Source organism: Rhinopithecus bieti, unplaced genomic scaffold (genome assembly GCF_001698545.2).
Source record: "Rhinopithecus bieti isolate Rb0 unplaced genomic scaffold, ASM169854v2 scaffold_36004, whole genome shotgun sequence".
NCBI classification, from domain to species: domain Eukaryota; kingdom Metazoa; phylum Chordata; class Mammalia; order Primates; family Cercopithecidae; genus Rhinopithecus; species Rhinopithecus bieti.
In genome coordinates, this window is record NW_016815976.1 from 352585 (window position 1) to 424673 (window position 72089).

The 72089-nt window shown below is 40.5% G+C and overlaps 1 protein-coding gene and 1 pseudogene across 1 annotated transcript; one reads left to right on the forward strand and one right to left on the reverse strand.

The window, feature by feature from the left end:
- Positions 1 to 12191: 12191 nt before the first annotated feature.
- KCTD12 (potassium channel tetramerization domain containing 12) lies at positions 12192 to 18545 on the reverse strand. Its single transcript, XM_017854236.1, has one exon. The coding sequence runs from the start codon at positions 18168 to 18170 to the stop codon at positions 17184 to 17186; it is 987 nt and encodes a 328-aa protein (XP_017709725.1). The 5' UTR covers positions 18171 to 18545; the 3' UTR covers positions 12192 to 17183.
- Positions 18546 to 59109: 40564 nt separating this feature from the next.
- On the forward strand, positions 59110 to 59887 carry LOC108516652 (transcription factor BTF3-like; annotated as a pseudogene).
- Positions 59888 to 72089: the final 12202 nt, after the last annotated feature.

Consider the following 72089-nt stretch of genomic DNA (forward strand, 5'->3'; position numbering starts at 1 on the left):
AACAAAATAAAATTTTCCTGGAAAAAAAACAAAAAGTCAGGTGAGGCTCTAGGAAAAATATCTGGCCAGATCCTGGGCTCCTGATGCTCAGATTTCAGCTGCTAACGTATGTAAATGATCCCATCCAGGGGCCCAGCTGCTGTACACTGAAATGTGCTGATGAAACTAAATTGGGATTCTAGAGAACACAAATCAAATTGTAAGCAAAATTACTGAAATACACCAGCCCTCCTTTGAAGCATTATAGGCCAACCCAAGAGAAATGACTAATGGATAATAATACACAGTCCTGACAGGAATCATAAGCTAGGAAGGAAGTTGCATGTAAAATAATAATAAAGAATATTAAATTGCCACTAGGCCCTGCCAGAGACAAATGAAATCAGAACACATTCTCACCACCAGTCACTTACTCAGTCCCTTTGAATATGTCCCACACAAAGAATGCTTTCACTCAAATTCCCTTTCTACTAGAAAGGAAGGTTTTCTCAGATCTGGAAAAGGCAGAAAAGAGATGCCCCACCAAAAAGAAGGCCATCAGGGGCACTATACTGCCCAGCCACTGTCCTTCCTTGGGCAACAGGCTGCCTTTACCAGCTACTTGTAGAAAAAAGTATACACTTTCCAGCCGGGTGTGGTGGCTCACAACTGTAATCCCAGCACTTTGGGAGACCAAGGTGGGCAAATCACGAGGTCGAGAGATCAAGACCATCCTGGCTAACATAGTGAAACCTGTTTCTACTAAAAATGCAAAAAAAAATTAGCTGGGTATGGTGGCACACGCCTGTAGTCCCAGCTACTTGGTAGGCTGAGGCAGGAGAATCGCTTGAACCCGGGAGGCGGAGGTTGCAGTGAGCCGAGATCACACCACTGCACTCCAGCCTGGCGACAGAGTAAGGCTCCATCTCAAAACAAAAAAAGAAAGAAAATTATGATGCACTTTCCTTGAAACATCTGTACATATATATACACATATATGCACATGCAAAATAGGACATTGTTCTTAATTGTGTATGTAATTTATTCTTAATTTTTCATTATAAGCTAGCACTGCAGCACTTTAATTTGGGGACTCCCTGGAAGTTTACATCTAAAGCTCAGTCATTCATCATTAATAAGAAGTAAGCACCTGCCTGCCTAATTCTGCTTCCTTTATCATCAGGATGTATGCCTTGAAGGCCATCTGCAAAACCACCCAGGATGTGCACCTCTCAGCCTCTGTCCACACACATCCCTGTAAAGGACAGGTAGCAAAACACCAGGGCAGAGGACAAGCAGTCCCTAATCTTAGATGGCAGCATATTTCAGAGTGCACAGTTCAAGTCACCCTGTGTCCTTCTCCTAGACTTTATTTTCCTAAGACAGCAGTTCTCAACCCTAGCTGCACATTAGAAACATCTGGGAGATGTCTTTAAACATTTGGGAAATGTCTATAAACATACTGAAGTCTAGAAACTGCCCCCAAACACTTGGATTTCATTGGTCTGAGATGGGGCCCAGGCATCAGTATTTGTTTCTAATTCTCAAAATTACTCTCATATGCACTCAGCTTTGAGAACCAGAATACTACCTGCTAACTTTTGTTACATTTTACCTCCCATGACTGTTCAGACTTTCTTTCAAGTTCACCTACCCAGGCCTACCCTATTTCGTCTATCTAAGGTCTCTTCTGCTTTATTTTGCTGCCTGAAGCTATGGTATTGTCTTGCTCATCTCCAGACTTAACACAATGCCTGTCAAGGCTTTCTGTTCAACTCTATTCCAGGTCTAGCTTCCCTGGCTATCCCCAGTGGGACCCTGACCAAGATTACAAAAATACCCCTGAAGAGTCTGCCCACCCACCTGCCATTCCCCTCCTTCACTTAAATCCATCTCAAATATGGTAAGTTATATGGCCTTTTTTGGTGCAGTGCAGTAACATTTAACACCTTGGTCCACATTTGGGCCAAATCCCTTACAATGGCTATTTCTTTGCTTACCTATACATTCTCCTTTCTATCATAGGGCTTCATCACTTCAGAACTGTCACCCTTTAGGGCCAAATAATTGTGGAGGCTGTCCTATTCATTAATATCATATTTAGCAGCATCCTGGTCTCTGCTCACTAGATGCCAGAAGCACCCTTCTCCCAAGTTATGACTCCAGACATTGCCAAACATTCCCTGGGGATGGGGAAGAAGTTTCCAACCCTAACCACTTGAGAAGCACTGCTCTATCTCTATGGCTAGTCTCCCAAACTACTTCAAAGGGGTTGTCTTCTCAGCCACCTGGTATATATATTCTTCCTAGCTTAAATTTTTACCCAAGTTTACAATTGATTACTCTGGACCATCTTCCTCCCCCTGAGTTGGCAACCTCCACCTTGGAGTCAACTTCCCACAGGAAGCCAGCACCAAAACAGCTGAGACAGACTCTCATGCTTGCAGGCTGGTGCGGATGAACCTTGGGGGATTCTGCAGAACTTATCACATGTATAGCTTCAAGTCACGTGGAATCTATTTATTCTGAAATCTCCTAAAATCGCGACTGTGATTTTTCCATTGTATACGTTTGCAGTCCATAAAGACTGCTCTTATGCTTTAAACCCTCTAAAGATTAAATTAATTTATGTAACAGTGACAGTGTTTAGAGACAGAGTCTCACTCTGTCACCCACACTAGAGTGCAGTGGTATGATCTCGGCTCACTGCAACCTCTGCCTCATGGGTTCAAGTGATTTTCATGCCTCAGCCTCCCGAGTAGCTGGGATCACAGTTGTGAGCCACCATGCCTGGCTAACTTAACCTTTCTTAACATTAGAAATGCAAACTTGGTTCCTGACTCTAAATGTTAATTCTTTCATTTCTTCCTCTGACTTGTGGGATGGGAATTATAATGTTCTGGCAAAGCCCTTTGAAATTCCAAATTAGGTGGAAATTCATTTCAATTCAATTTGAGCACCAGCTCTTAATTATTTGAGCTAATGGAGAAGGACAAAGTACCAAAAATAGAAAATCACATGATACAAATGTAAGCATATACTTATACAGATCATCTCAAATTTTCAGAAATTAAAAGGTTACCAAAAGTTAGTAGACTGATTTTATTGTGTGATTCATAACTTTTCCAAATAAAGAATTGCTAATATGTTTGCGCATTATGTTACTGGCATAGCACAACTAAAGAAATGACTTTCCATAGTTCCTCATTATATCTGGAGGTGATTTCAATGTTAACATTTTTTGGCAAGTTTACGCAAGAATTTTTATTCTCTTTGTAATGTTCTACATTTTCATGCTATCGTCATTAAGTCCATATTGTTTTTTATTGTGGTAAAATATACATGCCATAAAATTTGCCATTCCTACCAGCATTAAGTGTACAGTTTTATAGCATCATGTACATTCATATTGTTGTGCAACTATCACCACCACACATCTCCAGAACTTTTTTATCTTCCCCAACATCAACATTTTTTAACAGATAGCCTCTTCCTTCTATTGACTAATAATCTGCTAAGCATTATTTTAAATTGATTTCCTGTAGCTCTTATTGAAATAAATGTAGTCTCCCAAAAGGATTGTTTTGAAGAATGGCATTTACAAATAGTATTAATAGACATTTTATGAAGGAAGACATACAGGTGGCAAATAAACATATGAAAAATGCTCACCATTAAGAATAGAATAGAAAGTTCAGAAATACATCCACACATTCACAGCCAACTGATTTTTGGCAAAGGTACCAAGTACCTTTGAAGAAAGAATAATCTTTTCAATAAATGTGTTGGGGAAACCAGATACTCATATACAGAAAAATGGGATCAGGTCCTTATCTCACATCGTATACAAAAAGCAACTCAAAATGGATTAAAGACAAATGTAAGACCTGAAACTGTAAAACTTCTAGAAGTATAAGGAAAACACTTTGTGACATGGGTATGGACAAAGATTTTTTGGATAAGACCTCAACACACAGGAAACTTAAGCAAAAATAGACAAATGGAATTACATCAAAATAAACAGCTTCTGCACAGTAAAGGAAACAACCACCAGACTGAAGAGACAACCTACAGAGTGGAAGAAAATATTCACAAGCTACACATCTGAGAAGGGGTTAATACACAAAATATATAAGGAACTCAACACAATAGCAAGAAACCAAATAACCTGATTTTAAAATGGGTAAAAGACCAAAATAGACATAGACATTTCTCAAAAGAAGACATAAAAATGGCCAATGGGTATATTAGAACATGCTCAACATCTCTAATCATTAGGGAAATGCAAATCAAAACCACAATGAGATATCACCTCACACATTAGGATGCCTATTAGGAAAAAGACAAGAGATAAGTATTGGCAAAGGTGTGGGGAAGAGGAAACCCTCACACACTGTTGGTGGAAATGTAAATGAGTATAACCATTATGGAAAACAGTATGGAGGTTTCTCAGAAAATTTAAAATAGAACTACCATATGACCCAGCAATCTCACTCCTGGGTATATATCCACAGGAAATGAAATCAGTATCCCAAAGATATATCTGCACTCCCATGTTTATTGCAGCTGTATTCTCTATAGCCAAGACTGGGAATCACCCTAAGTGCTCATCAACAGATGAGTGGATAAAGAAAATGTGGTGTATATACACAATGCAATACTATTTATCCATAAAAGAGAAGTAAATCCTGTTATTTGCAACAACATGGATGAATCTGGAGGACATTATGTTTAGTGAGATAATCCAGGCACAGAAAGGCAAATGCCACATGATGTCATTTATTTGTGGAATGTGAAAAGGCTGAACTAGTGGAAGTAGAGAGTAGAATGGTGGTTCCTAGGGCCTGGAGCAGTAGGGGACAGGGAGGGGTCGGTGGGTAGGAGACGTTTGTCAAAAGAGACAAAATTTCAGTTAAGTTCAAGAGATCTATTGTACGACATGGTGACTACAGTTAATAATAATGTGTTGTATTCTTTAAAATACATGAATACTCTAAGGGAGTATTCATGCTGTGGACAAGAAATTAAAAAAAAAATGGTAAGAGTGTAGATTTTAAGTGTTCCCAGCATAAAAAAGGTAATGCACGTTAAATAGCTCACTTCAGCCATTTTACAACGTATATATTGTAAAATATCATCTCGTAGAAGATAAATATATACAACTTTATATGCCAATTTACGATGAAATGAAATACAAAAAAATAAAAAGAGCATGTTTGTCGTTTCATAGTTATGCTTCATACATTCCCCCTACCCAATGCCTGAGTAACCCCATTCTTCCTCTATTTCTTTTTCAACAGACAAAGGAACTTCTGTGCAAAGAGGCTTCTGGTTGTCTCAAAGAGTACATGGAGAGAATATAAGGTTGTTGACTAGACTGGGATGTTTTTGTATCTGCAAAATTGGAAAATTTATTTTAACAAATATCTCATTTTGTTTAAAAACATACTATATAAATTAGCTAAATGATATTAAAACAAAAGCATGCTAATCATTTTTTAAAGCTGTTAGCTTTTAGACTAAACCATTTTTTGGTTTAATAGATAAAAAATACTAACTACTAAGACAGAAGTTCCACAAAATTGTACTAATAAGGTTAATTTTAGCTTCCCATAGTCTTAGCCTTATTAATAAACTCTATATTAGCTGTCCACAGCACATAAGGACTACAGAAACTTCTTTGGAACATATCTTCAGTAATAAGCTACCAAAAAAATCCTTTTAATTTCAAAATTAATAAGCAAATAGCCTCTTTGTCCAACTCTCATAAAACTGCAAACTTTGGAATTGGGGAAAACATTTTTATATCATTTTTTGTATGAGAACTTCAGACATTCTTATTTTATGAAAGACAAGGACTGAATTGGATGGTGATGACAGCTACTAAATGTCTCCAATATCAACTTCCTTCACAAAATCCTATACAACAACAGTAACCCCCATACAACTCCGAGCCCTAGTTTTAAAATGTCCCTGTAAGGTAATGCCATGTCACAATTAAAGCAGTGAGCTCCACACAGTTTCTCTCCAAAGCCTGTAGCAATTTTAAATTAACTTCAACCTTTTTTCAAGATAAGGTGACTCCCTCTGTCTACTCTTTCTTGGCTAAAGACCATTTCTGATTAGTTTCCTGTAACTAAACGAAAGCTAATACATTTGTCTGCTCCAGCTGCCATAACAAAATGCCATAGACTGTGTAGCTTACACAACAGAAATTTACTTCTCACAGTTCTGGAAACTGGGGAGACAAGATCAAGGTGCCGGCAGAGAGTGTTTCATTCTGAGACCTCTTCTCTTGACTTGTGAGTGGCCACCAGCTCTCTGTGCTCACATGAACTCTTTTTTTTTGTAAGCAGGAGAGAGTGAACTCTGGTTTTTCTTCCTCTTCTTGTAACGATACTAGTTCTATTGGATGAGGAATCCACCCTTATGATGGCATTTCACTTCAATTATTTCCATAAAGAACCTACCTCCAAATACAGTAACATTGGGAGTTAGGACTTTAACATATGAATTTGGAGGGAACACACACATTCAGTTCATAGCCACTAATATCATCCTTTTAACTGGGAAGTTGCTGGTAGATTTACCAACTGTGTCTGGATCCACAAAGTAAAATGAAGTTAAAGATGAATGTCAAAGAATTCAAGACCCCAAAAGCTCTTTTCAGCTGTTAGAGCTAACACAAAAATATTTATTTGCCTATTTATCCCCAAATTGACTCAAACCTAGAATTAAACTAAATGATAACAACATGAAACTTTTTTCAGAGTTCTTCTTAGATACTGGAGGAAGGAGACTATGTATATGTTACAGAGGAGAAATACAACAACAAGACAATAAAGTTTCACTCTTGGTTTTGGTTTTGCTGTACTTGTTTTAAAGTAACATTCCCAAAACTAGTAAGCAAAATTTCAACTAACAGCTCCGTTTCTGACATTAGCTCATGAAGAGAACTTCTACTTTGAACACATGGAGTTCTGAGCAGGAAAAAAATATATTCACTATTGTAAGGTCAGAGCGTCACTGAACAGATCATTTATTTTTTTTAAGTACTTGCAAATGTCATTTTTAAAACCCACAACTCTCACCAACAGAACATTTGAAATAGTATACTCCAGCATTTCAGGGAGGTCAAATTTCTTTCCTACAACTTTGAGAGGCACCTTTTGAAACTTTCCAGTTAAGATTTTCAAAAATCTGTACCAAATAATAGCCCCAGAGGAAAGTATATAATATGGCTGTCACTGAGCTTGACTTTCATCATAAAATGGAAACATTGTCGTGCATTTTCTCCTTTAGCCAGAAATTCACATGGGGCTTTGGAGCAGCTGCCCTGTAATAACGATTCAGAAAAAAAGATACCTGAATCAATTAGTTTTCATCCTAATCTTTCTGACTTTCAAATCAGATGAAAGGATAATCATTTTTATATAGTTATGAAACTAGTTATAATTTTCAAATATATAGGTATAAAGGGGGATTATTGATCTTTGGTAGTGTTATTTTAAAAAGCAAAGATTGGCCGGGCGCGGTGGCTCAAGCCTGTAATCCCAGCACTTTGGGAAGCTAAGACAGGTGGATCACAAGGTCAGGAGATTGAGACCATCCTGGTTAACCCAGTGAAACCCCATCTCTACTAAAAAATACAAAAAACTAACTGGGCGAGGTGGCGGGTGCCCGCAGTCCCAGCTACTCAGGAGGCTGAGGCAAGAGAATGGCCTAAACCCGGGAGACGGAGCTTGCAGTGAGCTGAGATCCAGCCACTGCACTCCAGCCTGGGCTACAGAGCGAGACTCCGTCTCAAAAAAAAAAAAAAAAAAAGCAAAGATTGAGGCCGGGTGTGGTGGCTCATGCCTGTAATCCCAGCACTTTGGGAGGCTGAGGTGAGCAGATCACCTGAGGTCAGGAGTTTGAGACCAGCCTGACCAACATGGAGAAACCCTATCTCTACTAAAATACAAAATTAGCCAGGCATGGTGGCGCATGCCTGTAATCCCAGCTAGTTGGGAGACTGAGGCAAGAGAATCACTTGAACCCGGGAGGCAGAGGTTGCGATGAGCCAAGATTGCCCCACTGCACTCCAGCCTGGGCAATAAGAGCAAAATTCCANTGAGCTGAGATCCAGCCACTGCACTCCAGCCTGGGCTACAGAGCGAGACTCCGTCTCAAAAAAAAAAAAAAAAAAAGCAAAGATTGAGGCCGGGTGTGGTGGCTCATGCCTGTAATCCCAGCACTTTGGGAGGCTGAGGTGAGCAGATCACCTGAGGTCAGGAGTTTGAGACCAGCCTGACCAACATGGAGAAACCCTATCTCTACTAAAAATACAAAATTAGCCAGGCATGGTGGCGCATGCCTGTAATCCCAGCTAGTTGGGAGACTGAGGCAAGAGAATCACTTGAACCCGGGAGGCAGAGGTTGCGATGAGCCAAGATTGCCCCACTGCACTCCAGCCTGGGCAATAAGAGCAAAATTCCATCTCAAAAAAAAAAAAACAAAAAACAAAAAAAAAAAACAAAGATTGGCAAATTTCAAGTTAGTTCTTTTTCTCCCTGTATGTGAGAAAAAAAAATGAACTAACATAAGCATTCATTAATTTATTCAACAAACCTTTACTGATGCTCTATTACATGTTATGTACTATGTTGAGCCTTGGGGCAAGATAGAAAATAAATGCTTTTCTGTTCTATAAATGGGCAAATAAATGTCAAGGGTGAGCTCACTATCCAACAGAATTAGGGCTGCTCTGTATAATAGAAGCAAGCAACCCAAGTCATCAATGAGCCTAAACTCTTCATTTCTCTTGCATTCCTCTTGCTTAAAAACTGTGATTTTTTTATTCAATGCTTTCCAAAAAGAAAAGACAGAGGAAGAAGATTTTCCACCGCCCTTTTCTTTCTACATACAGAAGTGAGAGCTTGCTCTAACTTTGGATTCTACTCTTCCCTCATCCACCTAGAAAGCAGAATGGAGAAGGATAATGAATTATTAAGAACATAAAGTATAATAAAAAAAGAAATAGTAAATAACTGGGGAAATGTTGTCTGTTACTTTAACAAAAGACAATTCCAAATAATTAATTTTAGAATCTATCATTCCTATGCTTCATCTTTTTCACACTGAAAAAAAGGAGGGAGGGTGAAGTGGAGATCATTCTTAGTAGTTGTTAAGAGTATTTAACAGAATTGTGAGGGAAAGACAGTGTTCATAAAATTTCAACCATGAAATGTGTGTAAAGCCCAAGGATGCTAAGTTTTTTGTCATGTCTGGTAGTTATAGAAATACTTTAACTTCTCTAAGTACTTGGCCAGTTGACCATTTTGCTCTCTGTTGGTGATGGTAAAGGAGAAGGCTGTGTCTCAAATATAGTAGAGGCTCAATTAATGGTTGTTGAAGCTGAAAGGATGACTTCCCATTTGGGGACTTTGTATGCATAATAATAGGTGCTCAACACAGTGCCTACTAAATAATTGATGAGGTCTCTCTAAAGACTCTATGTCTCTTGATGATGAGACCTAGGGATTAACATAGCAACACAGTTTCTCATTCAAACATGGTGTGCCCAATATTATTGCAAATCTCACTCATGCATAACCTGACAGGTTTGAAGGGAGAAGAAAGATGAACAAAATCTGACCCACTCCCCAGCACCCCCATTGCAGCCAGGAGATCTGCACATGGCTTCATGTGGTCCTCTCATCTGGACTCCCATAAACAGCCTCCCTCCTGGTTTCTGACTCCTGGCCATGCCTATCAAACCCATCCCGCGCAGAGCCCCCAAACGGTCTCTGCAGAATCGAATTCTCTGACTACCTTACACCCTGCTTAAAATTCTTCAGCAAATCTTGAGAACCAAAGTTCAAATCTTATAATGGGTTATGTGAGGCTCACCCTGATCTGGCTCTTACTGCTTCTCTGACCATGCATTTTTTGGCTGGTTGGTTTTGGTTTGGTTTAGCTGGGGGTTTTTTTGGTTTTTTTTTTGTTTTTTTTTTTTTGGTGGGCATAGAGGGCTTTTGTTTTGCTATGAGGTTGCAGCAACACTGAGCTGCTTCTAGCTCTTGCTGTCTCCTGATCATTCCTCACTAAGCTGACCTGGGCTTAGCAGGCCTCTCCTCTTTCTCTTCTTCACTTTTAAGCCTTTGCTCTGGTTTCTCCTCCTCTAGCAAGCCTAAGATATGACTTAGGTATCCCCCTTTCTGACTCCCTCAGATGCTCAGACTATCTTAGCTCTGATTACCAAGTCATTCTATCTTTATTTGGCTCTCTTACTAATCCTTAGCACTTCTGTGTCTTAGTCATCCGTTTCCCTAACAGATTGGCACAGTGTGGCACACAGTAAGTACTAAGAGATTTTGAATGAATGAATCCTCAATGGCTGCTATACAAGGGGGAAAGTTGCAGCAGACAAGTTAAGAGTTAATGGCCTAAAACAGCCTTGATGGCCTCTTTTCTACTTCGCCCCATCTGCTACTCTTAGGAGATCTGTGAGTGTAAAGAAGGTGCCTTTGGCTCCCAAAGGGACATTGAAACTCCTTACCTGAGCATAGTAAAGCAGAGAATTTAGGAGGCTGACATTTTCCCTAAACTATCCCTCAAAAATCAAGCCCAGTGTATGCCAACAGAAGTTCTCAACTCTACCGCTACCACCATCACCAAGTTCCTAATGGCAGAAGAGGGTGAACTCATTCCTAGGATTCTACAAGTTCAGAGTGTCTTTTAACATGTAGGGTTTTCTCTCTTAAATTCATGAAAATTTCTCAATCTTTCCATAAAATGAAACAGATTTTTATAAATCACTTACCAGTGAAAGGACCTAATTCCCCTACCCATAGGTACGTATCTTAATTAGTAAAACTGAGATTCCAGAAGGCACCCCATATTTTTTCTATAGCTTTCCATCCTTTTCCAAATCCCCCTGAGGTGCCTCCTTAAGAAGTATGGGATATAATATGGCTCCTCTAGATACACTGTATACCAAAAACTATTGGTCATAATTCATTTTAAAATCTAAAATAAAATTTGAAAGGAAGTAGAAAACAAAGGGAAGGGGCCTTGTTTCCAATATAAAAGCTACATAAAACTTCACACTTATATACCTAATGACTCTAGAGTGATTTCATACCACCCCCACCGATTCCTAAAGAGCTTCCAGTGAATCCCACTGTTTCCATAGTTCCTCAAGAAGGAAAAAGTGCCTCCTGGTCATTTCTCTCTTGGCATCACTTCATACAAAAAAAAGCTGGACTCAAATATATTTGCATATATGTAAAAAGGCATTCAGTACAGCACTCTTTGGAGTAGGAAAAAATACCTGGAAATTTAAATGCCTATCAACAAAGGACTAGCAAAATAAATGACAGCACATCTAGACAATGGCGTATCATGCAGAATATCGAGTAGCTATCAGACAAAAGGAGGTAGATCATCGCTACATGTTCATGCATTGTAATAGCTCCAGAATTGTGGTTAACAGAAAGCAAGACACAGAACAGGTGTGATTTCCATGGAAAAGAAAAAAGTTGGCCTCTAGAAAAAACTAGGGGTTACTGGAGGAGGATTAATCTGTACTAAATTTTCAAAAAATAATGTGTCTACACACACGCACACACTTTTAAAACAAAAGCTACCCAGAGGAAGTACAGGCAAAAGGAAAGAGGAAGGGTGAAGCCTGGCTCACTCTACCCGCCCGACTCATGGCTTCCGGTGCCATAACCCAGACAACTTGAGTTTCTGTGATTTCTCAATCTTAGCAGCACTGTGCCTTCTTTAGAGAGGAGGAACATCAACCACTAGAGATTATGCAGTAAAGTGCCCCCACATAAAAAATGCAGCTCCTCTTTCCCAAGATTTTTTAGAACCTTCTCATGAACTGTACTTTTAATTAAAGCACATCTCAAAGCTTCTATTTCCTTGTCCCTATACACAGCAATTGGCATATGCTGCAAAGAAGTCAAAGAAAATGTTTGCGAAAAACATTTTTTCCACATTGAGTACCAGACCGCCTTGGCATTCTTGACAATAAACTCTGGGGAAAGAAGCTGTTTGTGCTTGTTCCTGCTGGTCGGTTCTTTGGTGAAGAGTTCTGATGGCATAATGCTCACCAGTAGTCCTACAACAATTTGGGAAGTGTTGCCAGTATTTGGAGAACCCCATAAATGAAATTAGACCAGTGTTCAAGCCATTCCATGCCAAGGAGCCAAGAGGAATAATTAAAGGAGTGAATGTTTTATTCTTTAGTGTTTAATTGAATACATAACAAGTCACATAATCAATGATTCATTATTTCACACACAGGAAGGAAAACAGTAGCTAGTATTTCTGTTATACAACTGGTTGTGAACAGGGAGAAGAAAAACCTTCACAGCATTAGATGGTTGAAGAAATTCTCAAAGTTTGGGCATGTCTGAAAAGACTTCAACTGCATCTTTTTTCAATATAAAGGGATTTTTTTCTTACATTTCTGTGTCATTAGAAAAATCTGATAACATTTTTTTTCTTCTCTTCTTACATTTAGAGAAAATGGTTTAATGATATGTACTACTTAAAATTTCAGAATCCCAGATAACTCTGTGTGAATCTTACATTGTCTAGCAGATAAGGTTTTCAGATGCCTGGAAAATTTTAAACAACATATAATTTACATCTTCAAAATTAACATCCACGATGATGTTTTAATCCTTTGTCACTAAATGGTTACTAACGCTGTTTGAGTGGTCATAAGTGAATTGTCATTTGTATTCAATAGTAATAGCAAAATTTACCTGCCTATAAAGTCACAAAAACAGTTGTATAATAGTTTACATTACAATTAATGTACACATACCTCAAAACACATTTAGAATTTTAAAAAAACTGGTTTGGAAAAGAATCACTAAAAATTAAGGGACAACAAATCTTGATTAACTAGTCCATCTTCCTACCACACATGATTATACTATAATGTAGATATTCTGGTTGAATTTCTTCCATCCAAGTTTCAAGGGCCCCAGTAGAAAATCAAGTGTTAATACTTTTAGATTTTTATTGTCCAAAACTGTGACAAAGAAAAGCTAACTTCAACATAACTTGTTTCTGGCTATACAAAGACCTATTGCAGGTGCTACAGATACTGAAGAGTATTTTACTTATTTCTCAAGAGACGGACTCAAGCCATCTAAGAAAATTCATTCAGTTTTTAAATGATTTATAGTAAGGAAAAACAGGAAAAAAATTCCAAACAAAGGATTGATTCTGATAGGCTTACAACAAAATATTCAGTTTACTATTTTAAAAACTAAATTGAGTAAAGTATTTGTGATTTAGACTATAAAATAAACTCTCAATGAATTCAACCCCTCCAGTCAATACTTTTCTTAATGTCTGCATCGTAATTTAGCATTTTGCATGTGGGAGTACACAAATGATTTGAATATTGGATCAGAATTTACCCTAACTTGAAGAGTAAGAAGTTATCAAAGTTTCACCTTACATGGCTTTATTGAAATAACATTCCATCGAAAATTCCAAAAAAAATTGGAATATATTATGAGCAATGCCAATTGCTCATTCTGTCTGAGTATTAAGATTATGCATTTCCTCAGAGAAGCAGCAGGTCCCATATATACAGACATATATATGGCTCTGGTTTGAAAGAGAAGACAATTTTGTCGAGTATTATAACTTATCACTGTGCTATCAATCAAAAAATCCAAATAAGAAATACAATACAAACAACATTGAAAGGGAAAAAATTTTAAACCTCACATCTTCAAGGAATATTTTCTACAGCATATCATTTGAAAAACTAGAATGAATACTGTTCATGGTCCACATGTATTAAACAAAAAACATTTCAATTACTTGGTGCAAACACACAGAACCTGGTACCTTTTTTTTTTAACCCCCATTGTCTACTCCTTTTTAAAAATTAAGTTTGCTACTAAAAGTCTAATGTCATTCACTTGTATTTATGGTCATCAAATGGTAATTAGGGCAACATATGTAAATGCATGCCTCTGAATCAGATTCTTGCAGTGATAATTATCTCAATAATTTATGACATTCTCCCAGGTTATTTGAATGGTATCTTTGGAAGGCTAACTCAGATGAATCCACAATACCTCCACCATTACAGCTTACAGGTGATTACAATCCACTTGACAGGCCTCAAAGGTTCATTCTGTGGCCCAAAGCCCATGGAGGGGAAGGGATCTAAAGGTGTTCATGTCAAGTTATTTTACTTGTATTATACTATCCACCCAATGTAAAATGAATTTTCTTCACAGCCTTTACTTTAGGCTAAAAATAGACAGTTTTCTTTTATTGACTTTAACTTTAGAGGAGACAGTCGTCCCTGGAAAAAGAAGTAGATTTACTGTCCCTAACCATTAAATTCCCAGTCTTTCAAATAATGTAGCGGGTGCTGGGTGTGACAGGGTGGAGTGAATAAGATGCCTATGTACAAGACAGTGGAATAGTTCAACTCAGAGGTTTACAAGATAACGTTTGTAAGACTTGAGTGACAGAGGCAAAATTTTAGCAGTTTCTCAAGACTCTTGGAGTTGAACAGATTTGAGAAGGGAAATCAGAATCGCCGAATCTTGCCATCTGTCAGTGGTTTTGATCGGTTTTGATCTGTCCCAAGATGTTCTCAATCATGTGCTTCCTGTTGAACAATCTAACAAAATACCATGCAGGATAGAGAAATCTCTATAACACTGAATTTTGGTCAGTGAATAAGAGTCCTAAATTATTTCAGGCTTCAAACAGATAAATTCTGATGCATTATTTAGTCTGAGACCAAACTCAACACACAAGCAAGCACAACTTCCTAGAAGTGTTTCCATTTCGCCCAAAATTACAGGCTTTGTATATAAAGTCAATTTTACTTTTCAAAAAATGTTAGTCTAATAAAATACTTCAAATCTATTTCCCAACTAAAAAAAATTAGTGGATTAAAATACAGGTACCTTGATTTTAAGTAGACAGTTAATCAACATATGATTAGTAAATACAACCAATACTCAAGAAAAAAAGTATAGAGCAAACTCAGTTTTACAATTATGTATTTTTTCCTAACCCAATTTCCCCATAGATAAGGATGTAAGAAACTCATCAAAACATGTTGCTTTATATATACACCAGCTGATGCAAATTACTGGGGTAATATAGGAAATTTTATAGCATTAGTAAATGAATTAAAAAACTAAACGATTCATGTAAAATGTTTATATATGTTATATACAGCTTGGATCACATGAGTCTAAGAATAAAACTGTTCCAATTTGTAACATCTGTATGGACATAGTAAGATACAGTACGAGATTAATTTTAAAACAAGGAAAATAGCACTAATTTAAACACTGAAAACAGCTCTTACAAAATCCTTAAAAACGTACATCAGAGAAAGATGCTGAAAACAAAACAAAATAGGCTTCTCCATCATCACAGAATATCCAAAGGACACCTCACAGCATGGAGCATGACGAGGTTTATTTCCCTTCACTTATGGTGTACATAGGATATGCATTGTGAATTTATTCCATGTAAGAGTAAAGGCATAAGGCAATCAGGTCTCCTTCTGTTTCTGTTGCATTTACCTATTATTAGACCATTTTATTGCTCAGCTCACTTTTAAGTACTTACTTGCCTTCATTTAAAATATTCCATTTTACAGCTATCTACAGATAGGCAGCCCTTGGTGCTGAGTTCTCTGCAGTTCTGTCATTTGAAAAGATTTCACTTAACTTCAAACTGCATGAAAGTGGCATTTTCAGGTTTTCAGGTTTGCCCAGAAGTCAACATTTGCTGGGCTTGGAGAAAATAAGGATTTTTAATAAGTGATCTTAGGTCTAAGTAACCAAAACGAAACTTCTTTTGCTCAATAGATTTTAAAATCAGGATTTATAATCAACAAGAAAATAAAAGTTCAAAAACTAAAACCCTACTGGGTAACTCTTTGGTTAGATTATATATAAGCATTAATAACTCTTAAGTTTAGAACTCAAAACAGTAAGTTCAACAAACTGCCAGTTAAGAGTAGGTCTGTTATTAATCTTTATAAAATGCTTGGCATGTTTGCATTTACTATATGATATTTTTAAAATGTGCATGTACTCAAACAGATGGTACAAATTTCCAACTTTCAAATCATAAACGAGTATGTTGGCTTCTCCCTTCCCACCCTTCCTACCCTTTCCTCCCTCCCCACCCCACCCCGCCCACCAAGTCTTACAGCTAAAGGAAGGTCCTACTGCCATTCATTGCAAGAATACAGGCTTTCCTAATACCCACGACGTGCACTATGACCCAGCTCCCTACAGTTACTGCCAGGTGACCTCCTACGGCGCTTGGAGACCTGAGCAGCCTTGCATTCTTAGGCGGCAGTGTCCTTTCTCCCTCTTGCCAGTAACTGCTGCCATGTCAACCACTGGAATCAAGGGCTTCTGACGAGCAGCAGCTGAAAAAGGTGCCTCTGCAGGCAGGAGGGTCACTTTCTATAAGTTTAAGCCACAGGCTGAGAACTTTTTATTCTGTACGAGAAAAGATCCTTCACTGTCCCAGCACTAGATTCTTCTACTTTACGTGTAACTTTTCAAAACTTTATTCGTTTAGTTACTGGACTGCCTCCATGGGGTCCTAATTCCAGGCTCAGAATCTTCCATCCAGCCTTCTAAAATTCTACCTTCAAAAGAGGTCAAAAAGACTGTGTAATGACCTTGTAAAACACTAACCCCAGACAGTGGAACCAATCCTGATCTCTTAAACCCCCAGTGAGTCCTAAGAGCTTGAGAAGAGTTCAAGGAAATCTTCCGCACATTGGACATGGTCCAATCAGGTTCTGAACAATTCAATCATTCCCAGGTACTTGGTGACTCTGTGGCCACACTGCCCCAATAGATCCAGATTGAAGTACCACCTGGGGGAGGGGTGGTTTGAGGCAGGGGGTAGAGGAAGCATGGAGTGGTAAGTGGGGCTGGGGTGGGGTTCCTCTGGGTTCTCTAGGTTCAGGAGGTCCAAAGAAGATGAAGCAGCCGAGAGAATTTGCGGCTGCAGGTTCTGAAGTGGAGGGAAGGTGAGCGGATAGGTCTCACCCAGCTAATACTGGAGGAGGAGATTGGGAGAGGGACAGCTGGGGGACAGAGCGAGGACAAGAGGCTTTGTAATCATCTCTCAGGCAGGAAAAGGAGTGGGCGCTGGAGTGGCGACGGGGTCTGGGGAGCTCACTCCCTGCAGAAGACGTACTCGGTGTAGCTGGTCCAGATCTTGTCCTCGCTCTGGTCGGTGCTGCTGGCAAAGGCGCAGGTGCCCGTGGAGCTGCACGCCACCATGTGGAAGCCCGACTCGGACAGCTTGTCGAAGGCCTGCTCCAGGAAGTTGAACTTGAGGTAATAGCGCGAGGTGTAGCGCTCCGGGGGACGGTCCGGGTCCCGGCTTTCGTTCAGGGTGTCCCCAAAAACCTCCTTGGCCAGCGACGTCTTGCCGCACACGGTGATGCGCGCCACTCGCCGGAACTTGGCGTCCGCCTGCGCATCCCGCCCGATGGTGTAGGAGCCGCGGTAGCCGATGGTGATGTAGCCCGAGCGCCGGCTGCCGTCCAGCGACTGGGACGGCGTGAGCAGAGGGCCCGCCGCACCCCCGGATGGACTACGGCTAGCAAGCTCCAGCGTGGGCGAGGGCGCCCCGGCAGAGGCGCCCTCCTGTTGTTCGGGCTCCGCGTAGCCGAGCGGCAGCAGCTCGTCACCCAGCGAGCCCTCCTTGTGCACCCCGCGCCGCGAGGGCGGCGGCCCCGGGCCGGGCTGCTGGGGCGCCCCGAGGCGGCGCACGAGCTCTGGCAGCTCGAAGTACTCGGCCTCGCGCTGCAGCCGGCTGCGCTCGGGGAAGTAGTCGGGGAGCACGAGCTGCAAGTCCCGCAGGTAATCCAGGATGTAGCGGAAGAGGAAGCCGTCCCGGTCCAGAAAGAAGCGGCCTTTGCTGTCCCGGGCCAGCTCCTGCGGCTGCTGCTGCGTGAACATGCGCCAGAGCAGCGAGTCGGGCACCGACACCACCGTGCAGCGCCGGGTCACGTACACCTGGCCCCCCACGTTCAGCTCCACGATGTCGGGAAAGAGCGGCGGCTCCGCGGAGGACGACGAGGAGCCGCTGCCGCCGCCGCCGCCGCCGCCGCCGCCCCCGTTGGGTAATCCACGTGTGCTGTCCGCCAGAGCCATGACAGAGAGGTGGCCGGGCCGGGACAGTGGCGGGGAGCCGCGCTGCACTCAAGAACTGCAGCCGCCTTCCCCGGAGCCCCGGAGCCCGGACGCTAGCTCAGCCTTGCGCCCCGCCGCCACCTCCGAGAGCCGCGCTGAGTCGAGCAGTGCGAGCGCGCCGCTGTGCGCCCCCGTAAGCTCCAGTGCGCTCTGACCCGCCTTACCCGCGCGCTCTAGGCGAGTGCTGGGTCGCGGCCCGCGCGCTGCTTAAGTAGAGCCGCCTGCTCTGGTGCCGTGGCGCGCAGGAGGCGTGGGCGGCGGCGGAGCCTAGCTTACCCGGCGGGTGGAGGGGGGAGCGGGGACTCGAGTTGCATCTTAAACGCGGACGCCACGCGGGGCTGCTGGCTCCACCCCAGCTCGCGATCGCTGGGGGCGCCCGGACTCCCACCCGTCCCCCACCCACCAGCCCCGCCCTGTGGTCCCGCCCAACTTTCTCCCTCGTCCAACGAGGACCGGCCGGAGACTTGGCGGCTTCGGAAGACAGCTCCTTGGAGGGACAATCACTGCGCCCCCTCCCCTTTCGCCCCAGCCAGCACCCAGGGACTCTGGAAGGAGGACGTGAACTTTCTGGAGCTTCCCGCCCCGGGAGTGGAAATGCGGGGCAGCCTCAGGCCCTCCCGCCTGCGGAACTGGCCGCTTCCCCCCAGCAGTGCAGCTGCGGCCTGCCATCGTCGGTTGTCGTGTCACTGAAAGTAGAGAGACGCGAAAAACCTGGAGAGACGAAAGGGCCGCCCCAGTCCGAGCGCAGCCAGATTTTGTTCAAGTTGCCTTGCAGCCAGTCTGGAAGAGGAAAAAAAAAAAAAAAAAAAAAACGTAGAAACAAAAAGCAAACCTCAGTGTCCCGCAGTAGGATGCTTTACGGTAGTTTATTTTCTGGCTGCAGAGACAAAATGAGATCAAGCTCCAAATCTGCTCTTAATTGCAATGCCCTCTTCCCGCAGGGCCTTCGAGGCCAGACTGAAGTGAAGAGGTAAGACTCCGGAACGTTTGGTCTCCCGGTCCCATTCAGCCTTCGTTAAATCGCGCCCTTAAACTCACAACAGTTGCAGATCTAACATAATTTTTAAAGCTACTTTTGGCCCCTGCGTGTTTATCCTCCAAAAGTACAGGCGCCCCTTCTCTCCCGCATGCCTTGGTCACTCTTCGGCCCTCTCCAAGTTTCCGTCAGTCTCAGAGAGGGCTATTTACATATCTGAAGGCCATTGTCTGGATCCCATCTCTCAACTCCTGCTGCCTGCACGTTTGCATTTATCCCCTCGGACTGCAGCCCACAGAACTGCCTCCTCGCTCTGGAAGCTTTCCCTGGCTTCCCAGGTGGGTGGGGCCTCTGGATGGCTCCCTACACAGGGTCTGCACTGCTTCCAGCACGTTCTGAAATGTCATATTTATGAGTGATTATCTGATCACTGATTTGGGTATAAAAACAAGTAAGAGTTCCTGAATGCTGCAAAAAGAGACGAGTGCAGAGGAGGGTGTCAAGAAATGATTAGGCCAGTGAATGTTTCTTGTGTACCTGCTATTATTTGCAGGGCATCAGGGAGTAAGGAATGCAAAGGAGAATAATCTCCAAAGCGCTTTCAGTGTAGCCCAATAAGCAAAGGGTCAGGGGTCTGCGCAGTTATCACATCAGTTTGAAGTATAGACCGCACATCACGATGAACCAGGCAAGATCTTTGTTCTTGATAATGTGTATCCTTCTGTGTAACTACCCAATGAGCTTCAGTCTCCTCACAGATAAATGTCATTTTCATTTTGAAATGTTTATGTCTGCTGAACAATTATCGCGCTCATGTCAGTGTGCTGAAATGAGATCAACCCCCAAACCAGTTCTCTTAATTGCAAGTACAGATTTTGATACTGAATGTATTTCACCACTTTTTTTTTTTTCTGTTCTTTGGGATAAATAATAGATGACACAAAACTTCCAAGTCCCAGTGTAGGATTTCTAGGTGGTTGTGCTACTAGGTGTTATATTAGTGTCACAGACCTGACAAAACCAGTCTCTTTTCTACAAATCCAAGAAAAGCCTTCTTTGTATCAGTTCTGTACATATTTTTATACAATTACCATTGCTCGTTGCATCAGCAAATCCTGCCAGCTCTGTGTTAAAAATCTTCCTAGACTATTAACGTATTTCACCATCTCCCTATCATCACCCTGGAGCAAGTCACCATCATCTCTTGCCTGGATTATTGCACTGGTCTCCTAACTGCTTCTACTTCTGCTCCTACAGTCTTTTTATCACCAGAACAAAAACAGGGACCCTGCTTATAATCCAAGGCAGGTATGTCCTCTACTCAGAGCTTGCCAGTGGCTTCCTGTCTCAGAGAGAGCAAAATCCAAAGTCCTCTCAGTGGCTCACAAGACTCTACATGTTTGGAGTTGTCCCACTAGCCCCATGCTGACCCATCTCCTGCCCTGCCCCCAGGAGCTGGCTGGCTTTAGCCACATAGCCCCTTTCTTATTTTCTCAGGGCCTTTGCACATCCTTGTAAAAGTCTCATTTCTCCTCCCTCCCATCTTCTCTTCCTCACCTTGTTGGGGTCCCTCCCTTTTCATCTCCTTCAGGTCTGCCCAGCAAGACCTTTCCTTGATTCCACTTCTTAATGCAGCACAGCCTCACTGCAGCTTACCCTTCTCTGCCTTATTTGCTGACTGTTTTCCTGCATTAGAATATAAACTCCAAGAATTCAGCAGTTTTGTCTTTTTGGTTCATTGCTACACCCCCACTGCCTAGAACAGAGCTGGCATATTAGAGGCATTTTATAAATATCTGTTGCTCACCCAAGCATTCAGCCCCTATTTATTCAGGGCCTACTACTATATTCCAGGCTGCACGTTACAAAATAATCACTGCCCTCTACGAGCTTATAGTCTTGAGAGGAAGACAAATAAATACAGTATAAAGATAAGTAGACCTATTTCAGGTGGTGATGAATGCCACAAAGAAAATAAAATTATAAGATGTTATAGAGGGACTGAGTGTGGAATACTACTTTATATAGAGTGCCTGGGGAAGGCATCTCTGTGAAAGTGGCATTTGAGCTGAATAATAAGAAAGAGACAGCCATGGGAAGTTTTGGAGGAAGAGCATTCCAGGCACAGGGTCAAACAAGTTAAAGGGACCTGGGTTATGAGTGAGCTCACATTAAAAGTTTATGTATTGTATCATCTACTTGTATCCTGTGAATCTCCAAAGTACCCTTGAGGTGATCAGTACAGACTCAAATGTGAGTGAGACTGTGTGCTTATACATTACCTGCAGCCTACTATCATCATTCTCTACATCTTGGCATAAGGTAGTCATCCACCACCAGCTAGTCTACTGCAGAAAAGCCATTGGTATTTCCTTATAGAAGCCAGGTAGTGCATGAGAGATATAATAATAAATGAAACAGGTGATTTGAAACACAAGGAATGTTTTTCTAGTTAATTTTGTGTGTTCTGTTTCTTGCCTGTAATTGGTTGGTAATTCAAAAGGAAATACCACTGGGGAACTCTGATGCTGGGACTTGAGGGCCTGGGTGTTTATGAGAAGGGAGTCATGACTCTTTAGCATCTCCAGTATGTTAAATATGCTTAATTGCAAGGGGTTGGGGAGGATTTGGAAACCCACTAGTCCTGTGTTTAGTCTCAACCCAGTTTCTAACGATAGTCATTGCTAATTGATGGTCATTGCTCCTTTTCAAGTAACTCTTTGTATTTTCCTGAATAAGATACAGTGTGCGTGCAAGTAACCTGTCCTTTGATCCTAAAGTAGAGGATACTGGAAACATCTCTGGACCTACATTCTCATCTCATTTGCATCTTCTACCCACCTACTGCCTTCTCTTCGAACCAGCTTCCCCTCCCACTCCCCGCAGTAATCCTTCTTATCTGAAGTTTCCATTACCATGGTTTCAGTTACCTATGGTCAGCTGTGGTTTGAAAATATTACATGGAAATTCCAGAAATAATTAATTCATAAATTCAAAATTATATACCATTCAGAGTAGTGTGAGGAAATCTCCCACTGTTCTCTTTCGTCTTGGCCTGGACATGAATATCCACACTTCTACACTCCCAACCCATGAGTCACTTAGTAGCCATCTCAGCTATCAGATCAGCTGTCTTAATATCACCCTATCACAGTGCTTGTGTTCAGGTAACACTCAGTTTACTTAATAAACGGTACAAGATAAATAGTACAAAATAAAAAGTACAAGAGTAGTGATGCTGGCAATTCAGATATGCCGAAGAGAAGCCATAAAATGTTTCCTTTAAGTGAAAAGGTGAAAGTTCTCGACTTCATAAGAAAAAATGTCATATCCCAAGGTTGCTAAGTTCTATGATAAGAATGTAGACATTGTGAAATTTTCTGTGAAATTATGAAGGAAAAATTTGTGCTAGTTTTGCTGTCACATTCAAAACACAAAACGTATGGCCCAAAGCACATGATAAGTGTGTAGTTAAAATGGAAAAGGCATTAAACTTGTGGATTGAAGACATGAAGAGAAACATGTTCCAATGGACAGTAATCAGGTTCAGTACTACCTGAGGTTTCAGTCACCCACTCGGGGTCTTGGAATGTATACCCTTTGTATAAAAGAAGACTACTGTATTCTGCATACCAAAGATTTAAGGAAAGAAATGAGGAACATGAAGAGAAATATAAAGTTAAAGGGGAGGAAGAACTGTGGCAAAATGAAGTGAGTGCCTTTGAGAATTGAATGAATTTAACGTATGTGAAAATGATCTGTACGTTGTAAAACACCATTCAAGTGTCAGAATCATTATTTTCCACCACTTACCATGGCGCTTGACAAGTCTTCCCAATAAATACTGAATGAACAAATGAATGGCAGAAACATTAAAATGAACACTATAGGGGAAAGGGGAAGAGAAGCAGAATCAGAAATTGACCCGAATAAATGTTTATTCCATTTGTCATCCTCCTAATATGTGTGAATCTTTTCTCTATGCAGGCTTTAAAAGTCATTGACTTTTTGCATTCAGAAGGAAAAAATAATTGAATACAGAGATTAATTGAATAACATTAAGTAAATCAGGAGGCAAAATGATCTTAATAAAGATTTGGTAAAAGATGTGACAATATTTAACCTGAAGAAAAAAGAACACAATGTTATATAAGGGACACTGCCAAAATACTAGGTCTAAATTCCAGTTACTCAGGAGGCTGAGGCAGGAGAATCGCTTGAACCTGAGAAGCAGAGCTTGCAGTGAGCCAAGGTCGCACCACTGCACGCCAGCCTAGGCAACAGAGCAAGACTCCATCTCAAAAAAAAAAAAAAAAAAAAAAACAGGTTTAGATGGTAAAGAATATCCCAACATTGTATGATTATCTCTAGAGTATGATTTTTATGATTTATAGAGCCAAACAAAGAAACAAAAGTTAACAATGTTGAAATTTTTATTTCTATATCTTTAAAATGGTGTTCGGAGCTTATCCAGGAAACAAATAATAATAATATAACAAGCATGTATAGAGTACTTACTATGAGCCAGCCGTATTTATAGAACTATACATGTATGAACTCATTTAATCCTAACAATAACTTTATGAGGTTGGGTAATAGACCCAAGTTTTAGATGAGAAACTGAGGCACAGTGAACTAATTTTCCCAAGATCATACAGTAAATAGGTGCTGGAGCTGGGATTTGAACCCAGGCAGTGTAGCCTTAGAATCTGTGCTTTTAAACACTGCATTTTAAAACCCCTTTCCTCTAGGAGTGCTTTACATGTATTAAGAAGTAAGTTATATTATTTTCCCCCTTTACAGACAAGAAACCCAAGGCAAAGAGAAGTAAAGTAACTTGACCAAGATAGCACAGCTCTTTATCTCTGCTGGGGTCAGAAATGCTACTCTAAAGTCTACGTGCTTATGTTCCGCAGTACTGGTAACCAGAAATTCAAAGTAGCCACTTTGAAAGAACTAGGGTTAAGAAAGAGTCAAGTCCTTGGCCCTTATTTCTTCTTTCTGCCTTTTTTTTTTCTTTCCAACCTATTTTAGGTCTGTGGGTACATGTGCAGGTTTGTTACACAGGTAAATTGCATGTCGCAGGATTTAGTGTACAAATTATTTCATCACCCAAGTAATAAGCATAGTACCTGATAGGCAGTTTTTGGATCCTCACTTTCCTCCCAACCTCCACCCTCAAGAAGGCTCCCAGGTCTATTGTACCCTTCCTTATATCCATGTGTACTCCTACCCAAATAAGAATCTCTATTTGAGCCCCTGGATAGAACTGACACGCTATTGTCCTAATCTTTCCCTAATTCAGTCCTGTACACAAAATAAACAAGATCTTATTTCTGGCTCTCTCAAATATCATTATGGTTTGCAAAGCACCAAGTTCCTACCATGTTCATTTGGTTTTATTCTGATCTCATTAACTCTTGACAAGGATAAAGTGAATCCATGGAAACTGCTGAGATCTAGGTTCCAGTTTCCCAAAGCAAGCAGTATCCACTGGTCTTCTGGGGCTTCATAAAATTGAACAAGTGCATTCTACTTGTGGCTTTGCATATCAAACTGAACACAAATATAGCTGGCCCTCATCACTTGAGTGATTCTGGAATTTCTGACTAAGACTAATTATTAACATCACTGATGTTTCATAAGAATTTCAAAGTCTTGGTTTCCAATCATGATATTAAATTTAGAGATGAACTACACATAAGTTATCACATTCTAGGGTTTTTTGCTGTTTTGAGTGTTTTCATATTGTCAGGTTGACTTAATTATCACAATTTTGTGAGGTGTTACCCAACCTGTGTTACAAATGAAGTAAAAGAAACTCAAAAAGGTTAGATGACTTACACCTCTCAGGTGGCTGGGATGCAGTGCTGGGATGCAGTGCTGGGATGCAGTGCTGGGATGCAGTGCTGGGATGCATGTGGATGCTTCCTAACTTCACATTCCATGCTCTTTGAACTCTTCAGCAGTCATATCCGCTCCATTTAACACCCAAATGAAGGTTGTCATTCAAAATAGTCACCTTGAAGACTATATACTTCTTTGAGGGATGCTGGAATCACTCACCATTTTTGGTACATTTGTTTGGAAATTTTCTTCAACGCCAATTTACACAAGAATATCACACTATTATTTTATACTTATGTCAAAGTTGTAGTTGATATATTTTTCTAGGGCTCTAAAACAGGGCACCTCACTGCAGGACAGACCCACATGTCTGAAAATAAATTAGGACAAAGCCGGTTTTCATGAGTGAAACTAAGGTGATTATCCTCAGGTATTCACCTTTTGACACTGGGTTTTAAAGATCTCATCCCTAGAGTTCTCTAATATGCTGAATAGCATTGAGTTTAGGTTACTTAGAAGGAAGGGCTGATTCAACTGCAGGTATTTTTAATATGTGGTTCCAGAAAGTCTGCATATTTTATTGTGAGGTTTGGACAAGAAGCCAAGCCACTGGCTAGACTGTAATGGTTGACTTCTTATGTAATTGTAAGATCACTTATTTGATATAATTAAGGGGGGAAAAATATCTTTCCCCAATTTGCTTTCCAGTTACTAAAGAAATATGCATAGTATTTCACAGTAAGAAAATTGCCTCAAAACATGCTAAACTTTACATTTACATTACTTTGTTAATTTACTTCTAAAAAATACATTTATTTTCCTACAGTAAAATATAGATGAGAAAATCATACACTTTGGAGTTTGACGAACCTGTATCCTTCTCCTGGTTTTATCTAAAATCAAACATGTTGGTCACAGTGATTTAAATATTCTAATCTTCAGATATTTATCTTAAAATGGAGCAAAAATATCTACCTCATGGGACTCTTGCGAGATTAAATGAGATGATACAAAGCATTTCCTTCCACAATGTCTGACACATAATAGATACATCATGACATCATGCGTGTAGGTTTCTGCTCCCACCCTTCCATTCCCCGTTGCCACTGAACCTCTACAATTGGAGTTTGCTTACTTCATTCTTCAATTCGTTTATTACTCTCTCTTAGATGATGTCTCTTTAATAGTAACTAAAATGGACGGGGTAAATGGCATTTCCTCAGCAGTTTCCCATTTCTTCCCAGGAGTCAGTCACTTCTAACACAAATTTACTCTCTGGTTGGAAAATTTAGTTAAAATCTAGACAGCTGGGAACCCTCAAATCCAGGGCTTGTTTGTCAACCTAGACTTTGCAACTCAAGGTATAGTTGGTATAGTTTTATCTCCATAACTAAAAGTTCAGCTATTGGCAACATCTAGGAGGTAAAGCCTGGGTAGGGGTGAGCAGGAGTGTTCTAAAAAGGGCCTTAAAAACTCCAGGTGTCCTTAAAATCCAAAGACAATGACTTCTTCTCTGTTCCAAACTCAGGGACTTAAGTCATGAAATGTTGAGGAACTGAGCCTAAAGAGGGCAAGAGCACCATCCCAAACAACAGCTATGGCATTTCCCCCAGCTTCCAGGCAACAGTGGCTCCACAACAGGAAGAACACATGTGCACACTGTAAAGGAAACAGAAGTTTTGCACGGTTGCAACAGATTTAACTGGAAGAAGTATCAACAGTGCAAGAGAAGTTTATCTCCCCTTTACATTGCATTCAACATCCCTTCAAATATTTATAGAGCACCTGCTGTGTGCCTGATCTTGCCAGAAGTTATGGATGGTTCCACAGGTCCTTGGCCCACGAGAACCTGTATAATATCAAAGTGACTAGTAAAATAGCAGGGACATGCCACAGGTGAAGATCATAGGAGGGAAGTTACCTTCCTGCGTGAGTCAGGGGTTTCTAGAGAAACAGGAAAGACACTATACACAGCTGATCTGAAGTAAGTCGGGTCAAACAAAACACTTTCCTCAGCATTGCTAATATCTCATCATTGTGATAATACTGTAGAGAAAAATATATTTTGGCAAGCTATCTGACAGCTCATTCATGATCTTTTTGGACAAGATAGAGAAATGTGGGCTTGACAATAATATCAGTTACATGGAGATATGGCTGATAAAAACAGAGATACTCAAAGATTATTGATGAATGAAACAATGCATAACAGAAGAGAACGGGTTAGGAGCAAGATTCCGTTTTAGCTTTTTTCTATTGAATTGTTATCAATAAACTAATATGTGGGAATGATGCTAATAAAATGTATAGTTACACAGAGCTTAGTGGGCTAACTAACCAAACAAATATGGAATTAACATTCAAAATTATCCACATAGCTTTCAGCAAGAAAGAGAGAAGCAAAAAAGAGAGGATGTAGTAAGTATAAATGTAAAGTTATGCAGTTGCTTATGACACAGTTGAGCAGTTTACATGAAAAGTGACCTGGAAGTCTGCATCTACTGCAAGTCTAAGAAGCCAATACAGTGGCATGACTGTAACATGCACAGGTACAAACACCAAATACAATCGCTTTCAACATTGGAAAGGACCTTAGAAATTATTTAAGTCAAATCTTTCCTCTGACAGATCAAAGCTGAGGATGTGATCGTAGAAACACAATAACTGAGAGTAAAACTACACCTAGCATTTACATATGTTTAAGTCTAGGCATCAAAATCTTAAGAGTTGTCTTAATAGGCAAGAGTGTATTTGAAGGAGTATACGCAAGCTTGTGAAGAAGCCAGAAACAATGTAATAGCAATATTTTTTAAATTTTAGCATACAACAGCCTAGAAGAGAGTAGTACTGGAGGCAGTGTGGCAGCTTGTCTTAGTCTGTTCACGTTGCTCTAACAAAATACCATAAACTCGGTGGCTTATAAACAACAGGAATGTATGTCTAACAGTTATCATGGCTGAGAAGTCCACAATCAAATCATCAGCAGATTAGGTGTCTAGTGAGGGTCTATTTCCCGGTGTGTAGATGGCTCCATCTCTCTATGTCCTCACATAGTGGAAGAGGCAAACAAGTTTCCTCAGGCCTCTTTTATCAGGGCACTAATCCCATTCATGAGAACATGATTACCTCCCAAGACCACATCTTAATACCATCATATTGGGGATTTGGTTTCAACATGGGAATTTGATGGGGACACAAACATTTAGACCACAGCACAGCTGCATTGCTTCTGATACCAATGGACAAAACTAGTAGAAGTTAAAGAAAAACGTTTTGAACAATAGAGGTACTCATTTATAGGAAAGTTCACTTCAACAATGTATTAGTCTGTTTTCATGCTGCTGATAAAGACATACATGAGACTGGGCAATTTACAAAAGAAAGAGTTTTATTGGACTTACAGTTCTACATGGCTGGGGATGCCTCACAATCATGGCAGAAGGCAAGGAGGAGCAAGTCACATCTTACATGGATGGCAGCAGGCAAAGAAAGCTTGTTCAGAGAAACTTCCATTTTTAAAACCATCAGATCTTGTGAGACCCATTCACTATCATGAGAACAGCATGGGAAAGACCCGTCCCAATGATTCAATCATCTCCCACCAGGTCCCTCCTACAACATGTGGGAATGATGGTAGCTACAAGATGAGATTTGGGTGGGGACACAGAGCCAAACCATATCATTCTGCCCCTGAACCCTCCCAAATCTCATATCGTCACATTTCAAAACCAATCATGCCTTTCCAAAGTCTCAACTCATTTCAGCAATAACTCAAATGTTCATAGTTCAAAGTCTCATGTGAGACAAAGCAAGTCCCTTCCCCCTATAAGCCTGTAAAATCAAAAGCAAGTTAGTTACTTTTTAGATACAATGGGGGTACAGGCATTGAGTAAATACAGTCATTCCAAATGGGAGAAATTGGCCAAAACAAAGGGGCTACAGGGCCCATTCAAGTCTGAAATCTAGTGGGGCAGTCAAATCTTAAAGCTCCGAAATGATGTCCTTTGACTCCATGTCTCACATCCAGGTCACAATGATGCAAGAAGTAGGTTCTCATAGTCTTGGTCAACTTCACAGCTGTGGCTTTGCAAGGTACAGCCTCCCTCCTGCCTGCTTTCACAGGCTGGTGTTGAGTATCTGTGACTTTTCCAGGCACACAGTGCAAGCTGTCAGTGGAGCTACCATTCTGAGGTCTGGAGGATGGTGGCCCTCTTCTCACAGCTCCACTAGGTGGTGCCCCAGTAGGGACTCTTGCATGGGGGCTCCTACCCCACATTTTCCTTCTGTATTGCCCTAGCAGAGGTTTTACATGAGAACCCCACCCCTATAGCAAACTTCTGCCTGGATATCCAAGCATTTCTGTACATCTTCTGAAATCTAGGCACAGGTTCCCAAACCCCAATTCTTGGTTTCTATGCACTTGCAGGATCACCACCACATGGAACCTACCAAAGCTTGAGGCTTGCACCCTCTAAAGCCACAGCCCAAGCTCTATGTTGGCCCTTTTCACCCATAGCTGCAGTGGCTGGGACACAGGGCACCAAGTCTCTAGACTGCACACAGCATGAGGACCCTGGGCCTGGCCCACAGAACCACTTTTTCCCTCTAGGCCTCCAGGTCTGTGATGGGAGGGGCTGCTGGTGAAGACCTCTGACATGCCCTGGAGACATTTTCCCCATTGTCTTGGGGATTAAAATTAAGCTCCTCATTACTTATGCAAATTTCTGCAGCCAGCTTGAATTTCTCCTCAGAAAATAGGATTGTCTTTTCTATTACATTGTCAGGATGCAAATTTTCCAAACTTTTATGCTCTGCTTCCCTTATAAAACTGAATGCTTTTAACAGCACCCAAGTCACCTCTTGAATGTTTTGCTGCTTAGAAATTTCTTCTGCCAGATATCCTAAATCTCTCTCAAGTTCAAAGTTCCACAGATTTCTAGGGCAGGGGCAAAATGCTGCCAGTCTCTTTGCTAAAACATAGCAAGAGTCATATTTGCTCTAGTTCCCAAAAAGTTTCCCATTTTGTCTGAGACCACCTTAGCCTGGAACTTATTGTTCATATCACTATCAGCATTTTGTCAAAGCCATTCAACAAGTTTCTAGGAAGTTCCAAACTTTCCCACATTTTCCTGTCTTCTTCTGAGTCCTCCAAACTGTTCCAACTTCTGCCTGTTACCCAGTTCTAAAGTCACTTCCACATTCTCAAGTATCTTTTCAGTAACACCCTACTTCTGTTAGCAAATTACTATATTAGTCCATTTTCATGCTGCTGTGCCAGTCTCTTTGCTAAAACATAGCAAGAGTCATATTTGCTCTAGTTCCCAAAAAGTTTCCCATTTTGTCTGAGACCACCTTAGCCTGGAACTTATTGTTCATATCACTATCAGCATTTTTGTCAAAGCCATTCAACAAGTTTCTAGGAAGTTCCAAACTTTCCCACATTTTCCTGTCTTCTTCTGAGTCCTCCAAACTGTTCCAACTTCTGCCTGTTACCCAGTTCTAAAGTCACTTCCACATTCTCAAGTATCTTTTCAGTAACACCCTACTTCTGTTAGCAAATTACTATATTAGTCCATTTTCATGCTGCTGATAAAGACATACATGAGACTGGGCAATTTACAAAAGAAAGAGGTTTACTGGCTTTACAGTTCCACGTGGCTGGGGAGGCCTCACAATCATGGCGAAAGGCAAGGAGGAGCAAGTCACATCTTACATGGATGGCAGCAGGCAAAGAGAGAGCTTGTGCAGAGAAACTCCTATTTTTAAAACCATCAGATCTCATGAGACCCATTTACTATCACAAGAACAGTATGGGAAAGACTCATCCCCATGATTCAATCATCTCCCACTGGGTCCCTCCCACAACACGTGGGAATTATAAGAGCTACAAGATGAGATTTGGGTGGGGACACAGAGCCAAATCATATCAAACAATAACTGGGTTGACTTCATTGCTGTAGATCTGAGCTATAGACAGGCAACACAGAAGGGACTCATGATTTGGGCTGAAAAACTATTAGATGATTTCTACTTCCTTTCTAATGTAAGAGGACAATTTTCTTCACCAACTGCTTATGCAAAAATAGGCAATTTTTTTCTAATCTTCCCTCCCAATTTCAGGGATCAAACTTGATTTAACAGCTATCATGTTAGAGAACTTATAATCATAACAAATAGCTAGTATGTCCTATATCTTCCCTATGTCTCAGAACCTGTGCCAAGCAGTAGATCAATCATGTCTGAGCTCCTTGAATACCCAGTGATAAGCAGATTTTTTTAATGACATAATTTTTTCTTGCTGTTAAATCTTTGACTAAATATAAAGGCAATATTCATTTATTTCAATCAATTCAACCATACAAGTATAACCAGTATACATTTACTAATATATCTACTTTTATAAGTATGTTACAGTGCAAGTAAAAATTTGTTAAATAATATAGCACCATTCCACATAATTTAAAGCATTTTATTGCACAAATTGATTTTTTAATTATATTGGTTTCTCGCCTATTCATTCTACCAAAACCTTGTATCAGTTCTCTCGATGGATAAAAACTGAAGCAGTCATTATGCGTTTGGCAAAACCCATAGAACTGTACAATGCAGAGTGATTTCTAATGCAAAATATGGACTTTAGTTAATTACAATGGATTCATATTGGTTAATCAATCATAACAAATGTACCACACCAATGCAAGATATTAATAATAAAGGAAACTGCGGGGAAGAGGAGAAGAGTATATAGGATTGCTATACTTTTTGTTCCATTATTCTGTACAACTAAGACTGCCCTAAGAAACAAAGTCTATAAAACTAAAAAAAAAAAAAAAAAAAAAAAAAAAAAAGCAAACAGATTTTCACAAGCTCTCTAATTATTTAAACTTGGGCCATTCCCCAAAGGAGTCTATCATCCTGCTTTCATAATTGTTTACAAATATCCCATCCATAGATATATAGAGATACTACAGATAGAAAGTAAAAGCTTTTGTTCATCTCAGAAACTGTCTAATTGTGGCACTGACATAGTCTACAAGTTTAACTTTATCCTACCAAATTTAATATAAGACAAGACAAGATGCCCTTAATATACCACAGCACACTGGGATAGTTGTTGTATGGTTAGGAAGTTTATATACATATTTAAATTATCTGATTCCTTTTACATCATCCTTCTGATCCTTCTTGCTCTTTAAACTAGAAGTGATACTGTCCCATCCTCAACTGCTCTACCTATTCAGAGATGCTCTTTTGGTCAATGGAAGTAGACATCTCCATTTCTTGAGCGCCTTCCACATGTAATGCACTATGTTAGGTGCTGGGATACAGATATGTCTAAGGCAGGTAGAGTTCCTATCTTCAGCAGAGGATGCAGATATTAACCAAATTTTATAATTGAAAAAACAAGCCTGGGTTTATCACATTCATAATCCACTTAACAAATATTCATTGAATGAACTTGAGTGATTAAGAAAATTACTGGGGCTCTGTTAAATTTTTCTTTTATACTGCATAGGAATAATGCCAAGAAGAAACTAATAGCATAGACAAAATAATGTTCAACCTGCTTTAACTGAGTATCTTTAAATGATTCGTATAATGATTTATTTGATGTTGTAAGTTTCAAATAACTCCTAACCACCTTTAAATTTAAGAATAATATTTTCCCTATAGTTAGACAGCATTTCAGCTGACCAAATGATTAGCCCTAACTGCTTCATCAGAGCACTGAAGGCCAAATATATATATTAACATATGTTAGATACTCAAATGGTCCTGATCAAACCTCCAGATGTTTAATCAAGAGAAGAAAAGTGCATGAACTCTCTGATTGTCCTATCAGCAGCGTATAGGAATAAAAATGCATCCCATACAGGAAGACCAAAAGGCACATGATTTTTTCTCCAGCTACTTTCAGCTACTCAGGTGAAGCTAAAAGTTAGATTTACCCAGGTAGGGAGTTGAAGGGGTAGACAAGGGAATTATTAAAAATGATGGAATGAATCCAAGCTGTGGAAGGAGGCAAATGAGGAGATGGGTGACTGGGGCTTTCTCAAAATAGCACTCAGAGACATCGGATTACTCTTCAATATTATTTTCTCCTAAAAGGAGGGGTCTAGGAAGCCAATAGAGAATATAATGGGGTTTCTAACCAAGAGGGGATAATGGGAGGATCGTTTCCCACCTCTAGCCTTACCTGTCTCTGTCTCACTACCACTTTAACCTTCTTTATTATCAACACACGTCTGATTGCTGTAGCTTAGAGTCCACTGTGAGAGCATAGCCTTTTCAGTTTCTCCTGGATTGATCAATATACCTTTCACTTAAATCTCTTTTGACCTTCAAAGGTAACCTTTGTTGGTGACTTGTACTCTTGCTTGTGTTAAAGAGGTCGAATTGCTAGATTTAATTATTATGTCATTTCTATCTATTTCTGTCTGGCTGAAGACTAATTTCCTACTTCCAAAGTTAAGAAGCAGGTTCTTGTTTCCGTCATCAAAATGGGTCCTTAAGTGGGAAACTAGACTCAACAGATATGAGGAAAACAAAAACTAAGTGTTGGTTTTATTCCCACATTTCCCCTGACCCAATTAGAATGGAAGGGAATACATTTCACCAGTCACAACTATGTCATGTGCTGACAGTCAAGAGGAAAGCAGGCAACACCTGGCAACCCACCTGTCCCAGAAGTCCTGCCCAACACTGTCACATCAAAAGGACAAAACATAGTCTTGTGGCCACATCCAGCTGCGATAGCATAATGAGAGCCGGCAGCTGGGAGCATTTTACCTGGAGGGCTAACAGGCAATGGATAGCAAAATCATCAGTAGGTTTAGCAACACATCTATTCAGACAGTGAAACATTTTTGTCTGCTTAGCTTCAAGGGGCATTAAAATCATCCAGAGATCCCTGTATTTGTATCTATTATCACCCCTCAATGAAAGATGAACCCATGAGCTACCGCTGTGTCAAGTTTCTGGGTATATGTACGACCAGCTCTCTTCCTCACCAGTGCCCTCTTTACTCTAAACTTTAAACTTCCACAAAATAGATACCATTTCATTTCCTTTCTGCATCTGAAATACATGAGCTTCCTCAAGAAAAGTTTGATCAATGAATAAATGGATGAATATCACTGAATGAACAATCAAACTGGATGGCTGAATTGAAGGGAAGAAAGAAATGAATGTGTTCTAAGCATCAACTTGGTCTGCTGGCTGCTTTTGATTTTTAAATCAGTTTATTTAACTTTTAGTTGTTTTTTGTCTCATATGTTTTATCCATTAGGAAAAGAAAAGGTAGTTAAAAGTCTCAATAATTTAGAATTCGTGCGTTAAAGTCAGATGCCTTAGGAAATGTATGAATCTCCTCTCCAAAGGGCCCAATGGACGTAAATATGAAAGTGATTTGTCCCTTTATCTTCAAAAATTTTTACTATGTGTTCACAAGTAGAGGATAGAGAAATGCTTCCAGGCAAGTTAAACAAACAGGGATCCTTATTACCCAGCTGCCTACCATCTCTCTTAAACATTTAGCATGGGACTATAAACAGATCCCATACCTTGCCTCTTCCATAGATGTACACTGTATCAATACCACCACTGGGTGATTAGTAACACATAACTAATAATTTAGAATTTTAGGTTATCTCACATGTAAAATTACATGTGAGATACATGTAATTTACATGTACTATATGCTACCCTTTCAGGGAAAATCATGGACATATCAGTGATTTTTTAATGAGATTATGACCCTTCCTTAGGTAATAGCAACTGGGGTATTGATAATCTTTTTTAATAATAGCAACTGGGGTATTGATAATCTTTAGTTTTCTGACATGTGGCACAAGGCAATACTATAGAAGGCAGATATGAATTTCACTTCCTAAGTGTTAAGCGCTTAGCCAACCACTCCAAAAACACTCTATTATAATAATGAGTACATATAGGAAATAAAGTTGTATTTTTTGTTTAAATGGGAGCCAGGAGGTAAGGAACTAGGTTGACTTTGCATCCACTTTGCTTTTGAGACGCCAGATTCAACATGTGATGGAGGAAGAGTAGCACCTAGTGGTGAAATGCATCAGCTACACCCACCAGGGAGCTAACTGGAAGTCTTCCAAGTATTTCATCCTCATTTGTTGAAACGTCATTTTGGGCATTTTAAATGCTGCATCTTTGATTCCTGACATAGGTGTTTTTGTGTGTCTATTAAAGATTTGGAGTCAGCTTTATGTGCTTGAATATTTCCAAGTAAAAATAGACACATGTTCAATATATCCAGGAATTTGTGAAAAGATCCTAAACTTTTCAAACATGTCACAGGTAGTACTTGAAGTATGCCTGGTAAAATGTAAGGGTTAAAGCAGTATGTTTCTCAGATAGCCTGAGATTTTGTTTAACAATTATGTATCTAAGTCTACTAATACATTTGAGCAAAAGAGCGTTGGTTTCATAAATAAGAAGTCAGTATTTCACTTAGATTATTTCAAGAACTTGTAAATACCTGTAAATAGCCACTCTGAAATTCCCTTTTCTTCAAGTAAGAGATGCCGTAAGTATAACACAGTGTTTTATATACTTGGACATGCAGTAAATAAATAAGCACTAAAAACTTTTATAGTGGAAACTAGTTTCAATTATATAGTTTATAGTTTAGTTGATGCTGATAGTGGTAAGAAGAAACAAACTTTTAAAAAACTATGAATAACCTTTAGTGCATATTTCAACTCCTAAATTAAATGTCAATTCAACTAAAATGTTATTCTCTTGGTGGGGATGTAAATGAGTGTATCATCTGTCCTTGAGGTTTTGATGTAAAAAGACAGAGTTGTGAAATTCAAATTGCACCAATAATCGTTTTGTTTTTATTTCCCATGCTCCTTTATCTAGTAGCAGACATCCCACACACACACACCTAGGCCAGGCCCAGGCCAGTCACTGTATCCCACCCCTTGGCTCTTGGGATTATTCCAAGGTTGCTCAATCAAAGGGCAGCTTCCAGCAATGCTATCTTTACCAGCCCTGGCAGGGAAGTCCCTTTCTTCCCCTTTGGTGGGTGGCGGTTAGGGGTGATGCTCATTCTCTGCTGCAATAAGTTTGTAATAACAAGGTCTATAACTTTCTGGTTCCTGTTGCTCTTCCCCAGTATTCTCCCCATAAGCCTCCTTAAGATAGGTAAAATCTACTTTGAGATATATTTTTGCAGCCTAAAGAGGACTGACTCATACTGCATTTTTAAAAATAAGGCATAACTCTGATCATGCTATAATGTCACCCTGGTCAGAAAATCCTCATTGCTCTCCATTGCTTAAAAAATAATCCCCAAACTCTTTTTGGATGTGTTATTTGGCTCTAATCTCCTTTTCCAGCCTAATTTCACTCAACCTAGTGAAACCGAATTATTCTTTATTTCTTTAAAACACCCAGTACTTTCCCTTATCCATTCTGCCCTATAAAAATTATTTTCTGCCTCCAGCCATACCAGTTTCCACCTTCTGAAACTATATCTACTTTTCAAGATCAACTATAAATGATTCATCTTTCATAAATCCTTCTTCATTATGCCATGAATCAGTTAAGGTTGGGTTCAGCTGACTATAAATGAAAACTGAAAATCACAATGGCTTTAAAAAGTGAGAAATTTAATTCTTGCTTATATAAAAGAAGCCTTGGGGCAGGTATTCCTGGACTGTCATGGCAACAACATGGATACAGATGTATTAGTTTTCTGTGCTGCATAAGAACTTAGCACAAACCTAACAGCTTAAAAAACAGTTGATTATCTCACAGTTTCCATAGGTCAAGACTCTGCATATGGCTTAGTTAGGTGGTCTCACAAGGCTAAAATCAAGGTGTTTGATGGACTGCATTCTCATCTGGAAACTAGGGAAGAATCCGCTTCTAAGATCTCTCAGGTTGCTGGCAGAATTTATTTCCTTGCAGCTGTAAAATTCGTGTGGTCTTGTTTCTTCAAAGGTAACAACAGAGAAAAGCAGTCTCTACTGCTTAGAGCCTCTGATTTCAGAGAAGGTGTCAGGGCTGTTTTAAATGGCTCACCTGATTAGCTCAGGCTTACCCAGGATAATTTCTTTTTTGAGGAACTCAAAGTCAACTGCTCAGGAACCTTAATTACAGCTGCAAAATTCCTTCACCTTTGCAAATAATGTCACCTAATCATGGGACTGGTTTCTCATCTCCTTTGTCATATTCTACCAACTAGAAGCAAGTCATAGTTTTCATCCCAACTCAACAAAAGGGGATTATACAAGATTGTGATTCAGTAGGGGGTCACCTTCATGTGCATCCACATGATCAGAGACCTGAGTTCTCTTTTCCTGCTTTACTCTATCACTAGCCTCCATCCTCAAGTTCCCCTTATGGTCCAGGAAGGCTTTTAAAGCCATTCACCTAATATGCTGCAGAAAGAAGAAAAGAAATAGGGCGAGAAGGATTATTCTTCCTAACTGGGTCAGTTGCCTGTAAGCAAACTTCACAGAAATTCCACACAACATTTTCACTAAATCTCTTTAGCCTCAGGTGCAGACAATAATGAGACATATCACCTGTAGTGTAGATAAGTTATTAAGAAGTAATACAACTAACTAAAAGTTAGTCTGCTTTTTATTGTCACTACCTGCTAGCAATTCTCAATAATTCAATCATAAAATACAGTCAGTCATGTGTCAGTTAATGACAGGGATATGTCCTCACCTTCTTTCAAATGTGCAGGTTCTCAACTCCTTTCAAATAAGCAGAAGAGTGAGGTACACCAAAAAATATCCCAGAAATTCTTTTCTCAGAATTACACAAGTTGGAACTCCATTCTGGATCCTCTTAACAGATCACATACTCTCTCCCAAATCCAATAATGAAAAGTTTATTTAATGGATTATCAGCCCTCCCTATTCCACAAAGGTGTCTCATATCTTCATCAGATCTTTTTGTCTGGGCACTATGCGGATCCCTTCTACTTCTGGGTCTGCTAAGGTCCACCCACTTCAAAGTCAACACCACCGAGAAACTTCCAGGAGAAGCCAGAGCGATGGGTATCATAGTATCTGTGTGTAACTTTACATAATTCTGTTTTCCCCAAACTCCTCTCTCCAACTGGGAAGGAGTCAGGAGCAGAAACTACCTGTGCTCCCTGGACTGTTGTTAGGCCCCCGTCCATCACTTCTTCCCTGCAGAGGAGGAATAAAGATCCAGGAACACTGGCTATGACAAGGATGGGATCAATACATGTGAACATGCTTATATGCAATACTTAGTCATTGTATTGTGTGAGAAAACACGGATAGTGTTTCACAATTAAATAGGGTCTATACTTTAAATCTATATTCATAGAAATGGAATGCCAGTTATTAAATAACTTTTTAACAAATGTTATTTCTTAATAATATTATTGAATCTTATTACTAAGTAGCATTCAATTAGTCATTTAAGTAACACTTATCTAATATATGAATAATATATCTTGAGTACATGTTATTTATTAATAGTACATTAATTTGATTTTAAAATTAAGCATCAAACCTCCAATATGTTAAATATAAATCATTAAGTCAAATACAAATAGAGAAAGGGTAAGGAGGAGGAGAGTACATTCTGGAGTTCACATTTAAAATGTGAGGATACGATATGGATATTAACTCCAAACCTCACAGCCATTCCCCACAGCGGGAGGACAAGTTGACTGCAAAGTCTCATGGGCTTCCCTCCCACCGGCGTGCCATGATCCACCATAGCTTGCCTACTTCTGCCATTTACCAGCCCTTTCTACAGACCTGGCAGGAGGAGCCCGCACCTCTGCGTGTTTGGTGGGTGCTGGTTCTTTGTGTTGCTGACCCACCTCCAAGTTCTCTGGGCCAAGAGATACAGTCCAGGTTGACCCCAACAGAGAACAGCTAAGCCATGTGAAAGCAGAGGACGAAGACCCTGGTGGCGCTGCCTCAGGGTCTCCCAGTTCCTTCCAGAATCTCTCACAGTGGGTCGCTGTGTCATTCAAAAATGTCACTGGGGTGCTCACCAGATTCACCCTTCCAGAGGCCCCTAAAGACTAAGTCTGTAGGTGAGTCTAGGGCAGAGATGCTCCTGAGATTACAGTTTCAGACACTGACCTTTTAAAGAGCCTGAGTCTGAGAAAGTTGTAAAACCACAGAGAAAAAGCATGCTTTAATGGTGGGTTTAGGTCATTTGATATATAAAGTCAATTTTTTAAAAATGTAACACAGAAATAAGTGGGAAAGGCAAGGAGGAAAGCTTCAGAGGCCATCCAGGGAGGCTGGGGTGGGGACGTCCATGGATGAAACAGTCAGGGAAGTGCAGTCCTAGAAGGAAATGCAAGAGGCACACACAAAATCAGAGGCTGCAGCCACAACATGGAAGTTAAAATGGTTTACTCAACAAGAACAAGAAACCCTGAGGAAGTAAAATCAGTTTGGGAAAATTGTGACAATGGTTCCATGAAACCAAATGAAAGAGCAGCTCAAAGAGTAAATTATAAGCACACAGAATTTTTTAATCTACTCTTCAACACCCCTTCTCTCTCTCTCACACACACACACATTTTTCTACATCAACAGTAACCATCAAGGGCATCAGAGAGTTCTCCAAGTGGATGTTCTTTCCTCCTTTAGGGGACAAATTATAAAATTGACATCTGACTGCCCCAGGCTAAGATGATGAGTCTGCACTCAATCCAGCTATGAACCTCCCTGGTTTTCTCCCTAGTTCTGTCTTTTTTCTGCTTCCCCAGCTGGTAACCCCTGCTCTTTGTGTCCCATTTGCTATTCCCTTTCTTCTGTGACTGCAGAGTTTCTCTGTCTACTGGCTTCTTCTCCAGCTATAAATGTATTCAATGTCTCCCTTATTTAAAAACACCTTCAGGCCAGATGCAGGTTCACACCTATAATCTCAGCACTTTGGAGGCCAACGTGGGAGAATCGCTTGAGGCCAAGAGTTGAAGACCAGCATGGGCAACATAGCAAGACCCTGTCTCTATTTCCTTTTTTTTTTTTTTTCAAGGAGAAAGAGAGAAAGAGACCAAGAACTACTTTCAAGTGCCTCCACATCTCTCTCTATTGAATTTCACAATGAACCCCCTGAATAAGCACATGCAAACTGTCCCCTCTACCGTGTCACTCTGCTCCCTCTTCAACACTGCAAGCTAGTTCCTGCATCCTTAACTGTGCTGAAATGCTTTCACAAAGGCCTCCTCGTTGACAAATCTAATGTCTTCTTTTTAGTCCTCAGCTTCCCTCAAACTCTCTGTGACATGCTACTCTGTTGATCATTCTGTGTTTTTGAAACTTTTTCTTCCTTTGGCTTCTGAGAAAACACCTATAATTCTGCTGTCTCACTTATGTTCCTCCTGAGATTCTTCTGCTGGTTAAATGTTGGTATTCCCCAGGGCTCTGTATTCATGTGCGTCTATCCCTGGGGCTCAAACTGTGGTCTCCAAACCAGCAACATCCTCATTACCAGGGAACTTGTTAGAAATGCAGTTTAAGACATACAGGACAGCCAGTTAAATGTGAATTTCAGAAAAGCACTGGATATGTTTTACAATTTAAAACATTAGGCTAGGTGCAGTGGTTCATGCCTATAATCCCAGCACTTTGGGAGGACAAGGCGGGTGGATCACTTGAGCCCAGGAGTTTGACACCAGTTGGGCAACATGGCGAAATCCTGTCTCTACTTAAAAAAAAAAATCACAAAAATTAGCTGGGCATGGTGGCACATGCCTGTGGTCCCAGTTACTTAAAAGGCTGAGGTGGGAGGATAACCTGAGCCCAGAAGACAGAGGTTGCAGCGAGCTGAGATCATGCCACGGCCCTACAGCCTGGGTGGCAAAGTGAGACCCTGTCTCAAAAAAAAACAAAAAGATTATAAGTATGTCCCATGCAATATTTGGGACATACTTATTCTTTTTTTTAAAAAAAAAAAGTGTTATTAATCTGAAATTAAAATCATTGGGCATCTTTTATTTTTATTTGCTAAATCTGGCAACCCTAACTACAAATTACTAGTCCCTTTCCCAGACCTACTGAATCAAAATTCTAGGCATCTGGCCCATAATTTGTGTTGTAATAAGTCCTCCAGGTGATTCTAATTTCTCAAGTTCAAGGAGATGCTCTGCATCCCACCCGTACTGCCTTCATCTACTCCCACGACAACACTTAACCAAAGCGAGGATGTTCCTGAACTGCTGATTTGCGTGCTCTTGAATTTTATTTAGTCATGTGTCCCACTTTTATGTGGAAAACCAGAAGAATGTAAGAACAAAGTCATCAACTTCTTGGCTTTAGAACAATGTTTACTTGTCTTTGTGTAAGAGATTTAGCAAAAGATTCAATGATGGAGAATCCATTTTTTTCTGCTCCTCCCTACCCAGTCATGTAAAGCTTCTAAGCTATCGGAAAATTAGGGAAAAAATAGTCACTGGAAGTAGGCTTCCTGCACCCACTCCCATCCCCTCAATCTCTGTAAGAGAAGATGATGAAGGTGCTCCATATAATTCTGAGGGTCTTATAACAGAGGAACCAGTGCCCCTCAGTCTATCTGGAGCTCCACTGAGCCACTAGGAAAGCAGAGATGCAATGGTGAGAAGCAAAAGCAGATGGAATTGGGCGGCTTCACAGAGAGTTCTCATCAGACCCCAAAGGACAGGAGCATAGATAGGACTTAGAGAACTAGCGGGCTCAAAAGGGTCCCACAGTCATGACAAGGGAGGCAGCCACAGTGTGGTCTGTGCAACAGAGGCCAGATGGATGATGGACACCTCCATGGGAGCCAGTCTGAAGGGCAGGCGGTAGCCAAGATCAGACAAGTCTATACATCAGCCAATGGCAGCACAAGATGTCCTCAGACAAGAGCCCATTTCCACCACAATGCGACTCTCAGGAGATTCAGAACTGAAAGGAAATTTATATGACAAAGATTAACATGATTTAGCTGACTTGGAAGGGATTAGATTAAGCTTCCTGTCCATGAGGCAGAATGAGAGGTTCAGTCAGTTACAGGATGTATCCTTAAGGGTAAACAAAGTCAGCAGCTGCAACACACCCTGAAGTCTTAGTGGCTGAAACCAGGTTAATTTCTCACTCATACAAAGTTCAGTCAAGAATCAGCTGCTCTCCTCCTTTGCCTCTGGAACACGTGGCCTCCTCAGGCACAGAGGCAGGGGAATAAAGGGAAGGAGGCCGCACACCCATTCTTCATCCTGTTAACCTGGAAGAGACGCTTCTGCTCCTAGGCCATCGGCCAGACTTAGTCACATGGCCCCAATCTCACTAAAAAGAAGGCAGGAGGTATAGAACAACAGTTGGATATTTGGTGTCTTAGTCAGTTTTGGCTGCTGTAACAAAATAGCATGAACTGGGTGGTTCAAACAACAGAAACTTATTACCTCCCAAAGGCTCTACCTCCAAATACCATCACATTGGGGTTTACAGTTTCAACACATAAATTTTAAAGGGACACACACATTCATTCCCTAACATTTGGCAAACATTGACTATCTCTCTGCCACAGAGGAAATCAATTGAAGTTACTCTCATTGCACATTCAGATTCAAGGTGGTCTCTATGCTGATGGTTCTCAAATCTCCATCTCCATCCCCGATCTGGACTCCTGGTCCATAACCCACCTGCCTCCAGAATATCTTCACTTTCACATCCTATATGTATTTAAACTTTATTTTTTAAAATTTCAACTTTTTAGATTTGGAGGTACATGTACAGATTTGTTACATAGGTATATTGCATGATGTTGAGGTTTGGGGTACCATCGATCCCATCACCCATGCAGTTTAATATGTCTAACACTAAACCTATCCTCTTTTCCCCCAACATTGTTCCTCCTCTTATATTTCTTATCTCTAGACACCCACAACAGAAACCTGGAGTCACCCTCAGCTACGCTCTCCTCTACGCTTTATATTCTGTCGGTCACCAAATTTAGTAGATTCTGCTTCCTAAGTGCCCTTATGCCCGTTTCTTCTTTCCATCTGCATCGGGGCTTCTCAGTCTTGGCACTATTGACATTCTGGGCCAGATAACTCTTTGCTGTGAGTGCCGCCCTGTGCATTGTAGGCTTTTAGCAGCATTACTGACCTAGTAGATGCTAAGTTTGCCCTCTTGAGTTGTGACAAACAAAATGTTTTCTGACATTGTCAAATGTCCCCTGGGAGACAAAACTGCAGGCCCCCAATTAAAAAATTACTGATCTGTTACTGTTTAATTTTACATTCTTGTTGTTTCAGACCTGGGTTGTTTTAATAGTTGTTGGGTTGTATTTTTCTTTTCTTTTTTTTTTTTTTTTGAGATGGAGTCTTGCTCTGTCACCCAGGCTGAAGTGCAGTGCACGATCTTGGCTCACTGCAACCTCTGTTTCCCAGGTTCAAGTGATTCTCATGCCTCAGCCTCCCCAGTAGCTGGGATTACAGGCACGTACCACAGGTCCAGCTAATTTTCGTATTTTTAGTAGAGACAGGGTTTCACCACATGGGCCAGGCTGGTCTCGAATTCCTGACCTCAAGTGATTCATCCATGCCGGCCTCTCAAAGTGCTAAGATTACAGGCATGAGCCACTGTGCCCGGCCCATTGGGTTGTATTATAATTGGCATCCCTCCCAATATTGCACAGCCCACCCACTCACCTCCCACTCCGCTCCCTGAACCCACTGTCTGCACTGCTCCCTGCATGATGTTTGTGATTAATCTGACCATTTCACTCTCCCATTAAAAGCCCCTTTGCTTGTAGGATAAATTGCAAACTGTTTATAAAGCCAAATAGAGTTCTCCATGAACCTGACTTCACCAATTTCACTGCACATCCTGCCACCGCTATCCTCTACTTGTAGTGTAAGAACATATTTTGGGCACTTATGGCTTGGTTCAAGCTCATAACCTCCTGTGTGAAATCATTCCTAAATCTCCGTGAAGAGCTGATTACTTTCTTCTCTGTGGCTCCACCATGGCCTTGGTACTCTTCTAGAAGACTTGGGTTTTTGTAGTATGGCTATCTGTACTAAATTGCAAGGTTTTTAGGGCTGAAACCAGGTCTCCTTGATCCCTGTATTTTTCATTGTTAAGACAACCCTGTCACCTACTAGCCACCCAAGTCATGTTTTAACAGATGACGGAAGTGCAACAGTCATCCCCTCAGGAACTCTGGATTCTGCAAAAAGGCTTGAGAGTATATTGGGCTGCAGCAATTGCCTATTCTTCACTGAAGAAAAGTCTTAAGGACTTGACTCTGAAATTTTGGAAGACAAAGTAGCCTTATATTAAAATAGTACCTTTCAGGCCAGACGTGGTGGCTCACACCTGTAATCTCAACACTTTGGGAGGCCAAGGTGGCAGGATCATTGAGATCAGCAGTTTGAGACCAGCCTAGCCAACATGGTGAAACCCTGTCTCTACCAAAAAAGTACAAAAACTACCCAGGCGCAGTGGCGCAGTGGCAGGCCCCTGTAATCTCAGCTACTTGGGAGGCTGAGGCAAGAGAATCGCTTGAACCCGGGAGGTGGAGGTTGCAGTGAGCCAAGACTGACCACTGCACTCTAGCCTGGATGACACAGTGAGACTCCATCTGAAAATAAAATAAAATAAAATAGCACTTTTGAATGCTTATAAATCACAAGATCATATCAGTTGAAAGCAATACTGCCTTTTTACTCACTACAGTTTATTGAGCACACACTAAGTGTTCAGAACTGTGTCAGGTGCTATACAGATTACAACCCTTTAAACTGTGAGAATTACCGATAAAACATGAAAGAGTCAAAGAGCTGGATTCCAATTAACTTTACCAATAATTATTATGGTGTAATTCTAGGTACATCATTGCTATATGGAAATAAAAATCTCAACAGTGAGTGAAGGCTGCTAAAAGTAACAGGAGCAATTAAGCCTCATATGATTATATAACTTTAGAATGAAAATGTCAGGGAGGAGAAATGGAAAAATCATGCAATCAAGTGAGACACGTTTTATAAAATAATAAAGGACAGGACTTCTTTTTAAATGCTTGATGGCGAACACATGTCACAAGTTAGAAAAATGTTCACTGTATTTGTTGAATGTTTTCCATATATCACACATATGGATTTTCTGATTCTATGAGAGGTTTTTCACTTAAAAATTCCAGTGTGCTGACAAGTTAATAAGTGATCTACTGACTTCTTCCCACGCAAGGGGCTGGAAAACCAATTTTGGCATAGTAGGTGGCATTGCTTTCCCTGGGTTCTCAGCCAGGGTCCATCTGGCTACAACAGAGGTGAGGCAGCCTCCCCAGTCCTGCTGCACGCTGCCTCTCAGCCCACCTACCGGCTACCACCCTCCTCAGGTCCCCTGTGTCCAGCCCTGCCAAACCGCCCACCCCACCCTGAAAATTCCCTCTGCCAACAAAGTCCTTTTCCCCTATGCTGTACCTAGCACATGTCTACTCATCCTTTTCTCTTAAGGTCTTAGTAAAATGTCATCTCTCCTGTGAAGCCTAGTTGGGTCTCCCAAGCAGAATCTGTAATCCCTGGTTCACTGGCTCCTTGGTACTTAATCAATTCCCCATGTCATGCCACACTAACCCTTTCTATTAATTTAGCTATTCCAATAAATACATTTATTTCAAAAGCTTATTTATTGAGCATATGCCATGGATGAGACATGGTGCCCAACCTTAGAAACAGAAAGATGAATGGTGCATGGGGTCTGCTAGAGACCTAGACATCCAAATACAAGAAGCACAAAGAACACCCAGGAAATTTATCGCAAAAAGATCTTCCCTTAGGCACATTGTCATCAGGTTATCCAAAGTTAGGACAAAAGAAAGAATCTTAAAAACTGTGAGACAGAAGCACCAGGTAACCTATAAAGGAAAACCTATCAGATTAACAGCAGATTTCTCAGCAGAACCTCTACAAGCTAGAAGGGATTTGGGCCCTATCTTCAGAAATTCAAAGAATGTGGCTCCTAGTTTTCCAGTATGGATGGGGTCCCATATAGATTGACTGTGCAGTATAAGAGAAAAATCAAATATGGCTCCTAGTTTTTCAGCATGAATGGGGTCCCAGGCAAGATATGGACTACATAGGAAAAGTGAATTTAGGAAGAAAGTTGATGCATTCAGTATACTTCACATAGAGCATTGGGTGCCTATGGACATTCAGGTAAAGATATCTAAGAGGCAACTGAATGTCTGAGCCTGAAGGTCGGGGATACAGAATGGGCTAAGGAGACAGATCTACGAGTCATCTGCCCCTGACTGGTAATCATGGACTATGAGACCTACAGAGAACCCCTGGAGAGGGCTCTACGTGGGAAGAAAGCCTAGGCAGAGCTCTGGAGAACACCAGGTAAAACGGCCTGGCAGAGGAAAAGGAGTCATGGAGGACACTGAGAAGCACAGTTAGAGAGGATGGAGGAGAACCAGGAGGACATGGTGATCAGTGCAAAGGAAAGATATCATAGGAAAGAGGAAGGATAGTGCTAAGATTAAGGGAATAGCTTCTGAAGTCAGACCACCTCCATGCTGCTTCAGTGCTTAATAATTGGGTGAAATAGAGCAAAGTATTTTTTTATTCTTTATACCTCAGTTTTCTCATCTGTAAATGGGTATCTCATAGGATTATTGTTAATATTAAAAACATTTAAACTAGCACCTGCCATGTATTATGTTCTTAATAAATATCATTTTTTATTAATATTATAGATTTCTCTCTTCCATTTTTATCAGCTCCCCCAAGGGCAGAGACTACTTTTTTTGAGACAAGGTCTCACTCTGTCACCAGGGTGGAATGAAGTGGTACAATTATGGCTCACGGCAGCCTCAACCTTCTGGGCTCACGTGATCTTCCCACCTTGGCCTTTCTAGTAGCTGGGACTATACACATACACCACCATGACCAACTAAATTTTTTAAATTATTTTTTGTAGAGATAGGATCTCACTACGTTGCCCAGGCTGGTCTCAAACTAGGGCTCAAGCAATTCTCCCACCTCAGCGTCCTAAATTGTTGGGATTACAGGCATGAGCCACTGCACCTAGCCACCGAGACCACTTTTTAAAAATCTTCTTTGTATCTCCTTTACCTACCACAGCATATAACTCATAATAGGCACACAAGAAACAGTTGTCAAATAAAACCACTCTACTAAGACTTTCTATGTGGCCAGAGCATCTTTTGTCATAATAGTTGGTCAGAGATTTGACCCACGGAGTCCAAGCTCTGAGAAAAAATGTGTTTTTCTTCAAAGTCAGAAAAGTCTATTTTGGTTGTTTCCAAAAACATTTAATGTGCTTAAAAAAAATCCTAGAGTTGAAGAGACTTTGAAAGTCATCCAGGCCAATTTCCTTATTAATTCAAGAAACTTTATATGGCATCCATAAAACTCAACTTCCAAAGACAGCCAACCCACTCCCAGTCCATTTCTCTGTTAGAAGGTTTTATTTTATTTTTAAATCTTGAACACAAGGTGGCCTACCTGCAATTTTTCCCAACTGGTCCTAATGCGATCTTATAGAGCTACCCAGGCTACTTCTATACCCCTGAGAAGATAACAATCCTTCAAGAAATTGAAGACAACTACAGGCACCCCTTATCTTATTGAAAGAAGGTACCACCCAGGACTTTCACAACTAGAGAAGAGAAGTCAATGCCTGCCTCCAAAGCTTCAAAGAACAGGCAGAGCCTCTTGTTAGGGGCTAATGCAACTTGACTTAAAGTTGAAGTCAATGCACATTGACCATTCTAAAAATCTAGATCCTTTAAGAATGATGCTAAATCTACTCTACGTGTGCTCTATAAATGGAACAACAGAGCCTAGATTACAGCATCTGTGGATAGCATGGTTTACTGAATGTTTTAAGACCACTGTTGAGACCCAGTGTTCAGAAAAAGATTCCTTTCAAAATATTACTGTTCACTGACAATGCACCTGATCACTTAAGAGCTCTGATGAAGACATACTAGGAGATTAATGTTCTTTTCACACCTGTTAATATAACATCTGTTCTGCAGCCCATGGATCAAGGACTAATTTTAACTTTCAAGTCTTATTATTTAAGAAATGCATTTCATATGGTTATTGCTGCCATAGATACTGATTTCTCTGATGGATCTGGGCAAAGTAAATTGAACCCTTTCTGGAAAGGATTCACTATTCTAGATGCCATTAAGAACATTCATGATTCATGGGAGAAGATCAAAATATCAACATGAACAGGAGTTTGGAAGAAGTTGATTTCAATGCTCATGGATGACTTGGAGAGGTTCCAGACTTCAGCGTAAGAAATAACTGCAGATATGACAGAAATAGCAAGAGACAGCAATCCTGAGAGGACCCACAGACCCTCTGAAGAAAGGGGACTGCTCCTGTAGGACCCAGGCAAACCCCCAAAACTGTGAGTACCCCAACTGTGGAAGTGGGAAAGGGAGACCCTCCTGTCCTGAACACACACCCCCACTGGAAAAGCTAAAGCTCTGTTTGTGGGAGATGTTTCTGACTTTACCTGGAGCTGAGTCAATGTGGAGAGCCAAGTGAAATACAAGGGTAGAGCAAGCAGCAGAAAGGCCCTAGGAGCTTGGTGGGTCCCCTAGCAGGCCATTCCTGCCTGGCACCACAGGCATCTACCAGGAGAGGAGCAGGCGGTAAAACTACACAGGAAGAAGCAAATCTAGCTGAACTTAGTAACAATTTGAACAGGGTGAGAGGCCTCCTGGCCAGAACTCCAGGAGGGCGCAAATTCAGTATACAAACTCCACATGCAGGGGAAAAACCCAGCCCTTTTCTTTCACAACTACGAGGCGAGTAGCCTGGGGCAGGTTTTCAAGCCTGTACTGCTCTCTGCCTGGAAACAGTCTGGGGGCTGTTAAGGGGACACGGTGGGAGTGAGACCAGCCCTTCGGTTTGCATGGCAGCTGGGTGAGGCCTGTGACTGCCAGCTTTCCCCCGCTTCCCTGACAACCTGCAGGGCTCAGCAGAGGCAGCCATAATCTTCCTAGGTACACAACTCCAGTGACCTGGGAATCTCACTCCCATCCCCCACGGCAACCACAGCAAGACTCACCCAAGGAGAGTCTGAGCTCAGACATGCCTAGCCCCACCCCCACCTGATGGTCCTTCCCTACCCACCCAGGTAGCTGAAGACAAAGGGTATATAATCTTGGAAGTCCTAGGGCCTCATCCACTGCCCGTTCCTCCCCATAACACCACAGCTGATGCTCTCTGGAAAGCGCCACCTCCTGGCAGGAGGCCAACCAGCACAAAACTAGAGCATTAAACCACCAAAGCTAAGAACACTCAGAGTCCGTTGCACTCCCCACCACCTCCACAGGAACAGGTGCTGGTATCTGTGGCTGAGAGATCCATAGACAGTTCACATCATGGGAGTCTGTGCAGATATCTCCCAGTACCAGCCAGAGCCAGGTAGACTTGCTGGGCGGCTAGACCCAGAAGAGAGACAGCAATCACTGCAATTTGGCTCACTGGAAGCCACATCCATAGGAAAAGGTGGAGAGTACTACAACACGGGAACATCCTATGGGACAAAAGAGTATGAACAACAGCCTTCAGTGCTAGACCTTCCTTCTGACAGAGCCTACCCAAATGAGAAGGAACCAGAAAACCAACCCTGGTAATATGGCAAAACAAGGCTTTTCAACACCCCCCCAAAAATCACACTAGCTCACCAGCAATGGATCCAAACCAAGAAAAAATCCCTGATTTACCTGAAAAAGAATTCAGGAAGATAGTTATTAAGCTAATCAGGGAGGTACCAGAGAAAGGTGAAGCCCAATGCAAGGAAATCCAAAATATGGTACAAGAAGTGAAGGGAGAAATGTTCAAGGAAATACACTGCTTAAAGAAAATACAATAGAAAAATTCAGGAAACTTTGGACACACTTTTAGAAATGCAAAATGCTCTGGAAAGTCTCAATAATAAAACTGAACAAGTAAAAGAAAGAAATTCAGAGCCTGAAGACAAGGTCTTCAAATTAACCCATTCCGACAAAAACAAAGAAAAAAGAATGAAGAAAGCCTCCAAGAAGTCTGGAATTATGTTAAATGACCAAACCTAAGAATAATTGGTGTACCTGAGGAAGAAGAGAATTCTAACAGCTTGGAAAACATATTTGGGGGAATAACCAAGGAAAATCTCCCAGCCTTGCTGGAGGCCTAGACATCGAAAAACAAGAAGCACAAAGAACACCCAGGAAATGCATCGTAAAAGGATATTCTCCCAGGCACATTGTCATCAGGTTATCCAAAGTTAAGACGAAAGAATCTTAAGAGCTGTGAAACAGAAGCACTCACTAACCTATAAAGGAAAACCTATCAGATTAATAGTAGATTTCTCAGCAGAAACCCTACTAGCTAGAGGGATTTGGGCCCTATCTTCATCCTCCTCAAACAAAACAATTATCAGCCAAGAATTTTGTAAATCCAGCAAAACTAAGCATCATACATGAAGGAAAGAGACAGTCTTTCAGACAAACAAATGCTGAGAGAATTCGCCATTACCAAGCCACCTCTACAAGAACTGCTAAAAGGAGCTCTAAATCTTGAAACAAATCCTGAAAACACATCAAAACAGAACCTCATTAAAGCATAAATCACACAGGACCTATAAAATAAAATACAAGTTAAAAAGCAAAAATAAAAAACAAAATTCAAAGTATACAGACAACAAAGAGTATGATGAATGCAACAGTACCTCACATTTCAATACTAACATTGAATGTAAATGGCCTAAATGCTACACTTAAAAGATGCAGAACCGTAGAATGGATAAGAACTCAGCACAGCAAAAGGAACAATTGGCAGAGTAAACAGACAACCCACAGAGTGGGAGAAAATCTTCACAATCTAAACATCTGACAAAGGACTAATATCCGGAATCTACAATAAACTCAAACAAATCAGTAAGAAAAACAAACAAACAAACAAATAATCCCATCAAAAAAGTAGGCTAAGGACATGTATAGACAATTATCAAAAGAAGATACACAAATGGCCAACAAACATGAAAAAATGTTCAGCATCACTAATGATCAGGGAAATGCAAGTCAAAACCACAGTGAGGTACCACCTCACTCCTGCAAGAATGGCCATAATCAAAAAATCAAAAAACAGTAGACGCTGGCATGGATGCAGTAAACAGGGAACACTTCCACACTGCTGGTGGGAATGTGAACTAGAATAGCCATTATGGAAAACAGTATGGAAATTCCTTAAAGAACTGAAAGTAGAACTACCGTTTGATCCAGCAATCCCACTATTGGTTATCTACCCAGAGGAAAGGAAGTCATTATTCAAAAAAGATACTTGCACATGCATGTTTACAACAGCACAATTCACAATTGCAAAATTGTGGAATTAACCCAAATGCCCATCAATCAACTGGATAAAGAAACTGTGGTATATACATATACGGTGGAATACTATGCAGCTATAAAAAGGAATGAATGAATAGCATTTGCAGTGACCTGGATGAGATTGGACACTATTATTCTAAGTGAAGTAACTCAGGAATGGCAAACCACACATGGTATGTTCTCACTGATATGTGGGAGCTAAGATGTGGGACACAATGGACTTTGGGGACTCGGGGAAAAGAGTGGGAGGAGGGTGAGGGCTAGAAGACTACAAATACGGTGCAGTGTATACTGCTTGGGTGATGGGTGCATCAAATTCTTACAAATCACCACTAAAGAAATTACTTATGTAACCAAATGCCACTTGTACCCCAATTACTTATGGAAAAAAAAAAAATTTTTTTTAAATAAATAGCCAGAGAACTAGAATTGTAAGTGGAGCCTGAAGATGTGACTGAATTGCTGCAGTCCCATGATAAAACTTTAGCAGATAAGGAGTTGCTTCTTAGAGATGAGTAAAGAAAGTAGTTTCTTAAGATAGAACCTAATCCTGGTGAAGATGCCATGAGCATTGTTGAAATGACAACAAGTGATTTAGAATATTCCATAAATTTAGTTGATAAAGCAATGGTAGGCTTTGAGAGGATTAACTCCAATTTTGAAAGAAGTTCTACCATAGGTAAAATATGCTACAGACAATTATTTTGTGAAAGAAAGTCAGTTGATATAACAAACTTTAATTTTGTCTTATTTTAAGAAATTGCCACAGTCACATCAACCTTCAACAGCCACCACCTTGATCAGTCAGCAGCCATCGACATTGTGGCAAGTCCCTCCACCAGAAAAATCACTGAAGGCCCAGATGATATTAGCATTCTTTAGGAATAAAGTATTTTTGAATTAAGGTATGTATACATTTTTAGACATAATGCTATTGTACACTTAATAGACTACAGTATACTGTAAACATAACTTTTTTATTTTTTTGAGACAGTGTCTCACTCTGTCACCCAGGCTGGAGTCCAGTGGTGTGATCTCAGCTCATTGCAACCTTCACCTCCTGGGCTCAAGTGATTCTCCCACTTCAGCCTCCTGAGAGCTGAGCCTACAGGTGAACACCACCACATCTGGCTAATTTTTCTATTTTTTATAGAGACCGGATTTTGCTATATTGCTAAGGTTGATCTCAAACTCCTGACCTCAAGCTATCTGCCCACCTCGGTCTCCTAAAGTGCTGGGATTACAGGAATGAGCCACTACATTTGACCAAACAGCTTTTATATGCACTGGAAAGCCAAAAAACATGTGACTCACTTCATTGTGATATTTGCTTTACTCCAGTGATGTAGAACTGATCCAGCAATATCTCTGAGGTAGGCTTGTACATTCTAGGTTTTTAAAAAATTAACAGGACAAAAATCAACACCGTATTAGCTGGTGCTGTCATTAAAAAGATACCATAGACTGGGTGACTTATATAACAGAAATTTATTGCTCACAGTTCTGGATGCTGGGAAGTCCAAGATCATGGTGCTATTAGAATGAGTCAATTCTGATGCAAGTGGATAGAGCAAATACAATCTTAAGACTCAATCTTATGAGTATATAGTTTAGAGCATCAACCCTCTGAACTCTGTACTGGTCTGCACTAGGCAGGGACACTGACAGACTAGCTTGCCCAGAAATAGATAACCAGGATTGCTGGAGGTTTGGAAAGTGTGGCATTCATGTAAAGAAAGTTACAGCAACAAGTTGAGAAGCCCTGTCACACTTCTGGTTTGTGAACAACGAGCATTCAAGAGTGCACCCTTATGCCTTACAGGATATCTCTGAAAGCAACTTGTTAAACTTTTCAAATGTATATCTTGGTTTTTGTGTAGCTCTTCAGCCTGTCAAGACCACTTAAGATAGTATAATTTGATCTGAGATTGACCATCTCAGCTATCTGTTTTAGCTTAGTATCCTCTATAAATCTGAATGAAATGTCTCCTACAGCGTCATCCAAAGCTCTGGAAGAAGATAGCAGCATCACTGGTTATCTGGCCCAGGAAAAATCACCTCATCTCTTTGATCTTCTGTGTATCTCCCTATAAAATTTGGCTAGGTGGTCTTTAAAGCTAAGCACAAAACAGCAGTTTGCATAAACCTTTAAGAAGCCTCCCTATGTAGTACACAACATTCTATCACCAGGATTTTTACTGAAATTCACTGAGATGATATTATATTATATGCCTAATTTTGTCTGAATGGGCATATTCTAAAGAAAAGATCTATAGTTTTCATGAGATTCTTAAAAGGATCCAAGGGACCACTATTCCATGAAGACGGTTGTTCCATGAAGAGCCACTGCCCACCTCACTGCACTATTACAACACATTTCTCTGCCTCTATCATGAAAATGAAAATATTGAAGCAGTCCACTGTTTTCATAAAGTAACTGTGAATTCTCCTCAAACTTCCTATAACCCATGAACCTCCTCCCAACTCAGGAGCAGCTATGGTTTTCTACATCCGCTGCCCTTCAGAGGGGTTGCCATAGCAGAACAGAAAAAAACTAAAGACTCAAGATCCCAGAATTTTAGTATTAAAGCCTTTGAAAATGTAGGCTGCAGGATTCAAGGCCTAAAGTATATGCCTTAACCACCAGATATAGATGCCTACCAAATCAAAGACAAGTCCAGTTCCATCCCAAAAATAGACAAGGATTCTGCCAGTAAGGGGGAGTCAGAGGAATAGAAGAGCTGAGATATTAAGGTATCTCTGAAATGGAGTCCCACTCCTGTCCCCATCACTGGTGGGAAAGGGTGAATAACAGAAACTCCAAATGGGTCTGGGGACGTCTGTTAACACTGAAAACATTCCAGAAACATCCACAGAGGTATCCCACATCCAGAGTGGAAACAGTAGAAAAATCATCAATGTGTGGGCACCTGGGCAGACAAGCCTAAAACATCATCAGGGCCTCCAGAATCCAGTGAGGCAAAGGAAGAGCTCATGGTGTTCCCCATGAGCCCAGGAGGGATGGGTAAATAACAGAAAAAGAGCAAAATCCACGAGGCCTCTCAATTGGTATGAGGCTGACACAGCACAAACACCAGCGACCAGGGGCCAGAAGGAGCAAAGGTGTCTCTATCAAAGCCAGCTTAGATAGATGATGCCAACCTAAGGCCTGACACCTGATGTCCCCTACCCAATGCCTTGAGATGACATAAGTGTCCTCCCACTCCCCACAATGTACAGGAAGGTGAAGAACAGGGAGATCCTGGGACCAACTGAGATTTAGCATTTACCATTCAGCAGAATGGAGATTCAATGAGAAAATGTGTTCAGTTGCAGAAATTCTACAAAAGATACACTTCTTAAATACTCAAGTTTAAGGGTAGAGACGTGTATCTGCAACAGAAGTCATGACAAACAATGACCAACATTCTGCTAAAATCACATAGCACTGTGCTCATGTCTATGGCATTACCCAGGTTCATACAGTCAAAGCAGATTTTCAAGAAGGAAGCGTAATGACTCTGACGGTGGCGACCCTTTCCTCCTGCTAACCAGTGCTGATTTAGACCAAGTGTTCACTCTCCCTCCACTCGATGAGCCAGGTACAGCCCGCCAGGTTCTTGTTTGGCTGAAGCAGTCCATTGTCAACAAAAGCCCCTAAAATTTTCAGACCCAAATTATCCCTTCCATGTTTTATGATGCTAAAGTCTGCTGTCTTCACTAGTCTTTTGAAGTACTTGAGGAAATTCAATGCTTCTTTTTGAGGCAAATATTGATCCTACCCACAGGATATGGGTATATCCTATTCAACTGACACACGACAAAAGATGGATATCAGGCTCTTGAACATTTTGAAAATTCTGCATTCTTCTGGAAGAATTTGGTGGATGGATTCTTCTGCAGTGAAATAGCATAGAACATAGACATTAAGATCCAAGTTGGAAAAAATCCAACGACAAATCAGTTTAATTCCAGCCTTTGCCCAAGGCTCCTGTGAGACTTCCAATATTTAAGGGAGTCCTAAGGGTCATCATACTAGAGTATCCATTGCCCCTCTTCCAGGTATTGCCCCCAGTCATGGGTTACCTAGCAGAAAGCAAGAATCTGGCTTATATCATCTAAGCTCCCAGCAGAAATAAATCCCCTTAATTAGGATTTTTATTCTCTTTAACTTTTATATATCGTTTATATGAAGAACATCCCTTTAAACAATGTTCCCGTGATTTTTGCGAGGGCTGAGTTAGTTACTGCCTGTTAAATTGTCCCTTATGTAAAGAGCCAGTTGATAAATTGCTTCTTGATCCAGAGCAAGAAAAGGTTTAGTTCCTGAAAGTGTTTGCCTCTGTCCCGCTGTCAAACAATAAAAATTACATAAACCAAAGTTTTCCTTGTTTGCCTTATCTTTAGGAAACTCAGAAATAATTATTGTGCTCTCCTGCAGTAACTGATTTATCTCAAGGATCTTATGACATTGATTTCTCTGCTATATTAATTTGTCTCTGGTTTAAATTGTGCATTGTGTTTGATTTTGTAAACAGCCTCGGACTTTTCTGAAAATAAGTGGAATGTCATTTAAAGAAATGCATTTTAACTTCCCCAAGAATTGGTTTTCTTCAAAACATCTACCTCAGTTTCATGGTTACACGAATTCATCTATTTAACTAATTTCTGTCACCTCTATTAGAATGTAAGTTCTATGAGGGACAAAAGTACATCAAATTTGCTCACTGTTCTATCTTCAGTGCCTAGCACCATGCTTGAGGGTTAGTGGGCCACAGTAACTAACAACCTGAAAACTTCCCCATGGCTTAAAAAACAAAGGCTCCTTTTTTTCTTGCTCACTCTGCATATCCACTATAGAGGTCAGCTGTGACTCTACCTTTCATAACCACTGGAATGTTGTCCTGGCAAAGAGAAAAGAGATAGGACAAACCACAAATCTCTATTAGCACTGCATTGGCCAAACTCCAGTCACATGGCCAGGAAGGAAATGGGTAGCCCTCCCAGGGACAGGTACTGCAGGGAGGGTTTGGAATATTTGGTGACAATAATGCGTCTATAACGTATAACATAACCTGACCAATTAAGTCACCTGGACTTACAAATTACATTTTCCTAAATTAATACAGTGCTCTTTAATTATTTCTTCACATATATATATATTTCACCTTTGGTCTTTGAAACTTGTTTTAGAAAAAAAGTTCATTTCAAAGTATCCTATTGTACTGTCAACTTCGTTATGCAATGTTCCTGTGACTTTTGCAAGGCCCGAGTTAGTTACTGTCTATTAAATTGTCCCTCATGTAAAAAGCCAGTTGATAAATTGCTTCTTGATTCAGAGCAAGAAGAGGTTTAGTTCCGGAAAGTGTTAGGTCAAATACACATGATTATGCATAATATCTCTCCCCGCCCCACTGTAGAGCTTAGGAAGTCTAGAGGGCAGGGTATTAACTTTTCCCACTCCAGTATAGTCACAGAGGCCTCAGTGAACAGTTACAGAGCCCATGTCCAGGTTTCCATCTCCTACTATAGGGAAGAGCAGATCAACTGATAATCTATCATTGGACTTTTTTCAACCTGGATCTTAATATCTATGTTCTATGTTGTTTCACTGCAGAAGAATCCATCCATCTAATTCTCCCAGAATAATGCAGAATTGGCAATATGTTCAAGAACCTGATTTGAAGTTTGAAGTTTTCACACTTCGAAACACCTGAAAACCCTGAGCAAAATAAAATGTTCTTTTAAATGCATGCCTGAGCTTGGAAGAAAATAAGAGAATTGCAGGGGCCAAAGACAATGAAATGGAAACTACAGCAGGAGACTAAAGAACCAAAAGTGCAACAGTCATGCTCGTGAAAGGCTTTCCAGTTTGATGCTGACATTATAAACCTGAGGCTGAGGTTTTAATGGCTTCATAAAAGCAGACCCCACTTAACTTGGGGAGTTACACTAAGGCCCCAAATAAAGCTACAATCCACAAAGGACCTCAGCCTAAGTAAAAGGTATATCCAGACTTTCCAGATTTAGCAAATCAAAATATAGGCTAGCTAGTTAAATTGGAATTACAAATAAACTTTTAATATAAGTGTGTCCAATGCAGTATCTGGAACATACTTATCCTAGAAATTTTTTTGTTGCTTATCTGAAATTTAAATTTAACTGGACACCCTGTATTTTTATCTGGCTGTCCTAGGGACACTAGAAAAACTACCCACCAGCCAGCATAAGGAGTCAACAAGAATGCTTGCCTATCTCCATGTGGACTCTGAGCAGTGGGGGACAGGTGGGAGGGAAGAACATCCCCACTTAAAAATGAATAATCATGTGTCTGCCCTTACACAGATTTATAGTTCAACTTTATACTGCATGAGCCTCATTTACCAGGACAGAAATTAGCCTAAGAAAGACCCACCAGACCATGATACCTCAGCACTCCAAAGATAAGCTCACAACACAAAAGTACAGTTAGGTTGTTTATGTACTACAAGCGAAGTAGGCTCCTTCACTTGTCAGTTTAAAAATCCAAAGTGCATAAAGGCTTCAAGACATGTCTACAGAATCAGAGAAGCTGATTCCTTCTCTGTATTCCCTTAGACAGGGCAAATCAAAGGGTTCGATTCCATGGCTTCACTCTGTGATTCTCATTTGGCCAGAAACATAGCTGGGAAAAAAAAAAAAAAAAAAGCCAGTTCTAGTATTGGAAATTTAGCATTCATTAATCCATTAAGAATAAAAAGGAATGAGATCATGTCCTTTGCAGGGACATGGATGAAGCTGGAAGCCATCACCCTTGGCAAACTAGCACAGGAACAGAAAACCAAACACTGCATGTTCTCACTCATAAGTGGGAACTGAACAAAGAGATCACATGGACACAGAGAGGGGAACATCACACACCAGGACCTGTCATGGGGTGGGGGGTGCGATGGGAGGGAGAGCATCATGACAAATAGTTAATGCATGCAGGGCTTAAAACCTAGGTGACAGGCTGAGAGGTACAGCAAACCACCACAGCACACGTGTACCTATGTGACAAACTTGCACGTTCTGCACATGTATCCTGGAACTTAAAGCAAAATAAAATAAATAAATAGGTCCATATGATCTAGAGAAAAAAAAATAGATCTTAAGGCATCTTGATGCTTTTAGTTCCCTTTAATCATAAAAGCCACTTATTAACTAAAACTAGAGATAGCTCAAGCTATCTGATTTTAAAGACTTAGTCTCAATGTGTCCCTTTCCTGAAATCCCAGTAGAGTGGCCAGCTGTCCTGAAACTCGCTTGGATTTAGCAATGAAACACCTCAGTCCTGGCCAAACCAAGACAGTGGGTCTCAGGAAACATTCTTCATCCTAATAAAAGGCAAACTAAGTACAGTCAACCCTTGAACAACATGGGGGTTATGGGTGCTGACTTCCCATGCAGTAAAAATCTGACTATAACTTTCAACTCCACGAAAACTTTACTCATAGCCTTAACTGTTAACTGGAAGCCTTACCAATAACACATAATGTTAATTAACACATATGTTGTGTGTATTATATTACAATAAAGTAAGCTAGAGAAAAGGAAATGTATTCCTTTAGCTGCCATCCTGCCTCCCTGTGTGCTTCTAATCTCAGCTGGTCTCACCCGAGACTCCTCGAGTGCCAACCCTAGTCCCCCGCGCAGCCTCTTTTACACTCAGATAAGATGAAAGAAACAATCATGAACCAAAAACTCACCAAACGGCAAGCAGAAGTGCACATTGGTCAGAAAGAAACTGCTCACAGAAAAAAAGGTGGTTCATAGGATCTGAGACACTGTGTTTGAGGGCAAGTAGGGACCTTTGACACCTTTGGTGTTGAACTCATGAGGTTTTGAGTGTCCAGGGACATTGTCCATATCAAAAGAACTTTAAAAGTCAGTCTGGTAAGGTATTTCTTGACTTCAGGGACAAAAGAGCAATGGAACCAACCCAGAAAAAGGGTTCTCATTGTCCAGGCCTTTCGTACAACCAAAAGACTGGCAGCTAGTATTTATCTTGTCCCTTCAAGGCTCAGAGTTTAACGGTTTTATACATAAGGGCAGTCCTGATCATAAACCTAGCAACAGCAGAGGATAAAAAATTTTAGTTCTCCTTAAAGAAGTTAGGGGTAAACAATATCTCTGGTATTGAAGAGGTGAATATGTTTACACACCAAGGAACAGCGATTCACTTTAACAACCCTAAAGTTCAGGCATCGCTGGCAGCAAACACTTTTACCATGTCAGGCCATGCTGAGACAAAGCAGCTGACAGAAATGCTACTCAGCATCCATCATAAACCAGTGCTGCAGATGGTCTGACTAGTTCAAAGAGACTGGCTAACACTCGGCCCAAACAATCTGTGGGAGGAAAAGCACCACTTGCTACTGGAGAGGATGATGATGATGAAGTTCTAGATCTTGTGGAGAATTTTGATGAGGCTTCCAAGAATGAGGCAAACTGAACTGAGTCAACTTCTGAAGAAGATAAAACTTGAAGAAGTTACTGGGAGCTGCTGTTTTACATTATGACTGCTTTTTACAAATGTTTTGTTTACAGATCTAATAAAATCTAGATCTCTAATATTTTTAAGCCCAAGCCCCTTGGACACTGCAGCTCTTTTCAGTTTTTGCTTATATACAATTCACTCTTTGCAGCGAATTAAGCTGAAGAAGCCTGGGAATAAAGTTGGAAACAAAGGTAATAAAGTTCTTTGCTTCATAAAATATGTATGTGTGTGTGTGTACACACATATATACATGCATACACATATATGCATATATTCACACACATATATACATACACATATACATATACACACACATATATACATACACACAGACATACACACATATAGTATTCATTAAGTAGAAGTGGATCATCACAAAGGTCTTCATCCTCGTCATCTTCACATTGAGTAGACTGAAAAGGAGGAGGAAGAGGAGGGGTTGGTCTTGCTGTGTCAGGGGTGACAGAGGCAGAAGGGGTGGAGGAGATAGAAGGGGAGGCAGGAGAGGCAGGGACATTACATATGTATTAGTCCATTCTCACGCTGCTAATAAAGACATAACCGAGACTGGGTAATTTATAAAGAAAAGGAGGTTTAACTGACTTACAGTTCCACATGGCTGGGGAGGCCTCACAATTATGGTGGAGGGCAAAAGAGGAGCAAGGGCATGTCTCACATGGCAACAGGCAAGAGAGCTTATGTAGGGGAACTCCCATTTATAAAACCATCAGACCTCATGAGACTTATTCACTACTACGAGATCAGTATGGAGGAAACTGCTCCCATGATTCAATTACCTCCTACAGGGTCCCTCCCATGACACACAGGGATTGTTACAATTCAAGGTGAGATTTGGATGGCAACATGGCCACACCATATCACCATGTAACTTCATGGAAATACATTGCTAATTCTGTCTGATTATTTTTTGGCTTTGCTTTTTAATTTATCTAAATATTTCTATATATATGGTACTAATCCTTCTACAACCAGGCCCCTTTAGATTTCAGTGCCCCTGTACTTTTAGTGACTGAAACAATGAAAATTCTGGTCAAGTCCTGTCTTGTCTTTCTTGTACATGTTAACCACTCCCTCTTTGCCCAATATCCCTTTTTACCCACAATATAATTATAAACTGCTGATGTACTATTTCTTTGTAAAGCAGAAGGAAATAACTTAAGGGTCACAAAAACCTTTTGCAGAATAATTGAATGCCTTTAAGAATGTTTCAACCAGCTGCTGACACCCAGAAGTCTGGCTGCTCAAGGTGTTATCTGAGACTGAAGAAACACAGAATTTTCCCCTGGGTTCCCTGAAACTCCCCCTCCCTTACTCTCCAGCTGCATAAAACTCCCTGCTTCATCTTTTCTTAAGATGGATTTGAGAGAGCTTGTTCTTCTGGCTTCCACTTTAGCCAAATTGAAAACCTTCTCTATCTCCAAGCACCGATGTCTCATTGTTTGGCTCCAGCTGCACAATGGGCACACGAGCCTGAATTTGGGGTTCTACAACACTTGCAATGTTTGCTTTAGTTTCATTGCTCATGTTATAGAAGAATTCATGCCATAAAATAAGTCAAAAGCAGTCTTGAATGATTAGAAGGCTTCTGCCAAGTTGTCTAATGTCAATTTGTTTTCTAGCCCTGCTTCTTTTGTCCTCTATTCTTTATTGTCTGGCACTAATTTAGAAGCACTCATTTCCATCAAGTCATCTCCTGTTAATTCCTTTCATGTGATGTCTGCTAGCTCTTGGAGTTCTCCAAGATCTATATCTTGAAACCCTTTATTCCTACCTTTTTTTGCCATAGCCACAATCTCTTTTATTATTTCCTTGACTGTCTCTGTCATAAATCCTATGAAGTCATGTGCAACATCTGGGCAGTTTTTTCCAACAGGAATTTATTATTTCAGGCTTAATGACTTCCATGATTCTTTTTATCCCAATAATAGCATCTTTAACGGCGGGTAAGCCTTTCAGACTTTCATAATGTTCTCTCTCTCAGATTCTCTTCCATAGAGGCAATCCTTTCAATGGAGTACAGTGTGTAATGAGCCTTAAAGGTCTTTATGACCCCTGATCTAGAGGGTGAATTAGAGACACTGTGTTTGGGAGCAAGTAGACCCCTTTGACACCTTCTGCATTGAATTTCTGGGGTTCTTAGTAGCCAGGGACATTGCCCAATATCAAAAAAATCTTGAAAGTTCAGTCACTTACTAGCAAGGTACTTCCTGACTTCAGGGACAAAGCATCAATGGGATCAACCCCGAAAAGGGGTTCTTGTTGTCCAGGCCTTCTTCTTGTACAACCAAAAGACTGGCAGCTGGTGTTTAACTTTTCCCTTCAAGGTTCAAAGGTTAACAGTATTATAGATAAGGGCAGTCCTAATCATAAACCTAACTGCATTTGCACAAAATGGTAGAGTTAGCCTATCCCTTCCTGCCTTCAGTCCTGTTGTTCACTTGTCTTTCTTACTAATAAATGCCCTTTGTGGCATTTTTTTCCAGAATAAAGCATTTTGATCTGCATTTTAAAAACAGGTTCATGAAGATATCCATTCTCCTCAATGATTTTCTTAATGGCATCTGGAAACTTATCTGCTGCCTCTTCATTGGCAGAAGCTGCTTCTCCTATTATCTTGACATTTTTTAAGCCAAATCTCTAAAATTATCAAACCATCCTTTGCTGACACTAAATTCTCTAGCATTAGACCCTTCAACTTCATTTTGTTTTTAAGTTGTTATATAATGACTTTGCTTTTTTTGAATATTAGTATATAGGTATGCCTTTTTTATAGCAATCCTGCATCCACATAAAAGCTCCATTTTCAACGTGAGATAAAAAGGTATTTCACCAACACAGGAACAGAAAACCAAACACCTTATGTTCTCACTCATAAGTGGGAGTTGAACAATGAGAACACATGGACACAGGGAGGGGAACATCACACACCAGGGCCTGTTGCAGGGCTAGGGGCAAGCAGTGGGAAGAGTATTAGGCAAATACCTTGTGCATGTGGGCCTTAAAACCTAAATGACGAGTTGATAGGTGCAGCAAACCACCATGGCACATGTATACCTATGTAACAAACCTGCATGTTCTGCACATGTATCGCAGAACTTAAAGTAAAATTTAAAAAAAATAATAATTTTTAAAAAGGTATTTCACCAAAAGTGCAAGATTTCTGCACCCACTGGCATAGCTGCAGCAATGGCTTTACAACATTCCTTTTCTTTTTTCACAATGGTCCTTACAGTGGATTCATTTATCTTGCAACGGAGGGCAACCACAGCTGCAGATCAAAATCTACAGTACATATTATCAAGCAATCCAACTTTTTCTTGGAATGTCATGACTTTTCTCTGCTTCTTGGGAGCATTTCTAGCATCACTAATGGCATTTTGAATGGGTTTAATGATGTTATCCAAGGTTTATGGTATTGCACTAAACACGACAAGAAATACATGAGAACTGTGAGAAATCACTTTTTACTGTAATACCCAATTTACTGGAAAGATGAACTGCTCATGTGGAGATGATTTTATGCAGTTATAATTATGATTTAATACTCATTCTTTATGTCTACATTTCTTTCAACTTCAAATGGCATCATGTGCAGTCTGCGTTTGTGCATATGTTTTGATAATTTTTTTTATTATTACACTTTAAGCTCTAGGGTACATGTGCACGACGTGAAGGTTTGTTACATACGTATACATGTGCTATGTTGGTGTGCTGCACACATTAACTCGTCATTTACATTAGCTATATCTCCTAATGCTATTCCTCCCCCCTTCTCCCCTCCCCCCACCCCACGACAGGCCCCAGTGTGTGATGTTCCCCTTCCTGTGTCCAAGTGTGTCTCATTGTTCAAATTCCACCTATGAGTCGAGAACATGCCAGTGTTTGGTTTTTTGTCCTTTGATAGTTTGCTGAAAATGGGGATCCGTTTCCAGCCTTCATCCACTGTCCCTACAAAGAACATGAACCTCATCCTTTTTTATGACTGCCCACGTAAGTATTCCCATCGGTGTATATGGTGCCACTTTTCTTAATCCAGCTTATCACCTTGATAGACATTTGGGTGGGCTTTCCAAGTCTTTGCCTATTGTGAATAGCTGCCACAATAAACAGCACATGCTGCATGTGTCTTTATAGCCAGCCATGATGTATATCTTTTGGCGTATATACCCAGTAATGGCGCGGCCGAATGGGCTGGGTCAAATGTATTTCTAGTTCCTAGATTCCTTGAGATCCTGAGGAATCACCACACGTCTTCCACAATGGTGAACTGGCGTGTTCGCGGAGTCCCACCCAAACAGGTGTAAGAGTGTTCCGAATTTCTTCCATCCTCTCCAGCCCACCTGTTGTTCCTGGCACGTGTGTCGTTGTAGAGAAGTGCTGATGTGGGCCACTGTGTGTCTAACTGGTGTGGAGTATGGGTATCTCATCGTGCGTTTTGATTTGCATTTCTCTGATGGGCAGTGATCATGCAGCATTTTTGTTCATGTGTCTGTGGGCGTGCATTAAAGTCTTCTTTGAGACATGTCTGTTGTCTGTTCATATCTTTGCCACCACTTTTTTTCATGGGTTTTTTTTCTTGTAATTTGTTGAGTTCTTTTTAGATTCTGGATATTAGCCCTTTCGTCAGATGAGTAGATTGCAAAAATTTTCTCAAGAAAATTTTTCTTGAGAAAATTTTAGATTTTTAGATCAAGACAGGTGATCTAAACCTGTGCCTCTCAAATTTGAATGTGCATAACTACCATCACTCTGATGGTAGTTTCTTTTGCTATGCAGAAGCTCTTTAGTTTAATTAGATCCCATTTGTCAATTTTGGCTTTTGTTGCCTTTGCTTTTGTTTTAGACATGAAGTCCTTGCCCATGCCTATGTCCTGAATGGTATTGCCTAGGTTTTCTTCTAGGGTTTTTATGGTTTTAGGTCTAACATTTAAGTCTCCAATCCATCTTGAATTAATTTTGTATAAGGTGTAAGGAAGGGATCCAGTTTCAGCTTTCTACCTATGACTACCCAGTTTTCCCAGCACCATTTATTAAATAGGGAATCCTTTCCCCATTTCTTGTTTTGTCAGGTTTGTCAAAGATCAGATGGTTGTAGATGTGTGGTATTATTTCTGAGGGCTCTGTTCTGTTCCATTGGTCTATATCTCTGTAAATTTTAACTTTAATAGATTTGTGCATATTTTGTTGCAGTAAATGATAGACTAGTATCAACATATATTTTATGCATGCATGACATGCCTAGCTTTTCCTTAATTTTTTTCAATATTTCTAGTCTACATGGTTTATCTGTGAGTCTTTTCAAATTGTCATAAAATTTCAAAGAATTCCAATATATTTATTGAAAAAAATACACATATAAGTGGCCTTGCTCAGTTCAAACTCATGTTGTTCAAGGGTCAACTGTTAATCTTTGAAAGTTTTTCTCTTTATCCTCCTACAAGCAACATGTGGGAAAAATAAGCTAATAATTATTTCTTTAAGAGATAGGTTGGACAGAGAATGTCTATAACTGAAATATACATGAATAAATATGTACATATGAATATACACTAACTCATAAGCTTCCTTGAGCTTCAGTTTCCTTATCTGTAAAATACAACCAGCCATAGAACCAAAAGGTTTCAGTAAAGATTCAATGAGATTGTGCACAGTGTAAATAAAGCACTTAGCTTAATTTCAGACACATAGCAAGCACTCAAAATTGTTATTTCTTATTAAGTTTCATACTTTCATAGCACTTACATTTTATATTTCAGTAATATTTAATGCTGTCATTTTCACATTTTTTGTTTGAAGTAGGAGCTTTTTTGACATTGCTTGAAGATTCTCACACACAGTATCTCAGAAACTGTTGACGGATGCAAATTATTTTCTCTCACTATATGTGGACACTGATCATTCATCCTTTGACTTTCAAAATCCAAACATTCTTATCAAGATTCAGGAAAAGTGACAATGATTTCTATTTTTTAAAACTTTTAAAAAACAAGCCTGACACATTTTATCTTGTCTGCTTATCCTTTTTCCAAAATGTAAAAGTAATAGTGAAAATAGACTTCTCAGGCCAGGCACGGTGGCTCACGCCTGTAATCCCAACACTTTGGGAAGCCAAGGTGGGCAGATCACGAGGTCAGGAGTTCAAGACCAGCCTGGCCATCATGGTGAAACCCTGTCTCTACTAAAAATACAAAAATTAGCTGGGCATGGTGGCGCATGCCTGTAATCCCAGCTACTCGGGAGCTGAGGCTGGAGAATTGCTTGAACCAGGACCCAGGAGGCAGAGGTTGCAGTGAGCTGAGATTGCACCACTGCACTCCAGCCTGGGCCACAGAGTAAGACACTGTCTCAAAAAAAGAAAAAAAGAAAAAAAGAAAAGGCTTCCCTTCTTCCCACTTTTTACCAGTGGTGACCCAGAACAAACAGCTTTCATTTCTGATTTTCAAAGTACTCCTTTAAATTGAGTATATGTTTTATACCAATCTATAGTTTTACTGATATAAAATGAGCTAAAACTATTTTTAAAAGTTCTTTTTTTCTTCCGGAATTAGCTGCATTGAGCATGTGCATATTAACAGTCTTATAAATTGCTATTAATATGAAGACATTACCCTTCTCTGTCAGAAGGACATATCACTCAGCCATTTGGAATGAGTTCTGACAGATTTGCCCCAAATCACCCATATCATCTTCTTTCATCTTTTTTGTGGCCAGAATATAGTTTAATGCTATGATTATTTCAGATATTGCTGTCAAATAAGGTTTTCCTTTGTTTGACATTGAAAGTCCTGAATGGGATCAAGACAGGTGATCTAAACCTGTGCCTCTCAAATTTGAATGTGCATATAAATTACATTTTGAGAAACTTGTTAAACATGGATTCTGATTCTGTAGGGGCTGATCAGGACTGTGGCCCAGGATTCTGCATTTCTAGCAAGTTCCCAGGTGATGCCGACACTGCTGGTCTGGACCCCATTTCAGCAGCACAGATCCAAAGCAATGGTTCTCAGAGTGTCGTCTTGGGACCAGCAGCACAGGCATCACCTGGGAACTTATCCAAAAATGCAAATTCTCAGGGCACACCCCAGACATTCTGAATGAGAAACTTTGGGTTAAGGCCCAGTAATCTGTGTTTGCACTAGATCGACTGAGGATTCTGATGCACAAAACGTTTGAGAACCACTGCTCTGAACAACTAACACCCTGCTCTAAAGTAAATTTCCTGCCAATATGGACCGATTTTATTGTTTTCTATTAAGACAGAAATCAAGGCTCTCTTGGGTCTGAGGCATCCAGGACAGTCTGGCCGTGGCTAAGTTAACTGCAGGAAAGAAGCACTTAACAAATCTTCCCATGTTGGTGAGTGGGCCCTGGAAAAGCAGACCCTGCCACCAGCTCTGGCTGAAATTTCACCAGGCAGGAGCATTCCCTACATTTGAAGATATGGATAGCATTGAAACTAGCAGTCACAGCAGGAGGGAAGTCTGACAGGGGTTAGCAGAGCAGTGCTGGATTGCCCAACACAGAGACAGGCATGTCCACTAAACAGGGACACTAAAATAATGAGAAAAAAAATTGTGAAGAATACAACATTTTTTCAAGAAAGCATGAAAATCGACATCATGTTGAAAATCACATTATTCAGCTTCTTTATATTCATGTTACTGGTTAGTGTGACTTGGTGTAGTCTCTAGAGCCAGACTGCCTGTCTCTAAGTCCTGGCTCTACCATGTAACAGTTAGGTGACTTTGGAATTTACTCATCTCGCATTGCCTCAGTTTTATCATCTGTAAAATGGGGATAATGCATTTTTTGTTAGAATTAAATATTACATCAGATTTGCAAAGCTCTTAGAATAATGCCTTCTATATAGTAAGTGCTTAATAAATATTAACTTTTATTACAAGTTGGGGGAAAGAAAATAAGGGTTCCGCATTTTTTTCAGTGCTTATGGTCTTGAAAGAATTAATTGAACAAATTAACCAATAAACCAATGAAGTTTAACACAACTTGTGAGAGATTACACAAAAGTCAGAAATGTAAGCAGATAAGGAGAGCCATCTGAAGAGATCTATGGGTCCTAGAGAAAGACCAAGCAAGAGTAGGATAGAACTAGGGAAAGGGCAGCACGCTGCCCACAGTCAGGTGCATATCAGAAAAAAGGAACACACCTTAAATCTCTGGGGTACACATTAGGAGATGTGTGTGTGCTGGCCACCCACAAGGAGGTATCATCATCAGTAACTCTCAGAACTTAAGGTCACACCACTGGCTTTCACCTTAGCTGCAAATGGAGTTTTGCAAAAGCACCTGGGGAGTTTTTAAAATACCGATACCTGGGTTCTACCCCTAAAGAGTCTGTTTCATTGGTCTGGGGCATTACCTAGGCATCAGAGTTCCAAAATCTCCTGAAAGTGAGTTTATTAGTGTTCAGGATTGAGTGTCTTGCATCTTTTATGTTTGTCAGCAGTGATGCTGGAAGTTGTAATGGGCCTAACTGCAGGTAAATGAGAAACTTAAGGATAGGAAAACATTGTCCCTGCTTATTCATCATCTCCATGTCCTTTTTTTGTTTTGAAATGGAGTCTCATTCTATCACTGAGGCTGGAGTGCAGTGGCACGATCTCGGCTCACTACAACCTCCACCTCTCGGGTTCAAGTGATTCTCCTGCCTTAGTCTCCCAAGTAGCTGGGATTACAGGTGTGCACCACCACATCTGGCTAATGTTTTTTTATTTTTTTTGGTGGAGACAGGGTTTTACCATGTTGCCCAGGCTGGTCTCAAGCTCCTAACCTCAAGTGATCTTCCCACCTCGGCCTCCTAGAGTGCTGGGATTACAGGCATGAGCACTGCGCCTGGCCCAGGTTCTTTATTCTTTATATTTATGCTCTGGACTTAATTCCTTCCAAGCTGTTGCTAGTACATAGGGTGGCTTTGTGCAATTCAGAAGCATGTTTTCCTTCTTCAGGATGCTTCGTCAAGAACTGAGAATGGTCTGAGATGTTGCCCTATGTGCCCTACGTGCAAGCTAACAAGTAAGACTATTGCAGTTTCATGGATGGTGGCAGAAGACTTGAGACTTCTTGCTTTTGGACTTGTTTTTTTTTTTTTAATCATTTCATTCCTCAGATGATTTCCTATTTGTACTTCAACTTTTTTATGAATTATTTACCCTAAGATTTTGATACTTTAAGACATGATCCATTCCATATACTACTAGGCCTAATCCTTGTTATTGGCACATCGAAGCAACATAAGCCACCTCAGAACTGAGAAATGCAGATTAAACTAGCCAAATCCATGATAATGACTGAGTTGTGTATAATTGACCCATACCAAGTATTAGATGAAACAAGAGACTTCCAAGAATTGGCATGGCCTCAGGGAGACACAATGTCTGAAGATGTCCCGTAACTGTGAAGCTGCCATCTTACCAGCTACAAGAACTCAGGTTTAATCTCTTGCAAGAACTATCCTGAAAAGATGGCCTAACAACTCTGTGCTGTCATGTGTCTGAGTGTTGCAACAACAGGCGAATGATTAGTACGGAATTTTAAAAGGGGAACAAAGAAAAAGAAGGAACAGAGGCTAACTAGCACAAACTGGGGAGAATTTGTATCTGGCAAATACCAACAGAGAAGTATCTGCTATGTTGGGGCAGGGACTTCCAACTGGCTTTCCCAAGGCCTTGGTAAATGTCCCTCCAATCCTGTGATGGTTAATTTTATGTATCAACTTGACTGAGCTAAGGGATGCTCAGATAGCTGGTAAAACATTATTTCTGAGTGTGTTTGTGGGGGTGTTTCTAGAAGAGATCAGCATTTGAATCAGTAGACTGAGCAAAGAAGATTTGCCCTCATCAGTGTGGGAGGGCATCATCCAAGCCATTGAAGGCCCAAATAGAATAAAATGTCAAAGGAAGAGCAAATTTGCTCTCTTCCTTCTTGAGCTGGCACTTACATCTTCTCCTGCCCTAGGATATTGGAGCTTCTGCTTTTCAGGCCTTCAGACTCGGACTGAATTACACCACTTTTTGGTTCTCCAGCTTACATATGGCAGATTGTGGGACTTCTTGGCCTCCATAATCATGTGAGCTAATCCCCATAATAAATCTCTGATATATTTACATATATCCTATTAGTTCTATTTCTCTGGAGAACCATGACTAATACACCCTCCCACTGCTTCATTCCAGTTCCACATTTGGCAAGCAACATTCCATGACTCATCTGGCTTCCCAGCCATGTTGCTATAGGAAAGGACCCCAGATAATGAAAGAACCTAGCCTTGTAATATAAAGGAACTAAAATGATACATTGGCATTCTGATCTACGCATCAGACTCTCACAATTTTGTTAGTGAGACTGTCATTTCCCCGGTGGCAAATTGCCTCTAAATCCTCAGTACCAAAGCTGGATGCAGCCATGGACATGCAGAGGACCACATGAGGGCATTTTCCCAGAAAGGCCACCAGGCCTCTCTAAATTCCCCCTCATTACTCCCTGATGGCAACTGGTCCCACCCCCAGGTTTCATCCCACCCTAAGGTGAGCGTCTGAGCTGAAACTGGTCCCTAAAATTCCAGAAGTCTACGGAGACAGGGCAATTTTAAACCCTTCAGGGAAGTCCCTATTGTCCAATTCAGGGCATGCAAGCAGAATGTCACTCTCAAGACTGAAATATTATGTCTTAACTGTTTAAAGACCAGAGTGCGATGAGGACTTGGAACTGCCATATGCACCCAGGATCCATATTTATTCATTCAGCACCCAGAATGTGGTAGATAATAGATACTATAGATAGAGAGGAAAATGAGATGGAACATTACCCATGGGCTCACATTGTCACAGGACTAGTTATCAGCTTTGCAGGGCTTGAGTCAATCAGTGGACCCAAAGTTGACTAGCACATTGGGGACTGACTCTCACTAACCCAAGTCATATGATAATGAAGAGTCAAGCAGAATTCCAATTTTATTAATTTATATTGATCAGAATTTTATCATTTCCAGTGACTATAAGGAGTCTGCTATTAGGCTGTTCTCTGTATCAAGGTGCCTGGAAAGGCAAGTTATCAACGTTCACTCAGTTAATTAAGGGAAGAATAGATGCTGAGGGCCACCTCACACCCAACACGGGAATGCTTAACTTTGATGGACGCCTCCATGTTGAAAAACTACTATCTTTATAGCAATCCTGTCATCATGATATGAAATTTGTTTTTCCTCTAGAAAATTAGCTAATACAGATGGTCACCCTAATTATCAAGTAAAGTTAGAATAAGCTGTGTGACAAATGGTCCTGTCATGTCTTCTTACTTGAGAACTAGTTATTGTTTATCTTGACAACATGCATGTAGTGGGTTGTATCTGCTTGGTTATATAAAAGTATGAGACTTCTGTCTTTGCCGTCTCTTAGAGGATTGCCTGTGATGTGCATTACATTCTGGTTTAACATTTATTCAATAATAAATGTGTTTTCTTTCTCTGCTTCCTCAATAGAGAGGATTTCTGGGTTGGGAGGAGATTTTGTTTTTAATTATATTTCCCTACCATCGTATTCTTCCACATCCACAGTCCTTAGCGCAGTGTCTCTCATGTATAAAAGATTTTCCGCTGATTTCTACCATTCCTTTTCCCATTTTCACACATGTAAGAGCAAGATGGATTTTTTTTTTTTTTTTTTTAGTTAGTGGGGGAAAAGGTAATACTAATTCAAAATATAAAGCCATAGTCAGAAAGTTTGAAAATCTTTGCAAACCAGATTTTATTAATGATGTTAAACAGTGGCAGGTGGGGAAATATGTTCTTTGTGAATACCAAGGGGTATAAAAGAAGGGAAGGAGGAAGGGAGCAACATAAAGTAGGAATTCTGGAAGGCAGAACCCAAGTAGTCACATAGGAAATACCAAGTCTTCGAAACATCACAAGAGGCTACATTAATTCTAACTATTTTCCTAAAATTTGGAGGAAGTATTAAGATGTTGAAATACATAGCTAATTTGCATACTTTGAATGAGTCATGACATATTTCAACTGACAAGAATTTTTCTCATTGAAACATGACGATAGTGAGCTTTTTGTATTAGCTGTCATCGTTATAATATTCAGAGACTGTGTTGTTTTGTATAATTTACTTGG

What these genes read in the sequence shown, in the direction of transcription:
- KCTD12 (XM_017854236.1), bottom strand. Translation starts at nt 18,170, where the DNA reads ATGGCTCTGGCGGACAGCACACGTGGATTACCCAACGGGGGCGGCGGC.